General features: G+C 34.6%; 4 protein-coding genes and 2 pseudogenes across 4 annotated transcripts; 4 read left to right on the forward strand and 2 right to left on the reverse strand.

Annotated features, from left to right (window-relative positions):
* Positions 1 to 3833: 3833 nt before the first annotated feature.
* LOC145060434 (wall-associated receptor kinase 2 pseudogene) lies at positions 3834 to 6230 on the forward strand (annotated as a pseudogene).
* A 17453-nt stretch (positions 6231 to 23683) lies between these two features.
* On the reverse strand, positions 23684 to 26424 carry SNRK2-8 (Protein kinase superfamily protein). Its single transcript, XM_079005287.1, has 9 exons — positions 26155 to 26424; positions 25957 to 26031; positions 25429 to 25530; positions 25279 to 25332; positions 25090 to 25182; positions 24675 to 24767; positions 24445 to 24549; positions 24260 to 24358; positions 23684 to 24171 (listed from the first exon to the last, which is right to left on the reverse strand). The coding sequence occupies exons 1-9, from the start codon at positions 26272 to 26274 to the stop codon at positions 23896 to 23898; spliced, it is 1017 nt and encodes a 338-aa protein (XP_078861413.1). The 5' UTR covers positions 26275 to 26424; the 3' UTR covers positions 23684 to 23895.
* A 3780-nt stretch (positions 26425 to 30204) lies between these two features.
* LOC145060435 (uncharacterized) lies at positions 30205 to 31637 on the forward strand (annotated as a pseudogene).
* Positions 31638 to 31724: 87 nt separating this feature from the next.
* Positions 31725 to 32858, forward strand: LOC145060436 (uncharacterized). The gene is made up of 2 exons (XM_079008101.1): positions 31725 to 32025; positions 32164 to 32858. Exons 1-2 carry the CDS (start codon positions 31725 to 31727, stop codon positions 32856 to 32858), a joined length of 996 nt encoding a protein of 331 aa, XP_078864227.1.
* A 27443-nt stretch (positions 32859 to 60301) lies between these two features.
* LOC145057443 (14-3-3 protein 2) lies at positions 60302 to 62277 on the forward strand. The gene is made up of 4 exons (XM_079005289.1): positions 60302 to 60898; positions 61648 to 61770; positions 61839 to 61955; positions 62054 to 62277. The coding sequence occupies exons 1-4, from the start codon at positions 60416 to 60418 to the stop codon at positions 62120 to 62122; spliced, it is 792 nt and encodes a 263-aa protein (XP_078861415.1). The 5' UTR covers positions 60302 to 60415; the 3' UTR covers positions 62123 to 62277.
* Positions 62278 to 63068: 791 nt separating this feature from the next.
* LOC145060437 (VQ motif-containing protein) lies at positions 63069 to 63926 on the reverse strand. The gene has a single exon (XM_079008102.1). It carries the CDS (start codon positions 63924 to 63926, stop codon positions 63069 to 63071), a length of 858 nt encoding a protein of 285 aa, XP_078864228.1.
* Between the last annotated feature and the right edge of the window lie 8163 nt (positions 63927 to 72089).

Genomic DNA, 72089 nt, shown 5'->3' on the forward strand with positions numbered 1-72089 from the left:
ATGAAGAAACAACATGACAACAGCCCAAGAACGAGATATTACCTCCAAAGAACATCCCAACTGCAATGAAATTCGAATCCAAGCAAAGCCCCTTGCTCTAAGCCTCTCCTTCTCTAGAATCTCTTCCACAATCACCTCTCCAAGATCCAATTTGCTCAATAATGGTGCTTCTCCACGATTTTAGGGTTTCTGGGACTCAAGGGGGAATAAAGAGGCTGAGAGAGGGCTGTCATGTTCTTTATATAGGGTTCAACCCCGAGAATTAGGGTTTTCTCCACTCAGCGCCTACTCGCCGAGTCCATCTCACTGACTCGCTGAGTCGGCTACTTAACATGCGACCCAGTCGCGACTCTACTCGCCGAGTCCACCCATGGACTCGCCGAGTCACTCTTTCCCAATTTACTCTTTTAGCCCTTCTACTCTACTCTTGATATTTCGGGATGTTACATCCAGTGATAAATTATATGGGATCACTAACATTAAATGATACGTTCCTCTCATCTTAGACTTGGATCGATTAAATTACGATTCATAAAGGGACTATTTAAAACCCACTACATTGGCTACTCCCGTCTATGATCATCTTGATGTCTCGTGTAAAGTAGAATCTATCGTTAAAGTTTGGAAGACTATTGAAGACTTTAGGACAACAAAGAGGCCAAGGCAACGAAGCTTGACAACATCGTCATTGGAGACTCAACGGTTGTGGAATATTTCTCCCAAATAAAGCAATTTCCGACATGCTTGCCAATATTGGATCACATGTTCCCGAAAACAACTTGGTGATGTATGTTATCAATGGGTTATCTCATAAATATGATGTTATTGCCATTACTATCCACCACAAATCTCCATTCCCGAATTTCACTAAAATGCAATTTATCCTTACTCTTGAAGTAACAAAGGCAACAAAATGAGCATTGTTTTATGCAAGCTTCTCACTACTACAAAGCCTCCTCTCCCACGAATCTTAATGCAAGCCATTAATCCATGGGCAGAATTTTAATCTCGGTAGGGGGTAGCCAGAATTCATGTGGCGGCAGCTGGGGAGGCAGGTCCGACGGCGGAAAATCTGGTGGGCAAGGTCAGCGTGCGTCCGGCAATGGGTATTTTCCAACTTCGCATGTCGGTGGCAACTGGGGGTGTTGATACTTTCAGCCATCATGCCCGTTTCCTAATAAGCGCCACAATAACAATGATGTTGGGCTCCTTCCTATACCACACAAAATAATACATAGAAATAATACAACATCTATATATAATAAGTACATCTAACACTATTTAATCGGGAAAATTTTTAATTATGGAACACAATGGTCGAACACTTCTTCTAGACACACAAACTTGTCGGGTCCTGGATGGATCAATCTCATGCCCTTTAAAACCAGTTTCTTTTTTTTCTTTCATTCCAGCGGGATTGACTTGCCGAATAGTGATATGATGTCACGAATATTCCAAACCCGAATTGTGCAATGCGGAAGGAAACGATGATCATGCTATCATCAAATTTGAACATGCAATTTTATTCTAAATGGTTTTTAAATATTTATTTAGAAAAAGACTATTTCAAACTACCTATGTGATGTGTGTTTTAATGTGACAATGGGTCGAGATACAAACAACTTATATTAAATACAAATGGGCCTATCCATATGCAATCATATACCACCATAGTTTGTATTAGGGGTGAGCCATAACCACACGGCAACTAAAATTAATCGTAAAAACCGTAACCGATTAACCGCAATAAAAACCGATGGTGAGGTATTCTGTTTTACAAAAACTGCTAATTTGCGGTGCGGTGCGGTCATTATTTTTCAAAAAACGCAAAAAAACCCCACCGCACCACATATATTATATACAAAATTTTTTATTAATTATTAATATATTAAATATTAAAAAGAAGACAAGTTTCATTGATGAAAACACGATAAAATTCTAGAAGACAAAAATGTTGACTTTTCTTATTTTTAACTTTGGAAAATTGTGAAATTTGACAATTTTAAGATATTTATTGTTAATTACTAATGATTTAACATTTTTAAGATATTAGTTGTTTGTAATTTAAGTTAATTATTTTATAACTTATTGTTTTTATTATTACAAATAATATATTTAAACTCTTAAAACTGTCTGAACTCTAAAATATGGTTAAAACCACACAAAATAACCGGGCAAAATCAATGCGGCTAATAACTGAAACACAAAAAAAACAACATCGCACCGCAAAAATAACCGTCTAACTGCACCGCAAAAATAACCGCACCAAGCAGTTTTTAAAATGGATTAACCGCATTTGCGGTTAATGGTGAGGTTTTGACCAATAATCACACCGAACCGTACTGTGCTCATACCTAATTTGTATGTGGGAAAGAGTTTGAACATTTAGGCCTCGTTTGTTTTTCTACAAAAATATTTTTTGAGCATTTTTCCCTTCTAGAGGGTAAACGTTTCGCAAGTGCACGTCTTCTTCCGCAAACTTGAAAAAAGACAAAATACATTTAACCACTTCCAAAACAAACATCACCTTAGACTGGATTGAATTCCGTAAGTAGACACGATAGTTGTATAGTGAGAAGTATTTAAAAGAAACACTTATTATAAACCTTCATGTTTCCATTAAAAATTCAATAAGCATTAAACTTTATAACTATTTAATATCACCATAGCATTTAACATTTTACAATGATAAAGTTTATTCCATAAATCTTATCTTTTTCAACTCTCTCATTTAAATTATGCATTATAAATGTATTATAAATGTTAAGAGGACAGAGAAAAAAAAAAAAAAAAAAAAAAAAAAAAAAAAAAAAAAAAAAGTATGTTAATTAGTGCCAAGGTGCACATAGCAACCAGATGTAGATCAAAGTGCACCAATTACCAAATTATTCTTAAATAAACTGATAAATATATTAAACTTTTTTTTTAAGAAAAGGAGGTGGAATTTCCCACATTTATTTCTGTAAAATACCTAAAGATAACAAATTGTTTTTAATAATTTTAGTTGTCTTGTACGATTGCCAAATTATTTACCCAGTTAAAGAGAAGCATTTAGCAAAGGAAAATAATTTGTAAGCTAACAATTTTTTGTTATATACATATTGGTATATTAAACAATCTTTTAAACATAAATTGTTATTAATGAAAAAACTATTTATTGGTATATTATATACAATCTTTAAAACATAAATTATTGTTAATAACAAAGTTGAACATATTGGCTAAAAAGTTATGAAAACGTGATGAGAGATAAAATGGGTAGTTTTTGCCAAATTTTGATGTACTAGTTTGGCACTTTCCAAGTAATGGTTCATATTCTTGGTTAATTGACCGATTCAAAGTTACGTAAACGTTCGTTAAAAGGCTTGCGGACACTCGATAAAACATGAAATAATACATCCATATACAAAAGCACATAAACAACTGCCGAATCCATCGTTGTTTCAGGATATTCCAAGGTAATAAAAAGTTAATTAACAGTGTTCGAACTAAAATAAAACTACAAAACGTTCATTTAACATCGGTTCTATCATTATCTCTATGTGGTTGTGATCGTCATATCGGTCGATAATATTAGATCTTGTTGCTCCAAGCTGTTTTTATATATATCAACGTGAAACACAATGAACATATATAAAGATGGATATACAAGCACAAGTTCAGAAGATAAAAATATGATTAATTTAGAGAGGATATATAGATAGATACATATATGACTAGTGAAGTGATCGATTTTCAGTGACTGTTACATTTACTTCTTGTTTATTATATATATGTCGAGCTTAATTACTGCTTCTGTTGGTCTACTGACTGAAGATTCCAAGTCAATTTAGATGAAAAAATCAGAGGGAATTGCTTTTCTTAAACTACTTCGGACTTTCACAATACTGATTGTAATACAATCAACAACGAAAGCAGCATCCGAAGTAGCTCTATCTCTTCCTGGCTGCCCTGTTAAATGTGGGAATATCACGATTCCGTATCCTTTTGGGACTACAGAAGGATGCTACATGAGCATAGAATATCAGGTAAATTGTGAGACACTAAGTGTCTCCAACACCAAATTCAAACTGTTAAGTATATCACTTAACGATGGCTATATGCGTGGCATGTTGCCGATGGGCTATCGTTGCTACAACAAAACTCATGGAATAACCAGCGTATCAGAACCCAGAATAAAGTTGTCAAGATTCCAAGTCTCGAGTACACTGAACCTCTTAACTGCAGTTGGATGCGACTCAAGAGTCAACATCAAGACCTTAAAGGGTGAAGGTTACTATACTGGATGTCTATCAATGACTGGTTGCGATAAGCTAACCAATGGTTCGTGTTTAGGTTTGGGTTGCAGCCAAGTTCCACTTCCTTATAACCTCACAAGATTTCGAATCCATGCACAAAGCAACACACGAAGGGAGAACGTAGGGAGCTGGAGTTTCAATAACTGTACGTTCGGGTTTATTGTTGAGAAAGGTAATTACACGTTTCATAAAACCGATCTTGATCGTTTGCACAATCGGTCTTTTCCGGTGGTTCTTGAATGGTCGATTGGGTACACAACTTGTGAAGAAGCTCAAAAGAACATTTCGAGTTATGGTTGCAAAGAGAATAGCGTATGCGTTGATACCTTGATTGAATCCAATCGAAGCTACAATGGGTATCGTTGTCAGTGTGCTCAAGGATACCAGGGTAACCCATATCTCCCAAACGGTTGTCAAGGTATATATAGTAAACACTTTAATTACTAACATCAACAGATTTCAATAAATACAAGATTTTCATCACGATAATCTGTGATATTCTTTCAGATATCAATGAGTGCGAAGGACCTCAGTTACATGATTGTATATATGGCTGTGGTAACACAAATGGGAGCTACAGCTGTTCATGCCCGTTAGGGCAACACGGGGATGGTCGAAAGGGTGGTGATGGTTGCTCTAATAATGATTTACAAGCTGACGGAAATTCAGTCTATTGGGGTGAGTGATGAGTTAGAACAGCTTTTTCACATAACATCATTATTTATAAAATCAGTGGAAGAATCGCCTCTCTCTCTATATATATATAACTGTTTTTTGACACAATTCATATGTTCGTATGGGGATTCTATTAATTAATCGACAGGCGTTAGCATGGGCACTGCAGCTTCATTGGTGTTTACATTTATAATATACTGGGGACTCAAACAAAGGAAGATTATGAAGAGAAGGGAGATATTCTTCAAGAAAAACGGGGGGTTGATATTGCAGAAAGTGCTATTCGAATCTAAACGATTATCCTCCCATATGGCAAAGATTTTTTCAGCAAAAGATCTTGAAAAGGCAACCAATAACTTCCACAAAACCAATATCGTAGGTCAAGGAGGTTATGGAACAGTTTATAAAGGTACACTAGCAGATAAAACAATGGTTGCTATCAAGAAAGCTAAGTCAATTGATGAGAGTCAGATCGAGCAGTTTATAAATGAGGTGATTATTCTATCAGAAATTAGTCATCCAAATGTTGTCAAACTTTTGGGTTGTTGTTTAGAGACACAAACTCCTCTCTTGATTTATGAGTTTGTAACCAACAAAACTATCTTCCACCACCTTCATGAACAAGACTACTTATCTTCAATGAGTTTTGAAAGACGCCTAAACATCGCCACACATACTGCTGAAGCCCTTGCTCATATACATTCAACTACACAAATCGTTCATAGAGATATTAAATCTTTAAACATACTTTTGACTGACGACTACACTGCCAAAGTGTCTGATTTTGGAATCTCAAGGTTCATTCCAGTTGATGAGACTCACTTACAGACATTGGTGCATGGGACACTTGGATACATAGATCCAGAGTACTTTCGATCAGGAATTTTGACAGAGAAGAGTGATGTTTATAGTTTTGGCATGGTTCTTGTGGAGCTGCTTACAGGTAGAAAGGTCTTTTCACATGATAGAACTGAAAGTGACTTGGGTCTGGCAACGTATTTCATTTCTTCATTAGAAAGGGGCCACTTGCTTCAGATTCTTGATGATAAAGTGAAGAAAGATGGGCTCAATGAGCATATTAGATGTTTTGCTCGACTAGCCAAAGATTGTGTTGAACTAGAGGGGAGGAAAAGGCCTAACATGGTAGAAGTGAAAGAGGAGCTTGACGAACTTAAACAATCTTTTTTGAAGAGTTCTATCATAATGTCCAAGAAAATCATTTCCGCTGAACTTGACGACCTTCTCTTGTTTGATTGATCAACATGGCAACCCACATGCACAAGGTTCATAGAAGTCGTAGGTCGTCCTTCACTCACTCTCTTATATGCAAACAGTGCTATTTTAAGCAAATCTAACCAGTTTGTTGTAGTATACCTCCTGTATCCAATAATGTCTTGTGTTAGAGGTGTTTTATTTATTTATGGTTATTTGTTACTTTGTTAAATTTTTAGTTTCAATATATTAGGGCATCCACAATGCATTGAATTGTACAGTGTAAATGATTGCCACATTATCATTCCTTTTTCATACAATTTTATTATTTTTTTTCCATCTAATGCATTAAACTCTATAAAAGTTTAATAAATAATTCAACGGTCACTGAACTTCATATCCATTGAACGTCAACGTAACACCACTGTAGCTTCAAACTTTGATAAACTTCATTTTCCAACTTCAAACTCTATCAATGACTTCTACACTTGTTTTCTACATATTATTTGCAATTAAGATAGCAAAATCTAAATCTAAATCACATCTAGACCGTATAGACTGTTAAGTGATATATCACCTCCTCAAATATTGTTGTATATCTTTTTCAAATTTCAATCATATATTTCATAGCTTAATTGTAGGGGTTATTTTTGTTATAGACATTATTAGATAGCTTTTTTCTCTCCTGATTTTCCTCCCTATAAATTGTATATGTATACGGTTTGTTTGTAAATGAAATCAACAATTCATACTTCTTCTCTACAATACCTAAAATCTTCTTATGATATCAGAGCAAGGCTCAAACACCTCATCACAAAATTCATCCCAATCATCATCTCCTTCACAATCTGCTTCAACCAAAAACATGTCTGAAACAACATCTTTCTTGATCAACCCATCTATGAAAGACTTAACAGTCGTCACTTTCCCCGCTACCCAAAAACTCACATCTCTGAATTATTTAGCCTGGAAGACACAAGTAGAAGCACTACCCTGTGGATTAGACTTATTCAAGTTCATAGACGGATCTCACCCACCCCCAAAACCTGTCACTGCTGAAGATGGTTCGAAAACTCCAGAACCTGGATATTCCCAATGGTTCAGGCAAGACAGGCTATTATTCGGTGCACTGGTAGGTAGTCTCTCTCCTCAAAGTGTGCCTCTCATTACAGGAGCAGCATCTTCACATGAAGCTTGGCAGATTCTTGCCAAAACTTATACCTCTCCAAGTCGAGGACACATTAAACAATTGAAACATCGGTTGAAGGAAACAACAAAAACTCCTACTCAATCAATAACGGAGTACATGCAGCAAATCAAAACAGTTACTGATGAGCTCGCAATACTCGGAAAGAAAATGGATGATGAAGATGTCGTCGACATCATCCTGAATGGTATCGATCAAACAACTTATAAACCGATTCTTGATGCGGTTCACACACGAGACACCCTTTCTTTCGATGAGTTACATGAGAAATTGATTAACCACAAGTTATCAATCGCCCAACAAGCTGTTGTCACAGGAATCCATCAACCGGCATCGGTCTTTCACGTTCAACAGTCTAATCGCAATGGACCTGGACTCAAAACGTGGAACCAAAAATAACACAATTCTTCAAAGGGAAACAATATGAATGCTTATCGGCAAGCCGTGCATAATCTGGGTATTCTTCCCACATCCAACACAGCTACAGGAAACAAACCCTTTCTTGGAAAGTGCCAATGGTGCTATCAACATGGTCATTCTCTTACAAACTGCCCAACCTTCAAAAAGGTACATCCAAATGTTACTATTCCACCATTCACTCGCAATATGCAGGCAAAGGGCGCACAGGTCAACACCATGAACCTCAAAACTAACCCGGAGCACTTCAGTTGGATTTTTGACAGTGGAGCATCACACCATGTTACCACCAATCTGAACAACCTTTCCCTTCATGCACCGTATGATGGTATGGAAGAGCTTGTAATAGGTGATGGTTCTTGTCTTCCCATTACTCATATTGGTTCCCTTTTACTCCATACTTTACACACACCAATCCTTCTTAAAAATATATTATGTGTTCCATCTTTATCTAAAAACATAATTTCCATATCACGTATGTGTCTTGACAACAATTTTCTCATAAAGTTCTATTCTTCTGTTTTTGTTCTTAAGAATCGAGCAACCAAACTCCAAATCCTCAATGGAACGGCAACCAAAGGCATGTATGAGCTTCGCTCATGAAATTTGTCATCTTCACCGGCTGCCTTCACCATGCAACAAACTGATTCTACCACATGGCATCACAAGCTTAGACATCCCCATAATAAAGTTTTCAAGCTCTTTTCATCTCTTGTTTCTTTCCATTCCAATGTTCATGATAATTGTAATGTTTGCCAAGTGAATAAAAGTCATAAACTACCTTTTTCTCAATCTTCTCTTACATCCAACTCTCCACTTGATCTAATATTTTCTGATGTTTGGTGCTCCCCAGTCACTTCATTTGATAATTATAAATATTGCATCATTTTTGTTGACCACTACACAAAATACATTTGGCTTTATCCCATCAAAAACAAATCGGACTCACTCTCTACTTTTATTCTTTTTCAACGACCGGTTGAAAACTATTTTAATCGCAAAATTAAACAATTCTTCTCCGAAAATGGGGGAGAATACACCAAACTTTCATCTCATCTCTCTTCCTATGGTATCTCTCATCTTACATCACCACCACACACACCCAAACACAATGGATATGTCGAACGAAGACATCGACATATCGTTGAAACCGGATTGGCACTACTATCTCATGCCAAACTACCGGTCACCTTTTGGCCATTTGCTTTTACAACAGCTGTATATTTGATAAATCAACTCCCAACCTCAACCTTACACAATTCTTCACCTTTCCTCTCTTTATTTAACAAACAACCAAACTACCATAAACTTCGTAGCTTTGGATGTTTGTGTTATCCCTGGTTACGTCCTTATTCACCTCACAAACTTCACCAGCGGTCACAACCTTGTATATTTGTTGGCTATTCCTCCACACAAAGTGCCTACTACTCACTTGACCCGACAACTTATAAAATTTTTACCTCCAGACATGTGACCTTTGTTGAAAATATTTTCCTTTTCTCACAACTCACCTCATCCACCACTCCTTCTCACCCCACTGATTATGATGCTTGGATACCATTTTCAATAACCATTTCATCTCCACAAAACCCATCACCCAATCCACAACTTTTCATGCAACCAATACAATCTCACCATTCTTCTTCCTCCCCTGCAAATGCATCTCAAATTAATTCCTCTACACCACCATCTAACCTACACCCTACCTCATCCACTGACTCCTCACAAACATCTATTCCAAACGCTACAGATCATATCCCTCCCTCACCCAAACCAAATACTAGATCCAACCCCAAACCTAATCCCAAGTACCATAACTCTGATTTCTAACTCTACAACACCACCCTCACTGCCTATGACGAACCACCCACCATCTCTCATGCTCTCAAGCATCCCTTGTGGCGCCATGTCATGCAACTTGAATTTGATGCATTAAAAAGAAATAATACATGGACTCTCGTCCCCTCTACAATTGCTCCTAATCTTGTGGGCTCCAAGTGGGTTTATAGAACTAAATACAAACCGGATGGATCTATAGACCGCTTAAAAGCCCGACTCGTGGCCAAAGGATTCACCCAAAGACCCGGCATTAACTATCTCAAAACCTTCAGCCCGGTCCTTCAACCGGAAACACTTCGTCTTGTTCTCACCCTTGTCGTCTCACAGGGATGGGTTCTTAATCAATTAGATATCAACAATGCCTTTCTTCAAGGCACCCTCAATGAGGATGTCTTTATGGCTCAACCTCCTGGTTTCGTTGATCCGGCCTTCCCAAATCATGTATGTAAATTAAACAAAGCTATTTATGGACTCAAACAAGCCTCACATGCATGGTATGATGAACTAAAATCTTTTCTTGTCTCTCATGGTTTCAAACCCACGATTTCTGACTCCTCTCTTTTCACTTACATCGTGGATTCCACTCCCATCTATATCCTTGTATACGTTGATGACATTATCATCACCGGTCCTTCCACTTCCTTGGTTCATCGCTTTATCCAGCTTTTATCAAAAAAGTTCTCCTTAAAAGACCTTGGATCTCTCACCTATTTTCTCGGCATTGAAATACTTCCCCATTCACAAGGTCTTATTTTCTCTCAAAAGAAATACATTTCTGATATTCTTAGAAAGGAAAATATGAGTGACTGTAAGCCAATTACCACCCCTATTACTTGCTCTGAAATACTAACACTACATGGTGCTCCCACACATCCTTCTCCTACAGAATACCAGTCTATCATCGGTGCCTTGCAATACTTATCTCTTACCCGTCTCGACATTTCATTCACAGTCAACAAGTTGTCTCAATTTATGCATGCTCCAACATATCAACATTGGACAGCTTTAAAAAGACTCCTAAGATATCTACAGGGTACATTATGATCTAAAGGTTTGATGTTGCGAAAACACTCTCCTCTCACTTTACATGCTTTTACTAATGCAGACTGGGCAGGAGACAAAGATAATTATCGTAGCACAACTGGTTATGTCGTTTTCCTTGGATCTAACCCTATTGCTTGGAGCTCCAAACGACAAACTACTTTAGCCCATAGCTCCACTGTCACACCCCAAAACCAAGAACGGCGGAAACGTTCTGGGCGGAGGACGTCATGTAAAGTATCACAACACAGTATAATAGTAAACAAGTAAACAACATCATCCATTGCATTAAATATATAATTTTAATACAAGTATGTTCTGTAGTATATAAGACACCAAAATATGAATCAAAATATAAGATGAGTCTTGTACGCGCTCCATCTTCTCAAAAGCTGGCATCGGTATCTGTCTACTGATGACCTAAGAATACAAGTTATTTTGAAAGAGTTTATAGCATTAAAGTTGGTGAGTTCATAAGTATTTAGTGTCTATGTTTGTATCAAAATGTTTGAAACGGTGTTTGAAGTACGAATTTGTAAACTTTTGTAGTAAAAGTATGTATATGTTTGTAAGTGTTTGTAAAAGTTTGTAACTCCTAGAAAATCCTATATTTTCTACTAAAAGTAGCCTTCTACCAAGGCACAATTGTTTTGTATGTTGGTTTCTTGTAAAAGTGTGTAATTTTCCCAAGTGTAACTATCATTATCAAAATATAGTTTGTACATTAATGTTTAAGTGAAGTGATCACCAAATAAATGTAAAGGGTAAATTAATGTAGTATTGTAGTGTTGTATTATAGGAACTACTGTTGTACTAACTACCTTAAACCAGATTTATATCAAGGTATTATGTGATTAATTGTACCATACTATCGACTATGAACACGACAATGTAAGTCGTCAAAAGGTATGACATTTGGCTCCCAAAGACCTGCCAGTCCCACTGTAACTAGCAGTAAGGTGTAGGATAGTCAATCCAGTATAGATCTATACGCAAACTCATGGTCTCCCTCCAGGAGATTCTGGTTACAACTCGGGCCATGACAATGAAGGCATGCTCCGATATAGTGGATCACATTTATGTTATAGTATACTTGTATATGTAATGTATGTATTTGTGTAATGAATGTATTGTTTCTCATCATAGTATCGTTGTATATGTTCTCATCATAGTATAGTTGTATATATTCTCATCATAGTATAGTTGTATAAGTTCTCATAGTAGTAAGTAATGACTCATGAATGAACTTACTCGTGTATGCTTCATTGGACTAGAAGTAGTAAGTAGTATAACCCTAAACTATACCTATTATAGTTTATTAGTAAACTTGTTTGTATGATTGAGTGTACTGAACTGAGATAAAAGTCTTTATATCTATACGTATATACATAATACAAATAAGGATTCAACGACACTCGGACAAACAACCGGGTACTTTAAGTCCACAACCAAACGAGGAACAGGAAGTAAAGTGAGTTATCAGTCCTAAGTCCTTCAATCCTTAATTATATAACTATATATGTAGTAGACATGGTTTTAACAATATATAAGTTTGAAAACTGTAAAAGAAAGGTTTAGTATACAAAAGTGAATTTGATAGAAGTTTAACATATAAAATAGTTTGATAAGCAGTTTGAAGTCATTTGTGTGGTAAAACAGTTTAAAATATAGAAAGTCCATTTGTATGCTAGTTATTAATCACATGTGATTGATCTAATAACTAACATGATTCAACTTGTGTCCCCCCCCCCCCCCATAAAAACATTTCAAAGGTTAATTAAGGGGTATAAAATCACCTGTAGTGAGTGGATTGTACGGAAGTGTTGGACAAGGTGCTAGGTGTCAAGTGAAGACTTGAACACACACAATGATCCTAGTTAATATATAATAAAACATATATGTGTCTAATTAGTCATTTAACAACTAATTATCCAAGTTAAGACACCCTAGGACATGGAAACACTTTGATTCAAGTGTTATAGGTACCAAAGGGTTGTATGGCATGGCATTGGAGTTTATGGCCCAAGAACCACTCCTTATGGAGTTTACGATCCATGGTCATTTCCCCATGAGTTTATGGTCGTAAACTCATGGTACTAAGTTCCATTTTGTGCTTTGAGGTCTTATAATTCATGATTGAGTATCCGATGATCACGTCCAAGCCTTAGGAAAGCATTAGGGTCACAATATCACTACTTTGTAGAGTTTACGGCCTAAGGACCATACCCTTATGTGTTTACGGTCGTAAACTCTTATGGGAACATGTTTTGATTGTTGTTTTAGGTCTTAAAAACTTCTAAGAAGGATCAAGACTAGTATCCTAGGCTTAGGAAGGGACTAGGGTCCATTTAACCCCATTTAGAAGGGTTTACGGCCCAAGAACATATCTGTCACACCCCATTTAGAAGGGTTTACGGCCCAAGAACATCCCTTGGCTGTAAAATCCTTTGATCTTATGCTTCTTGGTGATTTTCAAGTGTAAACAAGTTCATATTAAGCACACAAGAAGCTATGGCAAGTGTACTTACAAGATAAAAGCTTGATTTGGTGTTTAAGGTCCAAGAACACTAGTGTGTGTTCTTGGTGTTTTGAAGAACACTTGAAGATCTAAGTGAAAATCAATAATGAATGGATGAAATGATGTATAACTACTAGATATTAGGTTATAATAACAAATCAAGTCGAGAAACTCTTACGTTTTCGGAAGATCGGGTGAAGAACGGGATGCTACTTGAGAGAGAATGGGGAGTGTTCTTAAGGTAGAAGGTTGAGAATGAAGGAAATGGGGAGTAAACTCATTCCTAAGGCATGAGTTCATGTCCATGTGAGATTTTACGGCCCAAACTCTAAAAGTTTGGCCGTGAACTTTTTATTAGGGTGTTAAATGTGGGTTTGCTACTCCAAGACCCGAGACAGTGCTTCCTTTCATTCATTCGTTTGAAGAATAAATACTAAAAACACTCAAACGGACTTTAAACTAGCTAACAATTATCAGAAATGTAATTGAATTTTAATTGAAGTGCTTGACTTTAGAGTTTGTACGAATGAAAATTCCGGGTTGTCACATCATCCCCCCGTTAAAGGGAATTTCGTCCCGAAATTAGAGTTTAAGCAAATTAAGTAGTTACAAATAACTAAGCGAATAGATGAGGATATTTTAATTTTATTTTATCCTCACACTCCCATGTGAATTCTGGTCCTCACTTGGTGTTCCAGCAAACCTTCACTATTGGGATGCGGCTTTGCTTCGTCTGTTTGACCTCAAGGTCCATGATCTCTACAGTTTCTTCCACGAAGTTGAGGCTCTCGTTGATCTCGATCTCGTCGAGTGGGATTACAAGAGTCTCATCGGACAGACACTTTTTCAAGTTCGAGACGTGGAATGTAGAATGTATGTTACTGAGTTCGTTGGGTAGATTGAATTTGTAAGCTACAGGGCCGATTCTAGCGAGAATCTCGAAAGGACCTATGTATCTTGGATTGAGCTTCCCACGCTTACCAAAACGTATCAAGCCCTTCCAGGGTGAGACTTTCAAAAGGACTCGGTCTCCCACCTAGAATTCCAAAGGTTTCCTTCGCTTGTCTGCGTAGCTTTTCTGTCGGTCTCTAGAGGCTTTCAATCGTTCACAAATCTGAATGATCTTCTCTGTCGTTTCTCGAATGATTTTCGGGCCTGTGAGAGTGCTGTCAGGAACTCGTCCTTTAGCTAACTGGGTGTCACCCACCTCAGTCCAGCACATAGGGTATTTGCACTTCCGGCCATAGAGGGCTTCAAATGAAGCAGCCTTAATGCTCGTGTGATAACTATTATTGTAGGAAAATTCGACAAGGGGTAAGTGAGTATCCCATGCCTTTCCAAAGTTGATCACACAGGCTCTCAACATATCTTCCAGTGTTTGGATATTCCTCTCACTTTGTTCGTCGGTCTGTGGGTGGTATGTTGTACTCATGTCCAGCCTCGTCCCCAAGGAACTTTGTAGCGAGTGCCAGAACCTTGAAGTGAACCTACTATCTCTATCATAGATAATGGATATAGGAACACCATGCAGTCGTACGATTTCCCTAATGTATGTTCTCGTAAGCTTCTCCATCTTGTCAGTTTCCTTGATCGGCAAGAAGTGTGCAGACTTGGTCAATCTATCGACAATGACCCATATGGTATCAAGTCCACCCGTTGTCTTGGGCAACTTGGTTATGAAATCCATAGTGATCCGCTCCCACTTCCATTCTGGTATCTCTGGTTGTTGTAGTAAGCCAGAGGGTTTCTGGTATTCGACCTTAACCTTTGCGCAAGTAAGGCATTTACTCACGAAGGTAGCAATTTCTGCTTTTATGTTAGGCCACCAGTATAACTTTTTAAGATCCAGATACATCTTATCTGAACCTAGGTGGACAGAATATCGAGTGTTGTGTGCCTCGGTCATGACCAAGTCTCGGAGGCCACCGTGTTTCGGTGTCCAGATCCGGTCCATGAAATATAAGGCTCCGCCACCCTTGGCTTCTAAATTCTTATCCATTCCTCTAAGGGATTCACCTGCCACGTTTTCAGGTTTCAAGGCTTCAAGTTGAGCCACCTGAATTTGTGTAGACAAGTGTGAATGGATAGTCATTGTCAACGATTTGACCCTTCGACCAAAATATTCTTTCCGACTTAGGGCGTCTGCTACTACGTTGGCTTTACCCGGTTGATAACGAATTTCGCATTCGTAGTCATTGAGTAGCTCGACCCACCGTCGTTGTCTCATGTTGAGCTCCTTCTGATCGAATATGTGTTGTAAAATCTTGTGGTCTGTAAAGATGGTGCTTTTCGTGCCATACAGGTAATGCCTCCAGATCTTCAGGACAAAGACAACTGCCCCCAGCTCAAGATCGTGTGTGGTGTAGTTGACTTCGTGTGTCTTTAGCTGTCTCGAGGCATAGGCGATGACCTTACCCCATTGCATCAGAACACAACCGAGCCCTTGGTTGGATGCATCGCAGTATACAACGAAGTCTTATATCCCTTCAGGGAGGGATAGTATCGGTGCGGTGCATAAGGCTCGCTTCAGCGTTTGAAACACTTTTTCTTGTTTCTCTTCCCAGTCAAAGGTCACGCCTTTCTGGGTCAGTGTAGTAAGAGGTTTCGCAATCTGGGAGAAGTTCTGTATGAACCTGCGGTAGTAGCTAGCGAGACCTAGAAATTGACGAATTTATGTAGGTGTCTTCGGTGCTGACCAGTTCTCAATGGCTTTAATTTTGGATGGGTCCACGTGGATTCCTTCTTGACTAACCACGTGTCCTAAGAATTCGACTCTTCAGATCCAAAATTTTCATTTAGAGAACTTCGCATAAAGCTTCTCCGATCGTAAAGTTCCTAGAACTTGTCGCAGGTGATCGCCATGTTCCTCCTTACTTCGAGAGTAGATCAGTATGTCGTCAATGAAGACGATAACGAACTGATCCAAGTAAGGACGACATACTATATTCATTAAGTCCATGAATACTGCAGGCGCATTGGTCAATCTGAATGGCATCACCACGTACTCGTAGTGTCCGTAACGAGTTTGGAAGGCTGTTTTCGGAACATCCTCCTCCAGCACTCGTAACTGGTGATATCCGGATCTTAGATCAATCTTGGAAAAGTAACTCGCTCCTTGCGGTTGGTCAAATAAAACGTCTATGCGAGGCCATGGGTAACGATTTTTGACCGTCAGTTTGTTGAGTTCTCTGTGGTCAATACACATACGGAATGATTCGTCTTTCTTCTTAACGAACAAGACCGGTGCTCCCCAGGGTGAGAAGCTGGGTCTAATAAATCCCTTATTGAGTGGTTCGTTAAATTGACCAGAAAGTTCCTACATCTCAGCTGGTACTAATCGGTAGGGAGATTTGGCTACTAGGGTAGCTCCTGGGACCAAGTCGATTCTGAACTCGACTTGTCGTTGTGGAGGTAATCTTGGTAGTTCTTCTGGAAAGATGTCAGGAAAGTTGCTCACTACCGGAATGTTCTTTAGTTCTTTCGTTTCTAGGCTCATATCGACAACGTGAGCAAGGAATGCACGATATTCCTTACGTAGATACTTTTGTGCTTGAATACTTGAGATGATACGAAGACTCGTACCGGGTTTGTCGCCATAGATAATGAGAGTTTCGTTAGACGGAAGATTAAGGCGTACAGCCTTTTCGTAACACATAATGTCAGCACGATGAAGACTCAACCAATCCATGCCGATGATGACGTCGAAGCTTTTAATTGAGACCGGCATGAGGTCGATTGGAAATGAATGGCTATCTAGAGTTAGAGTACATCCTACGTATATACTGCTAGTGCTCTCAGTTTTCCCATTAGCCATTTCTACAGTGAATGGTTCCTTAAATGAGCGTGGTTTTTGTTTAAGTAGGCGAGCAAATTTATGATTTACGAAGCTTTTCTCCGCTCCACTATCAAACAGTATGCATGCATAAGAGTTTTCAAGGAGAAACGTACCAGTCACCACCATAGGGTCAGCAACTGCTTCCCCATGGCCTATAGCTAGAAATCTTCCCGCTCCACCAGCATTTCTTGCTTTGGGGCAGTCCCTTTTATAGTGGCCCACCTCGCCACATCCATAGCAAGCCTAGCCCATGCCAGCGCCGGGAACTTGGGTGATCGGCCTTGCTGGAGATTTGCAGAAACGGACAGTGTGTCCTTTCTTGTTGCAGTTCGAGCACTGCATTTCCCGGCAGGGGCCGTTGTGGTGGAAGTTGAATTTGTTTCACTTTGGAAAACTTCCAGCGTACTGCTTCCCCAGAGCAGCAGCGGCGGGTGTTATCGCGGCATGAACCACCACAATCTACTGCTTTTTTGCAGCTTTCCGTTTCTTCTTGTCATCCCAGAACTTCCACTTGTTGTCAGCGGGTTTGGAGGGTTCTGAGATGGCCAGGGTTATTGTTGACGATGGGGATTGGACTCCATGATCGATGAGTCGTTGTGCCAATTGTTTGGTGCTGTCGAAGGTAGCACGGTGTGAAGATAAGACATTTCCCTGATACGGAGGCACCAACCCCCAGATGTACCTTTCGGTTTTCTTTCCCTTAGTGGGAACCATGTTGGGACAGAGGGCCACCAGTTCACTGAATATGGCGGTATACGCGACTATGTTGGAGCCCCTCATGGTTAGGCTCCACAGCTCCTGTTCCAACTTCTGGATCTCGCCCCTCGGGCAGTACTCCTCAATCATGAGGTCTTTCATAGTTTCCCAGCCCATGTCGTTTGCCACTATCAGAGTGAGTGACTTGACATGGCTGTTCCACCATGTCAGGGCTTTCTCTTCGAAGGTGCACGCAGAAAATTTCACTTTGCTCGCGGCAGGGCAGGAGCAAATCTCGAAGATTGACTCCGTCTTTTCGAACCATTGCGAGAGGGCAATGACTCCGCCAGTCCCTTTGAAGGGCTTTGGCTTACAGTTAGTGAAGTCCTTGTAAGAGCACTCTCTCGAGCGCACAAGGAGTTCACCTTGAGTAGAGTTAACAGGGGTTCCACCTCTGCTGGCATCAGTGGAGTGATATTGAGCCATGGCCGTAGCAACAGCCGCAGCCACTGCAGCATTCAGAGCTGCTGCATCGAATTGCGGAGGAGGTGGTAGTATTGGAGTTGGAGTAATCGGAGGATTACGCCTTGTTGATTTGCGATGAGGCATCCTTCAACTATAAGTTTAAAGGAAAGATGTACATGGTGGTTAGAATCAATTGTGAGCATGGTGAGAGTGATCCATGGGCTAAATCGCCATAGTCCAATAGTTGAATGAGTGTATGTTTTGAAATAGAAGTACAGTAGAAGAGTAGAGAAACACAAGCGTACAAATTTTTCCAACAGAATAGATAACTGTCAATATTACTGGTATTATTGATGTAACAAGTTTGGGGGAAAATGACCTAACAGTAGGTCTTACATCATACCATAAGGAGAAAAGGTTGACAACTTTTAGATTCCTAGTTAGAGTACTTGGAAAGTAGGAATATTTTACAGACAAAAGCTTCATAAAGCATAGTTAAGAAGGCTATTCCTTGAGTCAAAAGAAAAGATGTACTAAACATCTTCTAACAGCGATGGGAATTCCTCGGGCGAATCCTCAGATCTGCCAGTTGGCGAACCACTTCTTGAAGGTGTCGCTCATGAGCCCTCTGGCGAACTCGAAGTTCTATGACTTCGGCTCAGGAGGCAGCCAGTTGTTGTTGCAGAGTCTCATTGGTTCTCCTGGTCCTTTCCATATCTTCTTCAAGACGGCAGATGAGGACTATGTTGACACCAGATTTGGCATCAATTTCCACGATTTGGTCGATGGCTGCTCGACCTTGCTCAATATTCCGAGCAATCCTGTGGACCATGATAGGTAGGACCCGGTCAGCTGAGCCACCCTCGTTTATGTTGTAAAAGTTGCGGTCCCCGTGGTAGGGTAAAGGTTGACCCTGTTCATTGCTCTAGCGATTCAAGCTTGTTGTCCACAAGGGTGTGGGACCTTCAAACGCAGGTCAGGGGTTGAGATTTGGGGCTTGACCCTCTTGGGGTAGGTTGTTGACTTCAGGCTCGGAGTCAGAACCATACGAGAAGCCTTCTGTGAGGTGATCATCCAAAGGAATTGGATGCTCATCTTCGGGCTCCTCTTCAAGCCATCCAGCATTGTCGTGGTATCGAAAGTACGGTTCGCCATGATGATGGAATCCAGCCATGATATCTACGCGAGAAAAGGGGTATAAGAATCTTATATAAATAGACATACTATTTAAGATAATTATAAGATGATCTTTATCAGTTATGTCAATATTTGTTTAGTGTATACCAGTTATATGAAATCAAAGCAGGATAGACCTTCGAATAAGTGGCCCTAACTCCAAATCCACAACCAAACAAGGAACAGGAAGTAAAGCAAAGATCACAGATTCTGAGTCTATAACACCTAAATTTCATATAACCTTAGCGTATCCACTTAACGACTATTGACCTACTTGATAGAGACCTTTCTAGTTCTCAGATAAGTAATTATAGTAACACGAAATACTCTTATAGTATTTTTAAACTTATGTTCTATTCTAGTGTTTTCATTGTAGTAGTGTTGGTAAGTTTTTAGACTTGTTGTCATATCACAACCATTCTTGGGCATATGCTAATCACTCCTCGGACCAGCATTGTTGATCAGGCTATGCCACTCCCAGGACTGACCATACATCCCCGAGATTACTTGTGATATTCAACAATCGTAATACTTTTGTATTTGTCATTGTGAAACTGATTTTAGTATGAATGCAGGATTGTATACTTAGTAAATATTTTATTATTTAAAAGCATAGACTCTTGGTCAGAGTTTTAATCCCATTGTTTTTATAGTTAGTATATCTTTTATGGGTTGACATACTAGATTCACTATAAACGAAGCTCTGATACCAATCTGTCACACCCCATTTAGAAGGGTTTACGGCCCAAGAACATCCCTTGGCCGTAAACTCCTTTGATCTTATGTTTCTTGCGATTTTCAAGTGTAAAAAAGTTCATATTAATCTCACAAGAAGCTAGGGCAAGTGTACTTACAAGATAGAAGCTTGATTTCGTGTTTAAGGTCCAAGAACACTAGTGTGTGTTCTTGGTGTTTTGAAGAACACTTGAAGATCTAAGTGAAAATCAATAATGAATGGATGAAATGATGTATAACAACTAGATGTTAGGTTATAACAACAAATCAAGTCGAGAAACACTTATGTTTTCGGAAGATCGGGTGAAGAACGGGATGCTACTTGAGAGAGAATAGGGAGTGTTCTTGAGGTGGAAAGTTGAGAATGAAGGAAATGGGGAGTAAACTCATGCCTAAGGCATGAGTTCATGGCCATATGAGAGTTTATGGCTCAAACTCTAAAAGTTTGGCCGTGAACTCTTTATTAGGGTGTTAAATGTGGGTTTGCTACTCCAGGACCCGAGACAGTACTTCCTTTCATTCGTTCGTTTGAAGAATAAATACTAAAAACACTCAAACAGACTTTAAACTGGCTAACAATTATCAGAAATGTAATTGACTTTTAATTGAAGTGTTTGACTTTAGAGTTTGTACGAATGAAAATTTCGGGTTGTCACATCCACTGAGGTTGAATTTAGAGTTGTAGCCTCTACTACCACAGAAGTCCAATGGCTCACTAATCTTTTATCTGAGTTTGGCTTTAAATTACCTACAGTTCGTGTCGTCTATTGCGACAATCTTAGTGCCACGACATATTCTGCAAATCTAGTTTTTCATTCTCGCATGAAGCATTTAGCATTGGATTTTCATTTTGTTCGTGAAATAGTACAAAACGGATCTCTACGGGTTACACACATATCGGGTGATGGCCAACTTGCTGATGCCCTTACCAAGCCATTACTGCATCCACGTTTTCAACTTCTGGTTTCCAAGATTGGTCTCGCAAATAGCTTGTCCATCTTGCGGCCGAATGTTAAGTGATATATCACCGCCTCAAATATTGTTGTATATCTTTTTCAAATTTCAATCATATATTTCATAGCTTAATTGTAGGGGTTATTTTTGTTATAGACATTATTAGATAGCTTTCTTCTCTCCTGATTTTCCTCCCTGTAAATTGTAAATGTATACGGTTTGTTTGTGAATGAAATCATCAGTTCATACTTCTTCTCGGCAATACCTAAAATCTTCTTATAGACATCATTTAATCATGCATAGCTTAAGGTATTTGTGAAAGATTTGTCCATCGGCCTCCAACTCCAACTGAGAGATGTTGAATTGTGGAGTTTGATTCACTCTTTGACCTAATAGCCGCTAGACAAACTAAATATGCGGTTTTAGGTATTTTGCACCTATAAATAAATCACTTGAATTTGTGTAACCCATGCAAGAAATTCGATAATATCAATAAAATCCACATCTCTTGTTTGTCTGTGGACGTAGCTGGTTACTCTGATTGTGCGAACCACGTTAAAAGAATGTGTTCTTGTCTTTTGTTTGCATTACACTCTCTGTGTATAAATTGTTTATCACTTTGTTGAAGTTCTTATACCCTAAAAGTTTCATAAGGTTTAGAAACCTCCATTAAAGCTTCATGAACTCAAATTCACTACAGAAGTGAGAATACATTACTAGATTTGTGTTCTAAAAAAAGAATCTAACTATATATTCGAATAAATTAAGTAATTAACTATAGAAATCAGAGTTGAAGATGTTTATAGATGGTAGAGACTTAGATAATCAAAGAAGGATTACATACATTACCATGAGAACTTTGCAGTTAAACATGCCTAGTCGATAGCAATTCAAGGTGGGTTACCTTTATGAAGTTCTCATATTGGGTGTCCCAAAGCAGACATATTGTGGTAATGCCTTAAGGGATGTTACAAATGGTATTAGAGAATGGGCATGGGTCACCACGTACGACAAGGACGTTGAACCTTGTGGTGTGTGCCTTAAGGGATGTTACATATGGTATCAAAGACTGGGCATGAATCAATGTGTTCGAAGGGGATGTTGAACCTTGTAGTGAGGGTTAATGAGAGAGAGAGACCCTAATCCCACATCAATTATGAAGTAGAATTGCATTATAAGGTGTGCATATACCTTCCCTTTCACAACACTTTTTAAATTCATGGGAATAAAAGATCCCATGAGAACTTTCCTATCAAGTGTGTCTATACACAAGTAATTTCAGGATGGATGACCCCCTTGGAAGTTTCCATGTCAAGTAGCCCAAAACAGACAATATTATGTTATGTGTATAGGTGATACATTCATTTTCACAAAGGGTTTTTAAAGCCATGAGGGTATAAGATCCCATGATAACTTTGAACTTAAGTTTTCCGGTACGAGAGTACTTTTAGGATGGGTGAACCCCTGGAAAGTTTTGATGTCGGGTAGCCCAAAACGGACACTATTGTGATACATGCCTTAGGGGATGTTACAGATGATATTAGAGACCAGGTATAATCCGTAAGAACTCTACAATTAAGCTTGCACATAAGAGAGAAATGTCTAGATGGTTGACCCCCTGGGAAGTTTTCGTGCTTCGTGGCCCAAAGTAGACACGAGTCAATGTGTTCAACAGGGACGTCGAACCTCATAGAGAGGGGTGGTGGGGGAGGGATCCCTGATCTCACATCAACTGAGAATAAGAACTAAGCATTGTCTTATAAGAGGTGTTGATACATTCCCTATTATAATGTGTTTTTAAGACTGTGAGAGTAGCAAAACCCATATAAACTCTTGCAGTTATGTTTGCCTGAGCGAGAGTAGTTTTAGAATGGATGACCCCTTGGGAAGTTTTCGTGTCGCGTGACCCAAAGTGCACAATATTTTGATACATGAGTACATGACATTAAGGGATGTTACATTAAAGGAGAATAGAACAAATCATACGTATTACATAAGGAACCTTACGGCTTAAAACATGCAATATAGATTAACAATTCAAATCAATTATTAACGTCTCCCCTATCGGCTATCGGGCTATGACCATATTATCTTCACCATACCTAACTATGGTTATCGGAAACGAGTGCTACAATCCTTTTTAGTCATGGACGGCCTATTATGGGATATTTTAATGTTCTAATAACTCTGCACGTCGTAGGTTTTATCTTTTACCCATAATTATGGTTTTAGGACCATTTATGTAATGTGTTTCATGTATCTTACATATTTACGGTTTATTCCATTTACTTATTTTGAATGCTACTTGATGGAAGTAACAATCTTAAATACCTTAATGTGGTCTCCTTTCCTTTTAACCGTTGTTTAGTACAAGTTGAGGGAACCATTTTTCTCCTACTCAAAAACACCATCCATAAAAATACTTGTAAATTTCCATGGAGATACAACAACAAAATGCGATGGGAATATAAATTTCTCGAGCATAATCAACAATAGCATTATGTTCATCATTTAATCCTACGGACAGATTTTCCAAGTACTTTATGTTTTATGTTAATTTGATATTGAATTGGTTAAGATATGATCTTATTGGCTTGATGTAACAACACTAAATCTATAAAGAAGAATATGATGTATATATATAATATATCATATACTATTATACATGCATTTTTGGTCGTTGCATGAAGTTTTCAGTGGATTTGCTTACAAGATGTTCAATCGAGCATGTGAAAGACGACTATTATGATCTTATTACAGCATACAAGTTCACATAAGAACTCACAAGTTATACTCTAATAATGATTTCCATTTGTTGTTATCCTTTTCACAATGAGCAACCATAATCATCACTTATGTCTATATCTTCGATATCTGAATCATCCAAGTCATCAAAGTCCATACTATCACCAAGAAGCTGTGGTGATCCATCACTAAGCATCCCAGGATGAGTTCTTGCCTCTTGTATTATAGAAAGTATTTCTTCAACACTTTGATAGGTGTCATTTGAATTCCCATTGTGAGAGCTTCCTCCAATCATCAAATCTGTTGGCAAGTTCTTCAAGAACCATGGATGCATTTGGATTTCTGGAATTGTTATTCTCTACACAAACATAAATAAAATAAGAACATTTACATATAAGTAGGGTGAATTGACAAGATTATTTATTCGGCTTATAAAAAAGTTCTACCTTCTCAGGATTTGCAACAAATATCCTATAAAGAAGATGCTTGCATTCCAATGAAATTTCAACCGTATCCGGGATTGCATATTGGACACTAAGTATCCTCTATCATAAATCAAACCAAGTTTAATCAAACTCCATAAAATGAATGTTTTTTTTTTAATTTTTTAATATGTTAAGATGTTACTCACACAAACGGTTGTTCGGAAGTTTCTTGGGTCATCTGGATCTCCAAATGGATATGCTCCAACTAGCATGACATATAAAGTGACCCCACATGACCAAACATCTGCAAGCTACAATTTCCATTCCAAGGATTAACAAAGGAATTAACCCGAGTTTTATAAAAAGTTGCTTGTAAAAATATAAAGAGAAGACTTTGTGTTGAATAAATGACTAAAAACTCAAAGGAATGAATCACCTTTCCATCATATTCTTTTCTTGAAAGAACTTCGGGTGCAATGTAAGCAGGTGTCCCAACTGCTGACTTTGGTTGAGAATGAAGAACCGATGACTGAATTACACAAACCACAAGAATTTGGTATGAAAAATGTTTTTGGAAGGAATGGAATCCGTCAAAGGAATTGGAATTCAAGATTCCATTCCATGGCATGTTGGGTTTTACCAAATGGACGGAATTCAATTTTATTCTTCTTTTTCTTAACTAGAAATAAGAATTTTAATTGCAAGTCTAAAGTTTAAAACTATTCAATTCAATTCCATTTCTTGCCAGATTCCAATTCTTTTGACAGATTCCATTCCTTTCAGAAACATTATGCGGCTTTTTAAAGATAAATGAGAGGGACCCACAAAATGAAAATTTAACAAATTTATACCTTTGAGTACCCAAAATCACATATTTTAACACGAGGAGCTGCACTTCCATCTAACAGTGTGTTTTCAAGCTTAAGATCTCTGTGACAAACTTCCTGCAAAATGCATCAAATTTTCAAGAACTAAAAAAGAAGTGATAATATTGTGTATAGAAAGAAAAGCCTTAAATGGAGTTCATCTATATATTATACCATTGAATGACAATAGCTAACTCCTGATATAAGTTGTTGAAAGAAAAATCTTGCCTGGTAAGTAAGAGAAAAAAAAACGTATTTTTTTAGTAAAAAGGGTAACAATATTTGAAGTAATTCAAGAATTCGGTGATTTGTAAAGAAACTTGCCTCGTTTTCACTGAATTTACCCGCATTGCATATTCTCTCAAAAAGCTCTCCTCCAGTTGCATACTCCATGACTATCGCTAGATGAGTTTGTGTTAACAAGACCTGAAAAATATAAAATATTGCAATGTACTTTCATATAAAATTATATCGAATAGAAATTCTTACGAAATCTATGTTATTTGAATTTGAAAATTGCTTTGTTTGAACATTGAATCTTTTATCGGAGGTTAATTTTTGGTACTAATGGAACGATAACAATAAAATTACTGAATGCAATTAGCAAAATTCAATAACAACTGGTTGCATCAAGGAAAATAACTAAATAAAGTCAAGATCTATAACAGAAAGATTTTGGAGATGAACAATTTACAAAATCCATGTGAACTTTTGAACCTTTAAAGTCAAAGTTTGACTTTTTAGGATAAGGGGGTAAAGCAATGCAGTTAAGTAAACTTCAGTGAAGCAGAGTGGCACAAACATTGAAAACACAGCTCCGACACAAAAAAACGAACGCAGTTAAAAAGTAACCTCTTTAAATCTGATAATATTTGGATGCCTCAAAGATCTGTGATTCATAATTTCCCTCTGTACATGTTCATCAATCTGCAAAATTTCAAAAATCTTGATCAAACCCAGAAAGCGTTACGCTTCGAATCAAGACATCAACTGCATAATAACATCAAAAGATTCAAAAAGATCAAAACTTTACGAAGATAAAAAGAGAACCTTTTGGCCCCTTTCGATAAACTTGACAGCAAACAGCTCTCTTGTCATCTTGTCCCTAACAAGCTTGGCTACTCCAAAATTACCCGACCCGATTTCTTTAACAAGTTCATATCTTTCCATTTTTGCCCAAAGTCAGTCAAGAAACTGAAATCATTCAAATTCACAAACCCTTGAATGATAAGTGAGATATGAGCAGGCAATAATGGAAATTTCTACTGGTTTGGTAGGTGAAGTGTGTTATGGGTCAAGAAGAAGAGAGAAGACTTGACTGATCACTTGCTATATATAGAAATCTTGATGGGTATAACGAAGCATCTCTTTCATATTATACTACCCATACCTTGCTATTATTGGATGAAAAAACCACCCTATGCGTGTCTTAACCAGGTGAGCTTTGAGTTTTGAGGAGTTGTAATCCACTACAACCCAAAATTGATATTTTCCATGATCTATATTTTTTTTTAAGGTTAATATTATTAGACAAATATTTTTAAACTTTTTTCTGTTTAAACTTAAAAAATAAAATTTATTTTACAAAGAAAAACCATTTATATTTTTTTCAAAGTTTATGTTTTGACATTTTAGCATATCACAAGTAGAAGGCCACACGGTGTACTATAATTCGTAAATAGCGGGTTGATAAACCTCACCACATTCTGGGTGTTAGGCTGGAGGTAGGGATGAGCATATAGACCGGGAAATCGGCCGGAACCGGTAACGGAACCGGAACCCGATGGAACCGATCGAGCCGGGACCCGGGACGATATTCTTGTGAATTTTTGGAACCGGGAACCGGTAGGAACCGGAACCGTCAGAACTGGAACCGGTAGAACCGGCAAAAACCGAAACCGTATGTTGCTATTTTTCGAAAATCGGTTCCAACATTTGAAGACACGGTAAGAACTGCTAGGAACCGGAACCGGTGAAACCGGCGGTCCGGTTCGGTTCCTATTTTCCACCGAGTTCGATTCCCGGGCCGGTTCAAGCCGGGTCGGTTCCTTTGCTCATCTCTAACTTGAGGGAGTGGTGTCATCGAAACCGCACTCCCTTCACTGTCACATGTGCGCCACATCATTTTTTACCACATAAGTGTGGTTTCTTGCCACATCCAAGAAGTGGTGCCACACTTTTTGTTTTTTCGTATTTCTTTTTAATAATTAATCAAATAAAACTTCATTTTAAAAAAACCTACAACTTTTTTAAAAAAGATAATATTTCATTAATTAAAAATAAAAATGTCATATATTGCTTAACTTAAAAAAACCTAAAAATTTAGAAAAGGAAATTAGAAACATAAAACCTACAACTTAAAAAAATAAAAAAAAAATAAAAAATAAAAAAAGAACACCACACGATTAAAAACTTGAAAAAAAAACTAGAAGTTAACTACGATTTGCGTAACGTTTTTTCACTTCCTCCTTCATCGCCAAAATAACTAGAAGTCCGTCCCCGGTCATATTCGACACGTCCATCGATAGTACTCTCATGTCGTTGTCCCTTTGTTTCCGAAGGTCTCTTTCAGAAACCATTTGCAAAATCTTGTCCATTCTATCGTTTATACCCTTCATGTCGGCCCCCATTTCTTTCAACTTGTCTGAATCCGACGCTTTGCCTTTGCCTTTGCTTTTTGCTTTGTCTCTTCCCATTGGTCGGGAAGGTGGTGAAACTGGAACAAGTTCATCTTCGTTCATATCAAATTAAACACGAGCATCTGATGTAGTATGGTCGGACTCAGATGTTCTGTTGCATTTTGAACCACTGTCGATATGCTCGTCTGATGTTTTGATGTTTTGTCATTTCTTGTTATCTTTCACAAAATTCCAAACTTCAATAAACTTGAAAGCCTTTAGGTTTTCTTTTTGATACATTTTCAGCGTTTTCCTCAAAATCACATCATTGTTTTCTCCACTTTTCTATTGACGTTTCATATTGGTATACAAATCATTAAACAACATGATTTTCTTGTTCATTTCCCCCCCCCCCCCCCCATTTCGAGTACACTTGATGTTTTAAACGGTATTCTTCACGGTTCATTCCTTTATGGAACCTATGTAAAACGTGAATCCAAAAGCGGTCATTCTTCTGGTTTTTTCCAGTCGACGCATCTTCTGAAATATCGATCCAAGATTGTGCCAACACTAACACTTCTAGGGGTTCCCAACCTTTAGCCTCCGTCTTCTCTTTTCTTTTAGTTGCTGCTCGAGTGGGCTGAGTTTTTTTAACGAATTTTGGTTCGAAATCAGAAACGACCGTTTGTGGTTGTGCATGTGGTAGTGTTTTGTGGTAGTGGTATATTTAAAATGGATTAAAATCTGTGTCGGGTTGTGGTAGTGTTTTGTGGTAGTGGTATATTTAAAATATTTTAAACGAAAGTCGTATATTTAAAATATTTTGTAGAGGAGGTTGTGTCGATGGGAACAGTGGTTTTGTGATCTAAACGAAAGTCGTATATTTAAAATAGTTTGTATAAATAATATTTAAAATGGTTACAAAAATTTAACATTTATAATTAACTCATGATATATATATATATATATATATATATATATATATATATATATATATATATATATTGGTCGCGATAGAACTTTTATCCAAAAATAAATGGTTTTTTAGCAAAAATGAAAATTAAATGGTTAAATAGAAAAAAGAGACCAAATATAATGGTTTTTTCGTCATTATGCCTAATAAAAAACAACAAAATGGCCATTTTTTTTCTTTTTTTAAACCTTTCTTGTTTTAAAAATAATTTATGAAATTCAACATTTGTTTTACATTTTAAACTTTTATCGTCAACTTATTAGGAAACCATTTTTGTACTACAAAAATATCACAACGGCTTTCATAAATATTTTTTTACATTTTTTAGACTTGTTTTACATAAATATTTTTTTAAATTTTTTAGAATTGATCAGTAAAAAAATAAGTGGTTTGAAAGCTCATAATTTTATTCATAAACTTTTTTTACATTGCATTTATATTTGATTCCCAAATGCAGGAAACCTATGATTAAATATATATATATATATATATATATATATATATAATGCTACCAGGGCCGGCCCATGGGCCTGGGCAAGCTGGGCGACCGCCCCGGGCCCCCAAATGCCATAGGGCCCCCATTTTATATGTCTTATATTAATTGTATAGTATTAGCCCATTAGGTTTAAGCTTATTGGACTTTGATTGTTGAAGCCCAATACAACAATTGTTTCTTAATTCTTATCAACGCCAACAAAAGTCCAAAAAGAAAGCGGGTCAACGGGAGGAATTGCGGAAAGCGGAATGGGGAACGACTGCGTGCTAAGAGCGAGACTGCTAGAGATGCCGACTTCCAAGGCGCAATTAAGATCGGCTATGGAATCGAAACGTTTTCTCCGGATTCTAAGTTAAGCAATCGCTGCAACGGTCTCAATAATAATCAGGTTCTTATATTTCTTCTTCGATTTCAATTGAATGATTTGAATCGATCTGTTATTTATTCCCCAATTCTCCCTTTTCTAATTTCCAATTTGGCGATTCAGTGCTTCTTCTCCTTCGCTTCTTTCTCGGTAATCACGATTTCTACCGATCATTTTTCGATTTTGAAGTTCAATTGTGAGACTGTGACAGATTCACAGACTTGTGACCACTGAGTCGTGAGTCCTCACAGACGAAGAGACAGAAGATTAGAAGACTGAGTCGACGAGCCGTGAGTTGTCACAATTCAAAGTTTTCAACAGCAATCTCCAAACATTCATGCGGTCATGCCAAAAATCAAGCCCTAATGTTATCACAGTTCTAATTTCTAGCATTCAAGTTTCTTATTTATCACAGAATTTTATCTGTAAGTTCTATTGTTCTATTGTTCTAATTTCTAGCATTCAAATTTCTTATTTATCTGTGATTTTCTAATTTTTTATGAATCTAATATTCATAATTTTATGTTATGTAGAATCTGAGGATTGAGAATCAGCAGCTTACCACTTCCAGTTGTTGCTTAGAGGTTATTTAAAAGCTCACAGCATCAACAGTTTACCTGCATCAGCAGTCAACAGTAGGTACAAACAACACGAACTCTAATCTTTTATTATTTGTTATCTGTGTCACTGTGTGCTTGTTGTTTGTTTGCATCATTGCCTCTTATCACTCTATTGAATATGCATCCTAGAAAGTATATGTCTGGAAGTGAAAAAAGAAAGAAAAAACAAAAAATTGAACAAGATAATAAAACTCAAAAAGGGTCTATGCATAGGTTTTTAAAAAAAAATAGTTATGCTGATGTACAAGTAAATGAACAAGATAATCTCACACATGAAACTATTTTTAATGAGCAAGATAATGTCATGAATGAAAATGTTTCTCAAGAAAAAGTTTCAAATGAAAATGTTGGTTTTGATGATGAAAAGATTAATAATGAAGATGTTAATGTCAATAATGAAAATGTTAACATTTCAAATGAGAATGAGAATGAAAATGTCATGAATGATAACAATGAACAATTTATTCCACCTTTAGATATATATGATCCTAGTAATTGGGATAATCTTGATAATAACTTAAGAGATATTTTGATTGAAAAAGGGCCAATAAGAGAATCAAATTTTGTGTATCCTAAAGATAATCTATCTAGACATTTTTCTTATGCTTCTTATACTAGAAAGTTAAGTAATGGTGACACAATAGATCGAATATGGTTAATTTACTCAAAAAAAGTTGATAAAGTGTTTTGTTTTTGTTGTAAATTGTTTAAACCTAATAATTATGTTAATAAAATTTATTTAGCAAATGATGGATTTAATGATTGGAAACATCTTTTTGATAGACTTAAAGAACATGAAAATAGTTCCCAACATCTTTTTTGTATGGATTCTTGAAATGAACTAATAGCAAGATTTGATAAGAATAAAACAATTGATAAAGATTTGCAAAATAAAGTTTTAACTGAAAAAGAACGTTGGAGACAAGTTTTAAAAAGAATAATTGATGTCATTAAATATTTGGGAAAATATAATTTGGCTTTTCGAGGTTGTAACGAAAAACTTTTTCAAGAATCTAATGGTAATTTTTTGGGAGCAATTCAAATGATGGCAGAATTTGATGTTATAATGCAAGAACATGTTAGACACGTAGAAAATCATCAAACTCATCTTCATTATTTAGGACACAAAATTCAAAATGAAATCATTTCTATTTTAGCTAATAATGTTAGAAATTCTATAATTACTATTATAAAAGAATCAAAATATTTTTCTGTTATTTTTGATTGCACCCCCGATGTTAGCCATCAAGAACAAATGACTCTTGTTATTCGATGTGTGAACATGTCTAATAATAAAATAAAAGTTGAAGAATTTTTTTTAGAATTTTTAAAGGTAGAAAATACATCGGGTTTAGGACTTTTTAATGAGTTATTAAATGCAATTAAATCTTATGGTCTTAATATTGATGATGTAAGAGGACAAGGTTATGATAATGGTTCTAACATGAAAGGAAAACACTAAGGTGTTCAAAAACGATTACTTGAAATTAATCCAAAAGCATTGTTTATGTCATGTGCTTGTCATGGTCTTAACCTCACGGTTAGTGATATGGCTCATTCTTGTGCCAAAGCGATTTCTTTTTTTGGAGTTTTGCAACGCATTTTTGTATTATTTTCTAGTTCAACCAAAAGATGGTCAATATTACTTGATAAAGTCCCTAACTTAACGGTAAAATCTTTATCTAATACACGTTGGGAGAGTAGAATAAAAAGTGTCAAAGCCATTAGGTTTCAAGCTCCTCATATAAGGGATTCCTTGATAGAATTAAGTTCATCATGTGATGATGCAAAGTCTAAAAGTGAAGCTGAAAGTTTAGTTAATGCTATTGAAAGTTATGACTTTTTACTTGGTATGGTAATTTGGTATGATATTTTATTTGCTATAAATAAAGTTAGTAAAAAAATGCAAACCAAAACTATATGTATTGATGCCACAATTGATCTATTAAAAAATATGATAACATTTTTTAAAAATTATAGAAATGAAGGTTATGCCATTAGTATTGATAATGCTAAGGCCATTGCATCGGATATGGAAGTTGAACCTATATTCCCAAAAAAACGCCAAGTTACTAGAAAAAAACAATTTGATGAAATTAATTGTGAAGATGAATTACTATCACCCGAAGAATCATTTAGAATCGAGTATTTTATATATATTGTTGATGTGGCAATTGCATCATTAGAGAGTAGATTTGAGCAATTAACAAACTTTGAAAACATTTTTGGATTTTTATATGATTCAAAAAGGTTAAAGTCATTGGATGATATTGAACTTAAAAAAAGTTGTGCTGTTTTTGTAAATAAGTTTACTCATAATAACTTATGTGATGTGGATTTAAATGAATTTTTGACGGAACTTAAAGTATTACAAAAAACTTTGCCAAATGTTGTTATGTCATCGGTTGAAATTTTAGAGTTTGTCAAATGTAAAGATTGTTATCCAAATGTTTGTATTGCATATAGAATCTTATTAACCGTACCAGTTACTGTAGCATCAGCAGAAAGAAATTTTTCAAAACTAAAATTATTAAAAAATTATTTGAGATCATCAATGTCACAAGAAAAATTAAATGGTTTGGCTATGTTATGCATTGAAAAAGATTTGTTGGATAATATTGAACTTGATTCTATAATTGATTACTTTGCATCTAAAAAAGCTCGTAAATGTAAATTTCTTTAGTTTTTCTTTGATATGTTTATGTATTTTGGTTTAGAGCATGTTTTGGCTTTTTTATTTATTGTTTTGTATTAATAGTTGCTAGGTTGTTTGGCTTACGGGGCCTGTCCCGAAGTCTTTTTTTCCATAGGTGGGAGTCCCCAGCCTTCAATTGTATTATTTTTTTTAATTAATAAAATTTTTGGAGGTGCCGCCCTCTTTTTCTTATTAAAAAAAAAACATTATGAGGGCTCCAATTTTATTTTGGCCCCGGGCCCCAAATTGTCTAGGACCGGCCCTGAATGCTACATATTAGAGAAAAGGTCAAAAGAGAAAAAGTAAGTGATGTCAAGTTTTCTTATGAGTTATCGTCGTATAATTAATCATCTATTTAAAATAATTTTCAAGGATATAACATTATTAAAAGAAAAAATATAAGCAATTATATATTTAATGTATTATTTTTTTTAGAATATATGGAATTTTTTTTAAAGATTATTTAGTTTATGATGAATCTAAAGGAACATGTGGGAGTTGTTAAAAAGTAGGTGGTATCCTACGAGACAAATCAACTAGTTGGAAAGAACGTACGAGAACAAGACCCACCATGATTGAAGAATTTGTTTATTTATTATGGTATTCTTTTTATCATTCAATCTTTATATTATATGTGTATGAAGAATAACAATCGTTTAATATGCTATAAATTACTGTTAACTTGATTTAGTTTTATTTACCTTACTAGTTGTGCAACCCGTATATTATATGGGTTAATTAAAACATAATATTAAATATGAGGTTTATTTGAATTTGAAATATGAAATAAGTGAAAATTATGAAAAAAACATCCAAAAACTAAATTAATTAAAATTATGTGTTTAATTGTTAGACTCGTATACTAAACGAGTTATTATAATAAAATGTTAAATACAAAGTTTTAAGTGTAAATTTATCTGAAATTGAAATTGAAATTTCAAATTTCAAATTTGAAATTAATAGTTATTATAGTAGGTTTAATTTATGGAAACCATATTAATGATATAGTGGAAATGAATAATGAAGTAATTGACAAGTGGAAAATAAATATATTTCAAAATTATGATAAAATGACATGTGGCCAATTAAATAAGAAAATGACAAGTGGCAATAACATTTTCATTTATTAAGGTAGATAAGGTAGATCTTTCTTACTAATTACTAAAGTTGTGAATGAGTGAAAGTGGAGATATATGAACTTCTAACGACCTTAATCTTTTCTAGCACAATTGAATTTGATTATATGTAATCTATCACTCTTATATATGATATTGTTATAAAGATCTAAAAGCAAACAAGCATAAATACTTGAAAAAGAAAATATTCATTATATACTCAAGGAATTATAATCGTTAAAATTGCCATCGAATCAAATTAGCTTTTCGTGAAACGATGTTGAAATATGGTAATACTAAAGGGAGGATTTTATTCATGAGTCATGATCAAAGAAATGTATTAAATGCAATACATAGATTAAGACGGACCGGTGTTATAAAAACAAGATTCTAATAAAATGACAAAAACTAGGCATGTGCCAAGATATTGACTCAAGAATATCAATAAATATTGGGTGGTAACTGAATTGTTATTACTCAAACTCAAAAATGGTATTATCATATGGGTGTTGAAGGGGCAAAATGGGCAGCCATATAGGACTTAATTTTTTTTTATTATATATTGTTATTTAAAAATAACAGCTTATAATAACGATAAGGGTCCTTTTTTTCTTGTTCGTCACGGGCCTTTGAGGATATTTAATTCCTCAGGACCGGCCTAGATATGATTATATGATATAAAATCATCGATGACATTTGTCTAAGTTTCAAAGCAAAATATTTTTTTATTTCAAGATGTAAATATATAAATATATGTGAAACATAAGATAGTCTTTTTAAAAAAAAAAAAAAAAAAATTGTAGAAAGATAGGATATTTCAACATATATAGTCACTTATAAGATTGTGTTAGATACACTGACACTTCTCCTCAGAGTCGAATCCCGATGATGATAGATAGATAGGGATGTGTTGAGTCATCGTTGTACGGGACGCCGGTTCTGAGTGAAACCCAAGATTGTCTCTCCAAAAATACTTTGTGAAGAAAATAAAGACTTATATATATATATATATATATATATATATATATATATATATATATATATATATATATATATATATATATATATATTCATTTATAAGACTATATCATAACGATATAAAATACACTAATAGTTCAAGTTGCTTGAAGATCATAATGATTAGTGACATATTTTAAAAAAAACGACCACATGCCTAAATGATGAATGACAATATCAATTTAAGCACAAATAAATAAATCAAATTTGTATAGATATGATAATACTATGATATACAGCTAGAATAACATTTTTCTCATAATTTGAATATCCACTACATATCATCCGCATATATATTATCAACATCTTCGCTTAACACAAGTAACATAGGTTGAGTTGTTTGAATATCATAATGATTAGTCACATGTTTGAAAAAAAATATCATAAATATCATAATGATTAGTCACATGTCTGAAAAAAAATATATCATATCTAAGTGATGGTAATCAATGCCAATGTCAATTTAAGCACAAATAGGGACAGTTTTAGTAGGTGTCCCGGTATGGTACTGACAATTAGGGTTGTTAATCGGGTCAACCCGATCGGGTTTCAGGTTAAACGGGTCGGGTTAGTCGGGTTTTCATAAAAATAATTTAACCCGGTACCCGACCCTATTAAGGTATGGGTTGGTCGGGTTCGGGTTAATCGGGTTTCGGGTTAATAGGGTCGGGTTAGCCGGGTTAGTCGGGTTAATACACTAAACACTTAATTTAAACATAATATATATGGTTTTTTTCAAGAGTGCAATCTGATATAAATCCAAACCATTTTTTTTACTATTTTCTTAACATCAAGAATGCATACAAATTGAAACAAATTAAAAATAAAAGATCATGGACCTCATGGTTATTACAACATACGAGAAAACATGCATACCACAATAGCTAAAATAGTTCTTCCATTATAAATATTAAATAGATGAACTTTCAATCTCTAGTTAGCGATCAACATCATGTAGTTTATTCATGTTTATAGTTAGTTTAAAGTAGAAATAACTACCAAAATAAAATCTTTACTTTCTCAGCCGCTCTAGTAATTTTGAGATGTGGAGGTTTTATATCTTTTTGGACTTCAACTTCACAAATGAGAGTTACTTGACCCTCGTATGCTTCTAGAGTCACAAAATTTTACATTTTCAAAGGATTTGTAGTCTTTTTGTATAGTTCAAGTAAAGAGCAGTGGAATATGTAAAGGTTGTGAATTTCTAATCAGGTTATTCGGGTTGACCCGAAACCCGATTTTTTTGTAAAAATCAACCATAAACCCGACCCTAACTACAAATCGGGTTGACCCGAAACCCGATTTTTTTGTAAAAATCAACCCTAAACCCAACCCTAACTACAAATCGGGTTTGTCGGGTTAACCCGAATAACCCGATTTGGAATTCTAACCCTATTGAACCCGACCCTAATTACCTTATTCGGGTTAGGGTCGGGTCGAGTTAATCGAGTTCGGGGTTTTTTGACATCCCTACTGAAAATACCTATTTTTTCTGTCCGTAGTGAAAAAAAATGGATTTTTTGTTTTACCTATTTTTCTGCGTCAGCAACACCTATTTCAACATCGGCAACACCTACTATGTATTCTTGCCTCCGCCCTTGAACACAAAACAAATTTTATTAGTGGTAAATAGATCAAAAATTTTATTAATTGTAAATAGTTCAAATTCATAGAGATCCAACAATACCATGATATATGATTAGATTAACATTTTTCTTCGTGAATTGAATTTCCATGACTTCTTAAGGTTCCATCATCAAACTGATTGACTTAAGGTCCCATAAAAAATATAAATTATCCATGATCATGCCTATGACATGTATTTTTAACATACTATTAGAGTATTCTTTGCACAAATCATTATGTATTAATCCAAAAAACATTGTTGTCAAGAACGTATGCAGATGTCTTCTTTTTCAATATCACATGCAGAAGTGATTGAGACAAGGTACTCTAGATCCAAGATTTTACTATGGAATCAATTTGATTCCTTTCTTTTGTGTCAACTGTCAGTGACTTTTTCCTTACGCCTTGTTCCCGAGTTTAATTGAGTTTCATTAAACGAAAGAAAAGAAAGGGAAGGAAGATATGGAGAGAAAAGAAAGGGAGGGGAATGAAATGATTAACTTTTTCGTGTTCCCGAGTCCGAAGGAAAGGAAAGGAAATGATTATTTAACCGTGTGTTGTTATCCTTATCATTGATTCTCTTCTCTCCAAATCTCTCCAATTTGGGAGGAAGATTAGGAGGGAAGATTTTCCTCTGATTTCCTTTCTTTTCTTCCTAAATCATTCCAAAAAAAAACTCGGGAACACGATGGTTTACTTTTCCTCTCCGATTCCCTCCCTTTCTCTCCACTTCCCCCGTTAAATGAGACTCGGGAACGGGGTGTTAGGGTCAGACGTGCAGGTTTTTCAACACGTGGTTGAAGGTGATCATCGACACCAAAGCCAATGCAGTGGGTTTCAAACAATTCACGCCACAAATCGTAATTCATACAATCAAGATCTAAGACAAGGGCAACAACATTCTTAATGTTGATAGTAGAGGAGGGTTTATTAGAGTGATTATGAAGATAGGGAGAAGAGGATCGGGAAAAAGATGAAGAGAAGAAGTTATCCCGACGCTGAGAAGGAAATTATTAGGGTTAGGCTGATACCATGTTAATAAAATATTTTCTCACGATCCTTCTCATTCATTAAACGATATATATATATATAAACCCCTGATTACAATATGAGGGCCTTTGGCCTTAACATACATTACATATGGGCTATACTAAAGTAGGAACAATACAAAATATAATACGTAATGAGTCCACTAATACAAACATCAATTTTGATTGCCCTTTCCTATAAACAAGATGGTGCATGTATATGCATCCTTTGATGAATACTTCCCAACAGGGACAAGGACGAGGACTCTTACAATATGCATGCTGCTTGTTAGACTCCACAGTATATGGCTTTTTCTAATATCGCTTTATGGCTTTTTCTAATATCGCTTTCCAATATCTTCAAAGATGAGAGGGGGTGCATAAACATCTTCTTCCAAAATTCCATTTATGAGGCCATTTTCCATATCCATATGGTAGACTTTTACGTTTTAAACAAGCAAAATGTTCAAAGAATAATTTGTTGGCTTAACTATAGAAATAGCGGTTGTTTTTTACTTATAATTTGGCTAATAGTTGAAAGACAAAATTGCAAAAATGGTTCCTGTGGTATGCATTTTTTTGGAGCTTTAGTCCAAACCACGACTTTTTTGGATTGGTAGTCCTTTTGAGGTAGTTTCATTGTGTTTTTGGTCCCTCGGTAAATTGAAATTATTGTAATACCCTTGGGGTATTTATTTTTCATTTTCTTTCAATTTTTAAAATCTAATTGTTTTTTATTTATTTTAATAATTAAAAAAGTGGGGCCACCTCTCTCTCTCTCTCTCTCTCTCTCTCTCTCTCGGAAAAGAAATTCACCTCATCCACTTCTTCATCTTCCCTAATTCATATATGATGAACACAGATACACACTTCTAAATCATATGAACACATGGAGTTTTCAAATTCTATTTCTCACACAAACACACATCTATATTTTCAAATGAAGACGGAAATGTCTAGAGAACATCGTTTGTGATTCATAGATATGAAAAGGGGTGTGATAATGACTGTAGGTGAACATCAGAAGTCAGAGATAGCAACAAGACCCATCATCTCCATTCACTCCGATTCAGCGGTAACCCTAATCGGATCTTCATAGCAACGACGACGAAACCCTAATCGAAATTAGGGTTTGTTGTGGCTCCGACGACATCAAGCTTCATCTCTATCCTTCTCTGATTGATCCAATCTCACTGCGTTCCACCCATTTTTCAACATATATACATACAGATAAACATCAATGCCATCACTCCACAATTAAACATCAATGTCATCATCACCATCCACCCGTCTGACCACCAGTTAAAACCATCACGACTTCCAATATTAGATCGTATTGACCACCATCTTCTCTTATGTTCACCGAGAACCCCAAAAACACGAAATCGTTTCATCCATTTCTGTTTTAATTTTCATCTTCCTCGCTTTCTCTTTCATTCTCTCAACAGGTAATGCTCACTGGCATTTGTTAGAATCAAATTGATTTTGGATCTATTAATGTAATTGAAAATGGATTGGAAGTGGGTTGATTTGGGAATCGAGGTTTGTGTTTATTGGGATATTGTTTCCTCAAAATTTTTTAAAGACGGTAATGGGTTTGGAAAGAGAGAGAGAAAGAGAGAGAGAGAGAGAGAGAGAGAGAGAGAGGAAGAAATTGATTTTGGAGACGGTAATCTAACTAGGAACAACAGCAACAATAGACGGTAATCTGCTAAGGTGTTGAAATTGATTTTGGAGAAGGAGGAGGGTCACCAGAGGGAAGGGAGAGGGACTTCTTGATAGTCACTGAAATGGGTCTTCTTCACCTCGATCTAATGTGTGTATGTGTGTTCATAGTGAAAGTGGGTGAAGATCTTTAAGTTTTTTGTGGGTTAATCCAAGTTGCTAGAATCTGACGTTGAAATAGATTATGAAAGATGTTTGGATCGCTGGTGGGTTTGCACAGGAGAGAGAGAGAGAGAGAGAGAGAGAGAGAGAAATGTGGGTCCAATTTAATTATTTATTTATTTTTTCATTTAAATTAAATAGAAAAAACATAAAAATAAATATCATAAGGGCATTATAGTCATTTCAGTTTACCGATGGACCAAAAACGCAACAAAACTACCTCAAAAGGACCACCAATCCAAAAAAGTCATGATTTGGACTAAAACCCCAAAAAAATGAATACCATGGGAACCATTTTTGCAATTTTGTCTAGTTGAAATATAAGATAAGGACTAAGAGGATCTCCAACCCACACCCAAATATCATTTTTCTTCATTCTTTTCCAACTTTACCCTATTTATTTCCTTATTTTGAACTATATGAATGATATTACCCCAAATATGTAGTAACAGTATTCATTCCTCCAAAAATAAAAATGAAGTTTCAATTGTCGGTGTTAGTCCATCTTTTTATATATTTATATATTTCTTAGTTTATTTTTATTTATTAGTTATAAATTAAATTTAGTATTTTATATTTATAAGATATTTTTATTTATTAAATTATATTAATTAATCATAAATGTAATATTTTATGTATCAAATTCATATAAATTTATAAATGCATATTGAAATTTTAAAATACGATAACATATTTTACAAAAGTTTATAATTAAAATATATCTTACAAACACGATAACATATGTCATTTAACATGCAGTTAACCTATATATTTACTAATAAACTAGTAATTAGGTAAACCAGATCTAGATTCCCCGATGTTATTAAAATATTGTCCATAGAGGAGTTTTTTGATATTGTTGTTCAGCCATTTCTGCTAAAATCCATGCTTGTTCGACCAAAACAAATTTCCGTACGTTTAGATCCACTGTTGAGTTCACATTGTGAAAATAACATTATGTTTTTTCTCTAACCTGTTTCAAAGCATAACTTTTGTTTTGATTATCTAGAAAATGTTGTCTCTAAGCAGATCAGTTTTGTAATTGTTCTTGTTTATTCCTTTCATATCAATGGCATTGCCAATTGATGCTATCTGATCATCCTTTTTTCTTTTCGTATTTGGTTTTTTTCACCCCTAAAGGTTGTTCCGAAGGAGAACCACTTGTTATATTGTCATCTTCGTCTGAATTTGAATAGTAAAAAAAATTGTTGGAAATGGTCTTAAAAATATAAGGGAAACCACATGCTATATTGTCATCTTCATCTAAATATATTTTTTATGATAAAAAATAGAATATGGTTGGTGATGTAATACTATTTAGTTTATTTTTTCACTCCATTTTTTTGGAGGGTGAAAGAGGAGGTGGGAATAAAAGTGGGTTGGACAAGGTCTAAGAAAAAATTTGGTGAAAACTGATTAGATATAGGCCAAAGGTAGAGTAAGTAACAAGATTATCAAATATTTGTGATTTAGCATATACTTTTTTATTCAATCACAACTCTAGTTAAAATATGTCTGGATATCACGTGAGTTGTCATCATCCAAAAAATAACGACTTATTTCTAAATGTTTAAAAATTTGTTGTCAAATCAAGACGTATTATTTATAAGGAAACTGTTTAATACTCATTTCAAGTTGTGATATGACATACTAATTTCAATAAAATTTTATATTTATTAAGAGTTTTGAGAATTATTATTATTTCTAATATTTTTCAATCATTTATATAATAGTAGTAGGTATGAGACCCATGTATTATATGAGTTTACTTAAAAAAATATGAAATTTTAACAATCTGAAAAGTTTGAATTTATAAGAAAAATGAGAAAATTTTTGAATTACTAAAATTAATGAGGCTTTAATACATTCAATACATTACATATATAAACTCTTTCTAATAAAAACTTTATATATATATATATATATATATATATATATATATATATATATATATATATATATATATATATTATCTTACATATTAAAGATGACATTTTAATTTAATAAAATAAAAAATACAATAAAATGACAAGTGGAAAATAAAAAATTCAAAAATTTTAGAAAATATCATGTGTCCAAATTAAAGAGAAGAGAACACCTGACAAAAAGATTTTGATTTATTATGAAGGAGTGAAGGATAAGAAATTTGCCAACAAATAACACACCGACGAATAGAACTACCATATACTCCTTAATGATATAATTGGGTAACTTTGTTTTTTAATGAGAAAGTTCCATACATAATACATTTTCCCAAAATAGTCTATATCTTTGTCCTAAATTTGTCCATAAAAAAATTATGAATGAATTTCTATTTATTGATAAGTTTAGCCCCTAACATATTTTTACCTTAGTGATTATCAAAACAAGAAATATAAAAATATTACTTGTCTTTGTAGCTACATCTTAGTTGAAAGTCACAGTGGATGAGCGTATCTTTTGCTAAAAACACTTATAACACCTAGATTTGCGAAGAATGTTGGCAACAATTCGTCTGAAACCTCTAACTCCCGTTGTTAATGGGAGTCCTTTGAGCTTGTAAATAGAATTACATCAGTTATCGACTTTATTTCTCCTTTATTGATAATCGCTTAAACACAAATAATTTGAAATTTGTCACCATAAATTTTTTTAGAAAATCAAGTAAATATTATCATCAACAGAAGATTAATATGATTTTCAAATTTTCGAACAATATGGCATTTTGAACAAAATCAAGAATTTTGAAGTCGTGATTTTAAAAGTTTGATATGTTTATAATTTTGGAATATGTTCTTGATTATTGGACATTCAAAATGATTTCGAACAACCAAAACTATATATATATATATATATATATATATATATATATATATATATATATATATATATATATATATATATATTTAAATTTGCCATGAAATTAGAGATGTCATATATTCCTACCCCCTCTCTCTCTCTCTCTCTCTCTCTCTCTCTCTCTCTCTCTCTATATATATATATATATATATATATATATATATATATATATATATATAGAGAGAGAGAGAGAGAGAGAGAGAGAGATAGAGGGGGTAGGAATATATGACCTAATAACTCCTCAAATCACTCATCATCCTTATGTCATAGAGTTTTCATCCTACATTAATCAAGTTCTTTAATTATATATTTCACATAAAATAATCCACTCAATTACTCATTCTTGTTATTCTTACTTTTTTATTCTAAAATATTGATCTTAATGGACTTATCCAAAAGATCAATGTAAACAATGAGTAAATAATATTGCTTCGGAGATTTCTTTAGCAATATATGTCAATAAGGAAATCATATGGGGATAGAGTACATCAAATGAACAAATAGTTCATTAACACCTACAAGTTGCGAGCCTGTCAGCGTTCCACTGAACTGTTTAGAATAATTTATGTATGTCACCTATACTCTCCTAGATGATTGGTTCATCAGTACACTAGTATTATAATAGTAAAGTTCTCTCATTATTATTTCATCTTTCATCTCCATCACTACCCAATATATTTTTATATTAAAATACATATGCAATTAAATCAAGTAAAATCATATATTTCATAGATATCAAGAAATACAGATAATAAGCACATATAGCATTTAATCATCTAGATATTATATATATATATATATATATATATATGTGTGTGTGTGTGTGTGTGTATGTGTGTATAAGATGAAAGTAACTATGCACTCACATGTTAAAGTGGATGAATGGAAATTTGAGTTGCACTTCACCTTAGCACTTAGTTTTTCCTTTGATGTGACCTAGGTTCATATTACTAAGTCTTAGTTTAATATTCCTGTTGACTAATGATAGACTAGATTCCTCAACAATTTTAATGTCTACATCAAGATCTATCAAGTAAGGAGCAACCAGGTAAGATCATATCGGATGTAGGGTTCATTTGGTATACAGAGTATCCTGTTTGGAAATCTAACTTTAAACACCTCACAAAATCTAACTTAGACATCATCCCCATAAGTATATCAATCAGTATAATGCCTTGTAATCACTGATAAATCTTATTTATAAATTCATAACAACAACAATAAATATAACTATAAGTTACACTGAAAGAAATATAAGTGTAGCTTAACTTATAGAAATTTTCCTGACAAAAGTCCAAAAATTACACTGGTAGAACTCTGACTCGGTAGCTTTTAATTATCGGGCTCTCAAGGACCTTAAAGCTTCGCTAAAAACTTAAATCTAAAGATAATTTTAGACCAAAGTAGAGAGAAATTCGAGAAAGAGAGTTTGGAAGGTGCATGGAAGTGAGTAAGGCTGCTGATCTATTTATAAAAGGAATTTTGGATTTGCGTGCCACGCCTCGACAAGGAGGTACGGTTAGCAATCCATCCTCCTGAAAAACGGACATGGTGGCGGCTGTCTACTGGTGCTGCGTGGCCGAAGGGGTAGGTACGGCTATTATAAAAAATAATATGTATTTTACAAATTTGGATCTTCAAACAATGGTTGTAAAGATTATTTTTTGAAAATTATGGTTATTATACAATAATTGTAGTCTACATTCTTTTTACAACAAATACATAGTTAATGGGGGCTAGTAAGTGCTTTGCTTCCCCCCAACATTTCTTATTGATTTGCAAAAGATTTGTCTCTCTTTTATAACATTGAACTAGGTGTGAGATCTGTATACTACACGAACTAATTAAATATAGTTAAATGTAAGATGTAAATATTAATTATTTTTTCAAGTAAAATTTTGAAATAAATACAAACAAAATTATTAATCAGTAAGTAGTTCAATCTATACCAATAAAAAAAACATTGACATATTTTAAATAATTGTGTTGAATATCAAGATGTAAAAATTAAACATTTTTTAAAGTCAAATTTCAAAATAAATACAATAAAAAAAATTAATAAGTGAATAAGTGAATCTATACTAATAAAAAAACTATTAGCATATTTTAAATAATTTTTATGAATCATAAATTTCTAAACACTTATTTGTATATAACATTAGATATCATATTGCAAAGTTACCATTATTGTCTAAATTTAATATTTTGAATCCGTATATGTTTTTAACTCTACACAATGCAACATACAACTACTCAGAAGTAATATATTTGTTGTCTCAAAACAATACCATCTTCGATAACGACTGTCCTTGACTCTTGTTTATTGTCATCGCAAAATATACATCTACTTAAAATTGTCTTATTTGAAATGTCAAATGAATAATTTTATCCGAAGGCGTCAAATACATTCTTGGAATAAACGTACGATTTCCTATTTTTCATGCATGGGCTTGATCTAATTAAGTGTGGAGGTTTTTCAAACCTAGAAACTTTTTATTGCTAGCTTGGTGTTGGAGGCAAGGCTCAAACGTTGGGCGTTCATATCTTAAACGCTCAACATTCAGTACATGAAGTTGGATGCGGAGGCCAAGACGAACGCGAGGCATTCCAGGGAGGAACGCAATACGTTCGCCGTCTGCACTCAAAAACCCTAAGTGTACACTACTTAAAAAACTTAAGACCCAAGGCTCTTCATTCTTTCAGCCTCCACTGTACCTTAAGCCTCATTTTGAAACCCTAACCCTAATTGTCAGTGTGTGAGCTTGGAAGACCATATTTGTGTGTATTTGGTGTTCTTGAAGGAGAGTGATCACCTTGAAGTCTCATTAATCAATGAAGAGCTTTTGGATCCAGGTTCTCCAACTCATTTGCAAGTCTCAAAAGGTATAAAGTTTCTATCTTGCCATCTTGTAGCTTAAGATCTAGATTAGGGCTTGTTTTGTGCTTCTTATGATCATGTGGAAGCTCTTTGGGAGTTTGAGCCACTCCAAAAGCCTAGGATTGCAGATCCACAGATTTCTGAGTTGTTAGAGTCATAAAAATGGTAACTTGATGGTTGAGGACCATCCATGCGAAGGTTTTGGGTCTTGATTTATGGATTTGAAGCTTTAATGGATTTTTGGGTCCTTTTGGGCCACGTAAATGTGCCAAGTTGATGACTTTATGGCTTAAGACACTGATATGAAGCTATTTTGAAGATTTGAATTTTGGACTTAAGGTGTGAAGACATAAATGTAATTTTTGGTCCCTGGTCGGGAACGCAACGCATACATCTTAGGAACGTCGTGTGTTCTAGCGTAGAGTCACGATCAGCGGTCAGGCAACGAACGCCCAACGTTCAACAGGGGAACTCCCAGCGTTCGGACCAACAATGGGCTTCTTGAGCTTTTTCATGTTGGGCTTCGGACTTGGATTGGAGTTTTCGCGTGTTAGGCTTTTTGGTCAGAGGGTTCTTAGAGTTTGGACTTTTGTTTGGTCATGTCTATTTGGGCCAAGATTTTGTATTTGGCCTTGGTGGCCCAATGGTTTTGGACTTTAGGGGGCCAAATGGGCTTGGACCTTTGACCCATCAGAGAATTATTATTAGACCAGGAGTTGTTAGGCTTTTAGGTAAGGCCCATTTTGGGTTGGGCCCAATTTGGAAAATTGGGTCATTAATGGGCTTTTATGGATCTTATAGTTTTGGGCCTGGTTGGTTTAGGCTTGGGTTATGGTTATGAGTCTTAATGGGCTAGGGGTAAAATGGTCATTTTACCCCAAGTTTGGTTTAAAGATCATAGTTTGGAATTATGTTGCCAATGGAATGTTGTTTTGGTAATTGTTAGTCTGGGAAATCGTCAGGGCGGCAGCTAGGGATTTCATGTAGTGAGCTTCAGCAAGCGAGGTGAGTCTCCTCACTGTTCTATGGGTTGAAGGCACCAATGCCGGCCCATTTGGTTTATGTATTGTAGGAAGACCCGAGGCTAGCCCTTGGCATTATATATGAAAGACCAGGAGGCGGCTCCTGGCACACTGTATGCTAATTAGTTAAGTAGAGTAGATTGTATGTTAGTTGTCTTTGTGATGCTCGCATGGAAGACCCAGAGGTAGCTTCTAGCACTTGTCTGTAAGACCCAGGGTTGTGGCCCTCTTCCTGGCAAGAAAGACCACGAGGTGGCTCGTAGCATAATGACAAGACTATGTGTGACACATAGCACCTTTATTGTTTATGATATATGATTGAAACGTATGGCTCGCGGTTATGTATAACATGTATGGATCGTTTGATATGTATGGTATGTGGTATTTGGGGAACTCACTAAGTTTTGTGCTTACGATTTTTAGTTTTGGCTTCGGGTACTCCAGATTTCAAGTGAAAGGGGCTCGGGACGATTGCATCGCATACACCCGTGTTTTCCGCAATTCGTGATCTTTGGGAATTGGACTCTGATAATTGTTTATTTGAAATGATTTTCAATGTTTTGAACAAAGGTGTTTTGAGTATATTTGAGTTTGTCTACATTTGGATGTAATTTTTTTTACATCCAAACGTAGACAAAGTCAAATATAATATACCTTTTAAGTTAACGAATGAAAATTATTATATGTGAGATGACTCATACGTAGAAAATGTATATAAAGTTAAGCCTGAAAACGTAAAAAAATTACGTTGAAACGTACACAAACTCGAACTTAAATAAACATGTGCATAAAGAAAAAGCAAGTACTTTTTTTTTAATTAATGAACGAAAGTTATAAATCCATGTCGAAACGTGGATCACCTTTAATATATATTGACACATATATATAAAAATAAGCATGTAAAAATAGTTTTTTTTTAACAAACGAAAGTTATTAAAAGGAAATCAAATTATATATACCACGGAGGATAAATACAAAAATTTTAAAAATTGAAGGTGAAAGTGATATTTTACAAAGTTCAAAGTGAAGGGGGGTCAAAGTGACATTTTAAAAAATAAAGAGAAGAAAATATAAACAAAATTGCATAAATGGTCTCTATGATTTATCCATGGTCACAAACACAATTCCTCATATGTAAAAGGGACCAAAAGTAAGGTGTGAACAAAAATGACTATTTATATACAAGTTTTGGAAACAATAATGACCATGTTCATCAAAAAAATATTATTAAGAATTGCATTTGTGACATTTGATAAACCATATGGACTATTTATATGATGTTGTCTTAATTAATATATACTAACAAAATAATTATTACGAATTTACAAATAGAATTTTCCTATCTAACTAATATACATTAATTAATATATAGAAATAAGAATTCACAAATAGAATTTTATATTAATTAATTTATTAAAAAAATTAATTAATATGACGTGACATTTAATAGGTAGAATTTGAATAAAATAAATAAAAAAATATAAAAATGACAAATGGAATAAAAAATAATTCTTAAATTCTTAAAAAATTATATATGTCAAATTCAATGAAAAGTTAACATTTAACAAAAATAATATTTATTTATTAGGTAGATTTTTTTTCATGACTTAATCCCATGATTTTTCGCCACTTACTACACTGCCACCCCGATGGCCCAATAGTTTAATTTGTCTAAGGCTTTAAGGTAGTCGACAATGTCACAAATATCATTTTTTTTATTCATCATCATCATTAATAATAATAATAATAATAATAATAATAATAATAATAATGTCGTTCTAAAAAATATTAATAATAATAATAACAACAAACTACATCGTTTTTACTCTCTACTTTAAAAGTTTGATGCTAAATAGACATCTCATGTGTACCTCTTAACAAAAGTCAACCTACCATTAATTATTTGTAATTAATTTTTTGGGAAACACTGTATTTTTAACCAATAAAAATAATTCAATAATTAGACAAGATCTCTACATGGTAAAATGAGTTGTCATTTTAGTTGATCCCCTTTAAAAACATCAATTTCAATAACAAGTCATTTAAATTCTTGTTAATTATTGTGCATATAAGTTTTCTGCAAGTTATTTGTTTAGCAAAATAATTTGTAAATGATGTATTATGATTGGTTTCTTATAATCATAAGGTAAATGATATAATAATCAACTAGTTGTGATACCCATATGTTATATGGGTTGGATAAAACAAAAAATTAAATATGAAGGTTTAAACAAAAATTTATTTAAATTTGAAATTTTAGATTTAAATTTAAAATTCAAAATTTAAATTTAAAAAAGAACCATATTAAATACTATATGAGTAGTAGTATTGTGATTTATTGGTTATTTTCAATTTTTCAATTAAGGTAATTATTAATTGAGGTGTAAATATGATGTGTTAATTAAGAAAAGATAAAAAAAAATGAGAAAATGACAAATGAAAAAAAAACGTTTATTCAAAATTACCAAAAAAATGACATGTGTCCAAATTAATGAGAGTGTGACATGTGGCAAATTTATTTTCATTTATTAAGGAGGATAGGTATGTAAATCGTAAAAAAAAACATTATTTTTTTTCAAATGAAAAGAAGATATTTATGACCCACAAATTCATATTGTTAGTGAAAAAAACATTATGGGAGGGATTCCTATACAATTAATGTTGAACAAAAAATTGAATTTAAGAGAGGAGTTATTCAAGTCACAAACATAATGATAAGCTTGGCCATAAAATTTCTATTAAAGCTATTAAATATCTCATGTTTCAAGCATGCAAATATCTCATGTTTCAAGCATGCGTTTGCTTTAAGAGGTCATCATTAGTGACCTAACTCAAAAAATCAATGAAACTTTCTTAAATCCATAAAGTTTATTGTTTCTTGTAACAAGAATTCTTTTGTTTGAAAATGCTCCCTACATGATTTTTTTGTCAAAATTTCTTTCAAATTTATTGTCTCTATTAAGTCATTGAGATATAAAAATACATTTTAACATCTTATTGGTATAAAAAATAGACAAAATTTCACAATTGATCCCCGTGGTTTACAGAATATCGCACTTTGAGGACTTCCTAGCAAAAAGTCACACCACTGGTCCTTATGGTTTCAGTTTATTGCGCGATTGGTCCTTGACCCTAACCCCGTCACTTTTGTACCGTTAGTGCAGGGGTAATTTTGTCTTTTTACCTGGTTGTGCATCAGAGTATATAATGTAAGCCCCAACAAAAAAAAGCAAAATTCGGCATCAAGATTCAAGATGAGTTACCATATGTTGTTCCAACATGTTGAATCACAAACCTGTAAATCTTCCCTTTCAACCGGTCAACCGCTCCGGTCATCACCTCATCCTGCTTCGAAACCATCCTGTCCAACCAGTCATTAACCCGCTTCAGCTGCGATAAAATTACCTTAATTGGCCCCACTTCTGCTGAATCGATCCCGGACCCACCACCATTCTTCCCAAACACCTGAAAACTCGCATCCCACGATTCCTCCACAAATTTCAAAAACAAAATCTGCATCTCATTCTGCAATGTCACACCCCAAAACCGATAACGGCGGAATACGTCTCGGGGTGGATGACGTAGCGAACAGTATCATCACAATTGCATAATAGTAGAAACAAGAAACATACAACCATGGTATTACATAGTGAGTTTAATTACAATTGTGTTTTGTAATATTTAACAATCTTTCAAAAGTAAATCAAAAATAAGAGATGGGTCTTGTGTGCTCCACCTTCTCCAAAAACGCTGCGTCTGTACCTGTTTATCTTTGACCTGAAGATACAAGTTATTTTGAAAACGATTATCAACATAAAGCTGGTGAGTTCATAAGAGTTTAATGTGAGTTTTTGTATACAAAGCATTAGTGTTAAAAATGTATCATTACGTTCATAAGTAGTAGAAACTTAGAAAATCCCTTATTTTCCAGGAAAAACATTGTAAGTGACAATTTGTGAAAAGTATGAATTCTTTATTCCTTCGAAAACAGTTTATTTTATAAATACATTGGCAATCTCCAAATAACAAGTGTGATGGAACAGGTTGAGCCTGTAAAACCAGTGATAGAGGTGCAAGCTTCCTTTAGTGGTAAATACTTACTTACTTACTTCGGGATGCAGTTTAGCATTTAGTGTAGTATTTTAGAGTGGTTGTAGGGTATTCCTTGTATATTACCAATAGTGAGGATAATAGAGGATCCCATGACCTTCCCGGTCATGCATAGTATAGTGAAGTAGTGGCATCCCTGGGCCTGTACGGCGCGGACTGAGATTAACAGTCGGGATGTAATAGCGTCTGCCCCGTATAGATCTATACATGTAGAGTCGTCTCCTGCTGGAACACTCCGGGCGTAGTGAATAGCGAATAGAGTATCTCATGGCGGGTTAGTGTATTATCGTTTGTTTAGTGTTTTCTCTAATGTTATAGTGTAGTAATCTTTTATTATTGATCATAGTGTATTCTCTTACTAGTGTATCGTCTAGTAATGGTGAGTATTATAGTGTAGATAGAAATGACTTTAGCGAGTAGTAGCTGTAGCAACCGTAACTATACCTATTATAGTTATCTTAGTGAAGACGGTTCTTGGCATGTTAGTGACTTTAGTATTAAGTGAAAGCAGTAACATTCGTATCCCACACTGATATATAGATTATATAACTAAGAAATCAACGACAGTCAGACGGATAACTACTACCCTAAGCCCACAATCAAACAAGAACAGGAAATAAGGCGAGATATCGGTCCTAAGTCCTCCAAGTCTTACTTATATAAATATATCAGAGTGGTTACATTTTATAAGTAAATTGATTAAATAAAAGTAGTTTTCCAAAAGATCATTTAAAATCTGACTCACTGTTTAAAAATAGTTTGATAATGGTAAAACCCGTTTATAAGGCATAGGGACAAATCACATGTGATTTGAACTAAGAGTAGTGAATCACATGTGATTAATCCTTGTAACTCGGAAATAGTTCCGTAAAACTTTACATAAACATTTATAAGCAACTTGTATCTCCCCCCTAAAACATGTAAAACACTTGAAAGGTTCATTAAAGGGGTATGAACTCACCTGAAATCGCGGAAATCGGGTGAATCGGGTAAATCGGGTAATAGTGTCGATTGAGCGTTTGGTACCAAATAACCACTTGAGCACCTTTTAGGACCCTAATGTCATATGAAATATGTATTTTACAAGAAGTTAATCATCTTATGCTTTTCATTATAGTAATTGGACATTCTAGTGTCGTTTTCGGGGTTTTAAGGCCTAGAAAGGGTTCCCGGGAGTGGTATAAGGCCATGGATGATTTACGGAAGGGTCCATGAGTTCACTCTCTTAGAGTTTATGGCCTAAAAGCCACCTATTGGGAGTTTACGGCCGTAAGCCCCCTAGGCTTGGCCGTAAACTCTTGTGACACTCCAAAATGTGTGTTTAGGGCCTTATCTCACTTCCTTGATTTAGTGGTGTGTGTTTTGGACCAAGAGGGAAGGATTAAATATCATAAATTGTGACCTTTTTGGGGAGTTTACGGCCAAGACTTGTTCTTGGGCCGTAAACTCCTATAAATCCTTCAAGATGTAGGTTTTTCTTGTACAACATGGTCCCAAATGGCTTAGAAAAATCCTAGAATGCCCTATAGTGAGTTTGGAACAATTTGGCACACATTTTTGGGGAGTTTACGGCCCAAGAACATCCTTGGCTGTAAACTCTTCATTTGGTATCAAAATGAGGTGTTTAATGGTACAACACACTTCCAAAGGCCTTAGATAAATTCCTTTCATGCATTAGGGTAGTTTAGGGACTTGTTTGGCACAAAAATTTGGGTGTTTACGGCCCAAGCTTAAACTAGGCCGTAAACTCCTCTTTTTGGCCTCAAATGGAGTTGTTTGATGCATTTAAGTGTTCCTTGGAGTCAAGTCTAATTTACCAAACATCCTAGAAGTGTTTTTGGGGCTTAAAACATAGATGTTTGGGGTGTTTGAGGTGTTTACGGCCTAAGCACATGCTTGGGCCGTAAACTCCTTTTTAAGCATCATTTTCTTGTGTTTTAATGTCCAAACCCTTCTAGTTATAAGCCTTAATTAGTATACTAACATACAAGAAGGAAAAACTTGGTCTTTGGCTTGAATTTGGGGGTTTACGGCCTAAGGAGCTTCTTAGGCCGTAAACTCCTCTTTGAATCTTGATTCCTATGATTTTTGGCCCTCAAATTCAATGAAGCATGTCTAGAATAAGATAGAGGATGAGTACTTACGTTTGGAAGTCGGAAATGGGCGGAATCGGGGTCGTTTTCGAGTCTAGAGAGAGAAAGTAGAGAGAGAGAGAGAGTGGGTGTGTAGTAAATGAGTGTTCAAATGTTGTGCACACCCATTGCATATGTCTCGGGAATCGCACCCGATACACGGCTGCCCGATGTTTAAAGTTACCTGGGTTAAAACTTTTTACCCGGGTGAAGTGGTTGAAAAGGTAATACAACTCTATTAGGTTAAACGGGGTTAACACATACGAGTTATATTTCTTATAATAATATCAAGCCATGTTTAAATTTAGACATTCGGATATTGACGATTTCAAATATTACATAAAATAACGTATAGTGACACGTTCCGTTAGTGAAAACGGGGTTTGTAACGGAAATAGATTTGGGGTTGTCACATGCAATTTCATCCCCAATTCAACACTCTCATTTACCCCCACGCCCCTTAATCCACGACCCATTAAAAGAAGATTTACAAGAAGAAATCATCAAATGCGATTTCATTGTTTCGGTTAGGGTTGAACCTGAACCTGAATCGGGTCAGATTTTAGATCGGGTTATCTTTTGGGGCTGAACTGGGGTCTCGAACCCTTGTTCTGCTAAGAGGGAGACGACTTCGAGGTTGGTGGCTAGGGCAGCTTCGATCCAGAGAGCGAGGGATTTTGATTGGTCGGTTGGTGGTGATGGCAGTGGTGCGGTGGTGCAATAGGTGGTGGTGGTGAGGCTTCAAATCCGATTTGTTGTTAATCCCACTCTTCTCTTTCATCCAAATTCTTTCTACTTGACTTTGTGGGGCTTACATTATATACTCTGATGCACAACCAGGTAAAAAGACAAAATTACCCCTGCACTAACGGTACAAAAGTGACGACGTTAGGGTCAAGGACCAATCGCGCAATGAATTGAAACCATAAGGACCAGTGGCGTGACTTTTTGCTAGGAAGTCCTCAAAGTGAGATATTCTATAAACCACAGCGACCAATTGTGAAATTTTGTCTAAAAAATATACTTTAACATCTTCTATAATTTAAGTCCCTCTTATGTTAAATCCATTTCCATCGATGTTTCACAATGAATATTTTGGAGAGATAATTTTAGACAACACGTATATTAACAATTTTCTTAGTAAATATGGTTATTAAGGTAAAATTTTCATTTTTCTAAAATTAAAATTTAAAAGGTGTATCGAATTAGGCCGATATTAAATGATATTACCACAAGAAAACCTAGAAAATGTTTTTTAGTAAAATGTTAATACAATGATTTCAATCAAATAAAAATTGTCTTTTTAAACATACATGAAAAATTACTTTTTAATGGGTATATATATATATATATATATATATATATATATATATATATATATATATATAACAAGAATTTAATACAATGCATCATTTATAGTTCTTTTGAAAGGATCAACAACGTTTTTGGACACCACAATCAACCTGTATTTTTATATGAATACTAGTTTATAACCCATGAGAACCATGGTTATAAAATTAATTAAATTTTCATATTAAAAAATCAAAATTATTAATCAATTATTTAAAATAAATTATTACTTAAAATATTATTTTTTAATTGTACAAAATTATAATCGTTGATTTAAATAAATACGTGAAGTTATATCACCTTATAATCTGTATTAATTTTATTTTATTTATTAATCTAATGTTATTAATTAGTATAATTAAAGTGTAAAAATTTAAAATTTAATGTAATTAGGGTGGGAAATTTAAAATTTGAAATTTGAAAAGAATAATTAATATGTTGACAAGTGACATGATAAGGGACATATAATATTAATATGAAGTTCTAATATAATAACACTTGTCAATAGGAGAATAAATATATTCGTTTATTAGAATATGGAGATATCATGAATAGTAATTTGTCGGTTTTATTTACGCATTATAAAATACATGCAAAAGTTTTATAATTGTACTTAAAGAACCATCATCTCTTTGTGATTACTTTTTTTTTCTTTGTGAGTTTAAAGTTTTTTATTTTATATTTTTTACATCACCAGTTTGTATTATTATGTCTTATTCATAATATATTCAATCTAATTTTTTTTTCTTTTGACAAATTTAGTATTAATAATGCTGTAGTAATAGTAGAATACCATCAAACCATAATCTATATACTTGTAGTTAGGTGACTTTATATATATATATATATATATATATATATATATATATATATATATATATATATATATATATATATATATATATATATATATATATATATATATATATATATATATATATATATATACTTTCTTTAACGGGATAATGACTTAAAAGGGTAATATATTTTTTGATTCGTACACATTTGGTCACTGAGTTTTTTTTTCGTCCGCATTTACCCTTCAACTTGTTAAACCGTACACATTCAGTCCTTATGACCGATAACTCCAAGTTAGCCGGAAAAAATGACTTAATAGGGTAATATATTTCTTATTTTGTACACATTTAGTCCTTAATATTTTTCTACATATTTAGTCATTAATATTTTTTTTGTTTCAAAATAAGTCAATTTTGTTTTTGTACACATTCATTACTTATAAATGTTTTCTTTAGGTTTTTCTCACGACATCTTACGTGGGACAATCACTGAGCTTTTTTTTCGTCCACATTATTAAGAAAAAACTTTATTCCAAAATACATTTATCGAAAATCAGAGTGATATAAGAAATGTGGAATCCTCAATATTGTTGATGAGTGTGTACAGTCATGCATTCTCCTTCCCACGACCAACGATAGAACCTGAAAACATAAACAACTGGGTAAACACAAAGTTTAGTAAGTTTCCCCCAAACTACCCAATACAACAAACGTATTATCATACATAACGGACCCACACTCATCATATTGGAATACCTTGACCCAATTAGTCATCGGACTAGAACACCAACATGCAACAGGTCCAATCAGTTATCAGACTGGAATACCCAGGGTTTGTTAGCATGCCGCATTAACCCAACCGCTTTTCTCGAGTCTTCGTGCCTATAGCTTATAGCTAACCCACACAAGGTATCTTAGCCTACAGCATATAGCAGGACCACCTCAACATATCCCATCACCATATGGCTATCCCACATAAGATGTTGTGAGAAAAATCTAAAGAAATCATTCATAAATACTGAATTAATACAAAAACAAAAATGACTTATTTTGCAATAAAAAATATTAAGGACTAAATGTGCACAAAATATTAAGGACTAAATGTGTACAAAGTGATAAATATATTACCCTATTAAGTCATTTTTACCGGCTAACCTGGAGTAACCGGTCATAAGGACTAAGTGTGTACAGTTTAACAAGTTGAAGGGGTAAATGTGGACGAAAAAAAAACTTAGTGACTAAATATATAAAAATCAAAAAATATATTACCCTTTTAAGTCATTATCCCTTTTTTAACAGATAATTAATAATACTTCGAACATTAGATAATAAACTTTTTGTTTCTTTTAATTATAATTTAGTGGCCATACATGTGTAAGTTATAGGAGGAAAAGAACAATCGGCCGTTGGTTTGCTCAAGTGGGCGGGCCCATGTTGGGGTTTGTATGTTTCTGCCAAGTTGCCAAAGTACAAGAGACAGGCCCATATATCACGCAGTCAAACAGTCAAACACACTAATGTTTTCCATTTCACCACTGCCAAGTAGCCGACCCGCCAACCCATCTAGTTGCACACTCAAAAAAAAAATAAAAAAATAAAAAAAAAGGTTTCTGTATCTATTAATGGGTTTTTTTAAGCTTGAGGGAGTCCCCTCGTTATCACTTTAAATATAACATCGCCATGGTTTCTACACCATCCCCAATGTCTTGTTAGGAAACTTGTCGGGGATGGCTCATTTCTTACACCCACGACGAGAAGAGAGAGGAGAGACTAGAAAGATGAAGGAATATGGCTTCTGATTTGTCATTTTTTTTTTCTTTTTCGAAAAAAAATTTAGACCCTTTAATTGTTTTTTTTTCTATTTGTTTTTATTATTGATTTTTTTTTAAATCCAAGTGTATATGTGATTAAGATAAAAGCTTGAGTGGAAGGTAAAAATATAATGTGACAATATGCTTAGGCTGAAGAGAGTGGTAATACTCTTAGCACGTTGTTACATATGATTTTTTTTTAATTTTTTTTATGCTAAATAAGTTTAATATGTCTAGCACAAAAAATATAAGGAGTTGAAGTGTGACAATTTAATAGGTTTAATTTTAAAAAAAAAAATTAAAATATATAGAGAAATATAAATCAACCAAACACAACACCCCTTTTATATTTTCTCTTTCCTCTCTTCTCTAGCTACACCCATAACAATTTTTTTCTTAACACCCTCCTTAATTAGCATAAGATAGCAAATGGGGCATCAATACCTCTCTTAACACCTTCCTTAGCAACTCTAACTCCTTATAGCTTTAATTAGAGCCCTATACCTCTAATTGCTTTTTTATCCCTTTAAATAATGTTTTGTTTTTTTGTTGTATTTTTATTTTTATTTTTTTGTTTTTTTGCTTTCAAAACTTTTAAAAAATACATATTATTATTGTCAAATTTTAAAATATATTGATATTTTTCATTCGGACTATGAATGTATTATTCTTTTGTTTGGATTATCCATATGTTATTGTTTTCGTTCCGACTATCTTTGCGTTGTTTTTTCGGTCGGATTATGTCATGTTATTTTTTTCGTTTAGACTATTCATTTGTTATTTTTTTTCGTTCGTACTATCCGTTTGTTATTTTTTTCGTATGGATTTTTTGTGTTATTTTTTTGTTTTGACTATCTTTATGTTATTTTTTTCGAGTAGACTATTCACATGTTATTTTTTTCATTCAGACTTTCTTTATATTATTTTTTTGTTCCGACTATCCTTGCATTGTTTTTTCGGTCGGATTATCCCCATGTTTTTTTCATTGGGATTATCTTTGTGCTATTATTTCGTTCCGATTATCCATGTGTTATTTTTATGTTTTGACTATTCATATGTTATTTTTATTTAGTCACACTATCTTTGTGTTATTGTTTCGTTCCAACTATCGTTTTGTTGTTTTTTTTCGGTAGGATTATCTTCATGTTATTTTTTTCATTCAGACTATCTCTATCTCAAGGAAAAAATAACACATGGATAGTCAGAATGAAAATATAATCAGGAATAGACGGGATGAGAAAAGAACACAAAGATAGTTTGAACAAAAAAAATTACATATGGATAATCCGATGGTAAAATATAATACAATGATAGTACGAACGAAAAAATAACTCAATAATAGTACGAACGAAAAAAATAACACATGAATAATCCAGACGAAAAAACTATATGGATAGTCCGAACGAAAAAATAACATATAGGTAGTTCGAAAAAATAAATAAAAAAACAACTATACATAAAATAATGTTTTTCTAAAATACAAATAATTTAAAAATGACATAATAATAATAATAATAATAATAAAACAAAATACAAAAAAAACAAGGAAAAGAGAAATAATAAAAAAATGGGTTAATTAAATCAAGGGAAAATTACTAATCTAGCCATAATTGTTAATGACTTATCAGAAAATAGCCAAAAAATGAGTCTTGTCCCAAACTAGCCCACGAAACAGTAGTTATTTATATTCGTCTACTGTTTGGGTGTTTTCGTCTACTGTTTCGTGTTTTCTATAAAAAATATTGAAGTAACAAAACCGTAGGTTTTTTTAAAACCTACGGTATTCTCTCAATAAAATACGGTTTCCCAAACTGTAGCTTACTGTTTGGGTAAAAAGGTTACGTTTTTTTTTTTTAACTACGGTTTTGTGGTAAAAGCTACGGTTTTATGCTAAAAACGTAGCTTTTACCACAAAACCGTAGTTAAAAAAAAAAAAAAAAACGTAACCTTTTTACCCAAACAGTAAGCTACGGTTTGGGAAACCATATTTTATTTAGAGAATACCGTAGGTTTTAAAAAAACCTACGGTTTTGTTACTTCAAAAAAAAATTATAGAAAACACGAAATAGTAAACGAAACACCGAAACAGTAGACGAATCTAAATAAACTACTCTTTTGTGCGCTAGTTCGGGACAAAACTTAATTTTTGGTTAAAAATTGTTAATTACCTCCCTAATTTTGTTACTTCAGTAATTATCCCTTAAATCAAATCAAGAGGATTTGTAATTAAGTCAAATCAAGGGTATACAAAACAACACCCTATATTATATATCGAAGAGCTTTTAACTCAGTGATATCAATGAGTCTAGTTTAGGACACTAGAAATGATTACGAGTAGTTTAGAAATAGATTAAATTTGTCTTTAAAAAAAATATATTATATAAAATTGCAAGTTTGCTTTTCAAAATTTAAAATTATTGTATATTTTAAAATTATATTTTGTTGCAATAAAATTTAGGTTGAACATTTGATTTTTATTAAAACATATGGGACTGGATTTGTAATTAGTAAAAAATATTTGATCTATTTTTAGATAATAGTTTTTAGAGGAGAATTTGAGTGTTGATCATGGTTAGACTAACGTTGGTCATGTTAGGGTTGAGTGTTGTTCACATTGTGCTTGGAGGACAAGTTTGGGAAGGTTGGATAAAATAGGAGATCGTGATCACATCGATATATTGTATCCAATGGATTACAAAAACGTTTTTCACATAACTTGTGAATCATAACAAGTTCGTTCTCGTTACGATAACATAGAAACCCCATAATTCTATAAACTGTATATAAATTTGAGACTATGATCTATGTCTATATTGCTAAGAAGAATTTGAAGTTCAAAAAGAGCTTTGGTTTCATCAGGTTCATAAAGATTGATAATGCACGAAACCTGCTAAGAATTTGTGTTCCATTGGATTTGTAATAACCATATGTTCGTAAGTCCTTAGAGGTACAACCGGAAGAGGAAGTCATAATCCTACTAATTTTGGTCTAGATAAAGTTAACTTTGTTGATTTGAAACACAAAGAAGCTCTTAATATCAGAAAGGTACGACACTATAAATGTTTTTTCTCATGCTTACTTAAGATGATTTAAAAAAAAAAATCTATAAACACATGGATTTTTGCAGATGATCATCTATGAGAAAAACTGATTTTTTCTAAATGGGACCACCATTTTCGATGATGATAGAAATTTTCGAAGAGAGTCGCTTGCAAAAATCATTAAAATGGGATTGTTTCATATTTTTTTTTTTACAGATGATAGAGATTTTTGAAGATTTATGCATGAAGTGATTTGCAAAAATCATGGTCGTTTTGAAGATTTAACAAAAAATTTATTAAATCTTAATAGTGATGTATAAAACTAACCTAATTTATATATTTTTTTTCTTCTATTATTTGTTGTGAAATTATTAACTATAAACCTCCGTCTAAACATATTCAAGTTGGGTAGTATTTTATGTTATAATTTTCATAGAAATGTCATAAGTATCTCCCCTAGTGGCATGATAGTTATCAAGTACCATTCTTGGAGGGTGGGGCATATTTTTTTAAGACAAATAATACAAAGGGCTAAATACAATAAGTCAACAATACACCTTATTACAAAGGGCTAAATCAAACTCGAAACCCTCCAATATTAAAATGATGGGTGACTTTTGATTATTTCAATTAAGGCTTTCTTTATTTTGCAAACCAGAAATTATTTTTATCAAATTATTAGACATTAAAAATTAATTAAATTATATAAATTACAATTTACAATTGTTGACAAGATTAGAAAAGAAGCTATTTTTAGGATATAAAATGTCCCTTCTGTTTCTCTCCGCCTCTCTCACTCCATACTTGTCTCCTCAAATTTCTACCCTCTCCTCTCTCTAAAAACTCCTACCAGATCTTCTCGTGTTCTTCCGATTTCCGATCCTACTGAAACTATGGCATCATCGGCGCGTGAAGAGAATGTCTACATGGCCAAGCTCGCCGAGCAGGCTGAGCGCTACGAAGAAATGGTTGAATTCATGGAGAAAGTCTCCGGCGCACTATCTGGTTCCGATGAACTCAGCGTCGAGGAGCGCAACCTCCTCTCCGTCGCTTACAAGAATGTCATCGGCGCTCGCCGCGCTTCCTGGCGTATTATCTCCTCGATCGAGCAGAAGGAGGAGTCACGCGGTAACGAGGATCATGTCTCTGTGATCAAGGGTTACAGATCCAAGATCGAGAAGGAGCTCTCTGACATTTGCGACGGGATTTTGAAAATGCTTGATACCAAACTCGTTCCTTCTGCATCCTCCGGTGATTCCAAGGTGTTTTACCTCAAGATGAAAGGGGATTATCATCGTTACCTTGCCGAGTTTAAGAGCGGCGGTGAACGTAAAGAGGCCGCCGAGAGCACTCTCAATGCTTATAAGGCCGCTCAGGTTCGGTTTTCCCCTTCGATCTACGCATCAAAAACCGTTTTATTATTACTATTAAATCATGCCACATTCTCTGTTTTTTTTTTTTTTTTGCTTTATGCATTTGTATATGCTGAAATTCGTAGATTTACATATACAAGCTACAATCCCCAAACTAATTCACCTCATGGAATTCAGTTTAGGTTATTTCACCCTACGCAATAACTTTCTGATTTGTATTTTGATGCATCCTCGTTAATTTCCCTATCTTAATCATGATCTGAGGTGTGATAAATTTAGGTCATGCCATAGATTGGTGACATTTGCTACAACTATCTCACTACAGTTGTGTTCAAATTATGCATTCCATGAATATATGAAACTGCTGAGATATACATATACTACCTCCTTCCTGAAATCCAATACATATTCCAGTTCTAGATTGAAGCAATCAATAAACTAGAAAGCATATAACATGTCATTTTCTTTCAAAAGATGTCTTCCATCTCTCTGTACTCTTGATGATTGAAAGGTCAAATTCATAAACCCTGCATATATCTACAGTTACCTGACATCCATTAATAAATGTTGTTGCTTTATTTGAACCTCTGAAAGTGAAAGTAGAGTGAGTGATGTACAACTACAAACACAATAAACACGTCTCATTAATTTCTTTGCCTGTTACTTTCATACCCCATTTGCTTTAAGTAAATCATTCCATTTTCTGTTCATGGATCTGAAATTTTATAATTTTTCTTCTTCTTCTTCTTCAGGATATTGCAAACTCTGAACTTGCTCCAACACATCCAATTCGTCTTGGACTTGCTCTTAACTTCTCAGTTTTTTACTATGAGATTTTAAACTCTCCAGATCGTGCATGCAATCTTGCCAAACAGGTATAAATTATAAAATTATAAAATTATAAAATATAAAAAAACTTGAAATAATTACATTTATTTTTCAGGCTTTTGATGAAGCAATTGCTGAGCTGGATACATTGGGGGAGGATTCTTATAAGGATAGCACTTTGATCATGCAACTTCTTCGTGATAATCTTACTTTGTGGACATCTGATATGCAGGTATTAATATAAACACTGTTTATAAAGAGTTTATTTATTTATTTTAAATATTAATATTATATAATTTGTTTGATTAATATGATTATTGATTATGACAGGATGAGGGGGCTGATGAGATCAAGGAAGCAGGGGGGGCTGCAAAGCAAAGTGAGGAGCAAAAGGAATGAGTTGATTTTAATTTTATATATTATTGTTTTTAAATTTATTAGAAGGTTTGATTATATATTTGATAATTTGTTATTGAAGAATTGAAGTGTGTTGAATTGTAGTTGCTGGTATTTTAATTTATTTGTAATTCTAAAAAAAAATGGTTCGTTTTTAATTTGCTTTTTTACCTTTTCATTTCACAAAATAAAATTCAAATAGGATTTTTTTTTCTTACAATTATTCCTCAAATAATATATATTTTTTTCAATTATTCCAAAAATGAAGTTAATGCACCAGTCAAAGTATAAAGTGGACCAATCGAATTTAATGCTAGATTTGCCTGCCATTACCATATAGATTTTCTACACAAATGTTATGTATAAATTATGGTATTTTTTTAAAATCAATGATAATGATAATTTGTAAAAAAGATTGATAAGGGAGAACCACAAAAGAAAAATCATCCATCTTTTCTTGATCCTTGTTCTTCTAAATAACTATCTCATGACATGATGACAATTTGCTATTTTTCTTCAAGGGGAAAAAAAGAAAGATGCATATTATATCACATATAGGCAATATGCGAAAAACAATTGAAGAAATTTGGATCTATAATTGTGAAAAACATGCATTACAAACATTATAAAAAAATTAAAAAAAAAATGTCTACAATTTCACCCCATTCTATTCCAGCAAAATCAAAGAAACAAACTCAAAACCTAGGGTTTCTTTTTTACATAATCAATAATCCATTCATGTACATAGGATTGATTCTTTAGACAACTTGCTCAACTATTCTTTCAATATACTGATCTTTCCCCCAAAATTGAATCATGGTTTCAGCATATACATATATATATACATATATAACTTCATTGTAATGTATATGTATTTAGATCAGTATTTCAAAACCCTAATCTTGAAACTTACGAATATTGCTTTTGCCCCAATTGAATTGATGATTCATCAGAGGGATTTCCATCTAGGGCTTGGTGCCGGAGGCGTCGGAGACAGTGGTGTTAGCTGTTGGAATCCGAATTGGTTTGTTGGGGAGAATGGAAATCCGGGAGATAACATCGGGAACTGTGATCTTGGAGAATGTAGGCACCCGAATGGAAGCGGAGACGACGGCGCTGTGAACTCCGATGGCGGAAGGGAACCCGGTGCTGGAGGGCGGGGGTGTAGTTGTGGAGGCGGAGGTTGAGTGAAGCCTGTGATGTTGGTTTGAAAGCAACGCAAGTACGCGGAGATCGGAGATTCGGCCGTCGCGTGTACCGCCGGTAACGGCGGAAGCGGGGAAAGAGGCTGGTGATGCTGCCGTTGACTGGTGAAGAAGTTTCCTGGACGGAAGCTAGGGTTTGACGGAAGCACACCTCCGACGGCGTTGGGCGGACGGTTTCCGACGTGTTCCAACGGCGGAGGACGAATCCTTTGTAAACGAGAGCTTTGTGGTTTCACTGGTTGAACCGGAGTCGTCAGGCGTTCGTGTGCCGGAGAACCGGTAAGCTTCTGAACGACATCCCGGAAATCGCTCTTGCTGACATTATAAACCGGCGGTTGATGTTGTTGCTGGTTATGGTGGATACTTGACGTCTGAGATTCAATGGCATGATCCAAAATCGACGGCGGAGGCGGAGGCGGCGGCGGATGAAGCTGATGAATTTGATGATCAAACTCAAAGGGTTTTCTAATGGGCGGTTTCGAAATCTTATGAGACAGTTTATGAATCTGTTTCAAGTACTGATCTTTGCCACCAGTACTAGAATCAAGATTAGGGTTTATAGCAGAAGATTCTTCCCCAGATGAATGACAGCTTTTATCCATCACAGACACAGTGAAAACACACACTGAAACACACAGTGAAACTTTCTCTCTCTAGATCTACACACAGCTCCCCTTTCTTTCTCTCTCCCTCTCTCACTCTCTCTCTCCCCCTATATATGAATCTTTCTGTATAAATTTGGGATATTTTTTTAAGGGATTGGAGAAGATGATTGATTACTTTGTGGGGACGATAACTTTAATAAAACAGAGTATAATCTAATCTAATCTGAGCTCAAAATCAGAGACAATCAAACAATATTATATATGAATTCAGACATCTTTTAACGTTGTAGATATGTTTGTATGAAGGGACAGAGAGAGAGAGACTATGTGTGTGTGAGAGAGAAAGAGAGAGAGTGGTAGCTTAGAAGAAGGATAGACCAAGGGACATCACATGGACCATAAAACACTTTTAACACCAATCTTTGCTTTCCAAATGGGACATGTTTATATATGCAATACACATGGGTAAAAACGTAATTTCATAGAAAACTTGTAAAGATCAAGAAGATGCGTAGATGAAAGCATAACATAGATCGAAAACATATGGATATGGAGGATTTTTTTATATAGATATATATTTTCATGGGTAATGAGAAGAAGATGATAAGCTTAAAAAAAAGAAAGTATAAGGGAGTTATATGTAAATCTGTTAAAATACAATGTATTGGCATGGGTAAAACATGTAATTTTGTTTAAAAAAATAAAAATTTCACATGAAATTCATGAAAACACATGGACATGATGAGTGAAGTGGTAATAGCATTGACGAAAAGTTGATAGGATTAGGACCTATTAATTGGTATTTTATAGTTTGGTGATTGAATTTAAGTTATTTAAATATGCTTCCTCTCAAATGAGTAATTATGTCAAAGACCATATGAAATGTTATTTACATGACTTTGAGTCAAAACAAAACTCTTCTTGACTTAAAAAAACGTATTGACTTGGAAATGTATTCTAAAAGTATTTAATTCTTGTTCTTATCACATAGAAGTTTATTTTAGGACTTTCTATAAGTCAATAACATGAGTTTTGCAACCTACTTTTACGAAACAAAAAAGTTACTATGAAATTTCTAAATGTTGTTCATAGTTCCGAACATCTTTTTCGTTGGATACATATTTCGAACATGTTTTCATACATGTGTTTTTGAAGAAAAAAACATATATGTAGAACGCATCTTCTAATGATATGGGTACAACTCCTGATGACGTCATTACAAATTGGATTGAAGATTTGATTAAATCAGCCTCAAATATGTGGAATCGATTTTTTGTTATAAACATTGAATAAAACTCGTATGGATAATGGTAAATGGGTCGACTAACAAAACATATTGTTTCAATTTAACATGATATTTTTTTTCTTCTTTCGAGAATGTTGTCGTTTCAAAACATCGTTTTTCTATTTTTACGGTTTTATGAATGTCTTAAACTTTATGTTAGATTGAGATGATTGATTATGAATTTTATCATCACAAAACTACATGTTAGGTACCTAACATTTAGAGTTTATTGCATTTAGGGGTGCAAATGAGTCAAGTTACTCGTGAGCTACTCGAGATCGACTCGTTAAAAGTTCGACTCGAAACCGATTTTAAACGAGCTCGAGCCGAGCTCGAGCTTAATATTAAGTTTCTTTATTAAACGAGCTCGAGCTCGAGCCTATGTCACTAAGCTCGATTAGGCTTGCAAGCCTAAACAAGTTTTTATATAATATAATTTATTATTATTTTTATATATTAAAATAAAAATATATTTTGGGAATTAGGAATTTATGGTATTAATAAACGAGCTTCTTAATGAACTCGAGCCGAACTTAAGCTTATTTTGGCACGTTGAACAAAAAACGAGTCGAGCCCGAGCCCGAACCGAGCTTGTATAATTATTTCCGAGCTCGAGCCGAGCTCAGTACAAGAAAGCTCGAATCGAGCCGAGCTCGAGCTCGAGCCTCATATAACTTAAACGAGCCCGAGATGAGCCTGACTAGGACCGGGCTCGGCTCGGCTCGTTTGCACCTCTAATTGCATTGTTCATCCAACTATTAGCTTTGTTGCATAAATGGTCCTTCATCCAAACCTTTGTAACACTACGGTCCCTCGCCCTAACCTTTGTCAACCTCCATTTGTTAAGACTCCTCGTGTGCCTTTCCCATGAGAGTAAATTAGGCTTTTTGCCATTCTCTCTCTCTCTCTCTCTCTCTCTCTCTCTCTCTCTCTTATTTTTCTCGTAATATGATGCTTATCAACACTTTTATTTGAATAATTGAAAGAAAATGATACAGAAGAAGAACCGAAAGAAGACGAAGTTGAAGATGAAGACGATGAACATTTTTTCCTAATTACCTCTAAAAAAGACTTTTGATTGCTACACCTACTATCAAGACCATCTTCATTCTCTGATCTTCAATACAATTTAAGACATCTTCTGATATTAGGTACTTTGACTTTTAAAAGAACCAGTTTTCTTGTTAACATTTAGGTATTTGATCTGGAAAAGTTTATCAAAATTTTCTTTGATTACCGATTTTTAATGTTTGAACCACAAGTAGATTTTTCTAAAAGAATATTTGAGATAGTTTCTAAAAAAGACTTCTAAGTCGACATTGGCTTTGTTGGTCATGATGAGTAGTGCTTTCTGGGATGAATTTGAATGTGATGATGTTCACCGATGAATCATATTAATTTTGTTGACAAGTCAAAGAAGTATTCATTTGGGGTTAATTTAGCGTTTACCCTACAAGATTCAAAAGGCTATATAATGCATCATTGAAAAAATGGAGTGGAAAATGTAATAAACTCTTATTGTTATTCTTTAGCATTTTGAATAAGTAATTTCTGATACAATTTTAGGAACGATAGATTCTAGAATGAAAACATTACATGAAGATTTGACAAATTGATAAAAAAAAACACAAAAGGTAAAGAAGATCAGTATTGCATTAATGGGTAAAAAGAACAATTCGTTAGAAGGAGTTGTGCAGAACTATTCTTTGCAAAAGTTACTCATTCTACTAACTAATGCTCCTATATATAGACGTCAGAGAAGCATCGTAAAGGAATCCTAAGTCGACAGTTCAGAACTGCAAACCTAAGATTAAATACATTCCGAAATTGGAACAACACATTTTGAAATTAAGAAAAGACAATATACATGACAAATGGATTGCGAACAACGCATACAACTAGACACAACATTATTTCTGAATCCTAACAATCTCCCCCTTTGTGTCAAGTTGTTGTTGTGCTCCTTTTTGTAACACCCGTAAAATTTAGGCCAATTTAAAACTTTTTAAACAATTCAAAACCCATTAGTTATTACAAAAATGTTTTCTAAATAGTTTATATCAGAGTATCCCAGAAACCATAAGTCCAAAACACGAGGATGTGTACGATCACGCCTTCGCCTTGCCAAGTCATCTGAAGCACCTGAAACAATAAACTGAAATTGTAAGCACAAAGCTTAGTGAGTTACCCCCAAAATACCCATACTGTCACACCCCCAAACCAAGGATGGCGGAAACGTCCGGGGGTGGAGGACTTCATGTAGAGTATCACAACAACGAGTATAACAGTGCTCAAAGTAATTACAACCATCATAAATATAATTGAAAAAGTTACACCAAAGTATATGTTTACATGATTCGAATCAATTACATTATGATACAAAATGAACTGTTTGACGATTTATCTTCTCATCCTCAAAACGTGGTTGATTTCCTATTTCACTGAATTCCTGAGAATACAAGTAGTTTTGAAAAAGTGTCAACACAAAGGTTGGTGAGTTCATAAGCTTTTGACAGTAAGAGTTTGAAAATCGATCTTTGAAAGAAGATGTATGTCACCAAGAAAAATCCAATATTTTCCTTATAAAATTCATGTAGTCCTAAATACCAGGACCGAAATGAACAAGTATTTTGTCATACTTAAAGCTATAATTGTGGTTTTAAATTGGCTTAAAACCCCCTTCTGATTTGAGAAAAATCCCGAAATGAATGATGTGTGGTCTTAAATACCAAGACTGAAAATATACCATAATATATGTAATTATTGATATAAAAAGTGATTTTAAATTGACATAAAACCCCTTTTGATTTATGCAAATCCTTGTAAACTTATGTTGTTAGATACCTATGTGAGCCGCTATAATCATACTAATGACTCAATACACCTGCCACGACGTTTCTCAGGCGTCGCGAAACTGAAATGAACCTTGTCACCCGCAGACCTGCAGGTCCGGCTGTAGCTAGCAGCGAGGTGTGGGGTGTCAAACCCAATATAGATCTATGCACAACTATCACGTTCTCCCTCCAGGAGACTCTGATTATAACTAGCAGGAATTAGATTCTGCACTCGGACGTACGGAAGAGAATGTCTCACAATTTAGGTTAACAAGTTTACGTGTGGTGTGCATAAGTGTAAAGCCTTTTCCTGTGGGAATAAAACCTTCCGAAATGTGTTTGTTGTGTTAATGGAAACATAAACCATACCTATTATAGTTTATCCCAAAACGTTTGTAATGTATAAAAACTCTTTTATGAAAACGCTTTTGTAATGAATTTACACTTAACGTAATGAAAGTTCCCTTTTCTATAAATGTACCCTTCTGAAAATATATTTGTATTTTGTAAAGTATCATAAACTATACCTATTATAGTTTATCAAAACAAGGGTAGAAATAGTAAAGTACATAAACTATACTTAACATAGTTTAATAATACATTTGTATGTAATGGGTGTACTTTAATTATAACACTTGGTTATTTCTATGTATTATCTAATGAAAATTCATTTGTTAATTGGTGTATATCTAGATATGAATACAAAAATGTCACATACTACAATAACACATAATCACATAATGATATATACCTTGCTCAACATGTTACAAGGTGAAATGAAATTTATAGTGTTTTTCTATTTATAACATTTTCTGTAGCTGTTATTGGAAAATTTGTATAAAAATCATAAAATGTCCAAATCAAGTTCTGTAACTTCTGAGAGTTTGAAAAATGAGTCTAGTTGGTTCATAAATTTTTCCATAATTTTTAGGGACCTCTAACTTGTGTGACCAAGTCCATAATCACAGACTGGTCCGGATTGGTGTTTGAGATGATAGGCAGTTTTGTAAAAATCACCATAAATTGTAGAAAAATCGTATGGAGATGTGCAAATAGTCATTTTAAAGCAAAGAACTGGAACTACTTACACCTAAAACAGTTTTGTAAACAAGAATGTTTAAGTTGTCCAAAACAGTCCGTGAATGGGGTCCAACGTTTCTGATGAAGGCTGTTAGAAAAGTTTAGTTTTGTTCTTGTTGTTTTACTTGTATTCTCCCCCTAAAAACTTGAGAAAACATGAAAATGTAGGGGTATGAACTCACCTTGAGTGATTTCAGTAGATGAGTGTTGAAGAAGAGAAGTGTTCAACTCAAGAACACTTGATGAATCACTTGAAGATTCGAAGATCTAACAAGAAGGTGATGATGTTTGTGTAAGCAATCTATGATTTTGAGTAGGAGGATGTGTAATAATCATAAGAAAGATGATGATACTTACTAAATGAAGGAGAAAATTCTTGGAGTATGCCTTGAAGTTCTCGAATTTGAGAGAGAAAGATGTGAGAGTTTGGAGTGTGGTTCTTGGTGGAAAAATGAGAGAATGAATGAAGTGTGAGGAGAGAGGGTGGATGTTCCAGCTCTAAGAACGTGGGAATGGCTGAAAATAATGAGAAAGGACTTATGAAGTGACTAGGGATGGGCTGGTGGTGAATAGTGACATGGAGTGGGTATGGGAGTGGTTGCTTGTGTCATAGAATAAAAGAAAGTCAACACTCCACCTTTGTACTTCACCCACTCTTTTGGATAAGGTTTTATCCTTAAAAATGTGATAATTTAATAATTATGGGTCCTTATATGTTAAAATAAAGTTTTGGGTGAAAATTCTGTGTTAAAACAATTAAAAACGGGCCTAAAACGCGAAATTAGTCGAAAACCGGGAAGAAAAGCATTTCCAGCGAGACCTCTCGGTCCCTAGGCCGAGGTTCGGTCCCTAATGATGCCGAGCCGGAGCGAGATGGGGCGAACCAGAAGCGAGAAGCGAAGGCGAGGGGATCGGTCCGAAGCAGTCAGAAGCGAACTAGACCGAGGGCACCATGATCCGAAATGGACCGAAGGTTCGGGTTCGGGTGTGGCATGCGAGGTTCGGGCCCGAGAGGACCTTTCGGGTTCGGTTCAGCAGCCTTCGGCTCAGAAGGGTTCGGTCCCTTAAGAGGAGTTTCGGGTCCTAAGAGGGGTTTCGGCTCCTTGAGTCCGTTTTTCGCATAGACTTCCGTTTTTGGGCTGTTTTCGCCAAATTCGAGGGTCGGGATGCCCCGAGTGATTATAGAAAGTTGAGAGAGATTTTGAGAGAGATTTGGGAGAGATTTCACATACTTAGAGAGATTTGGGAGAGATTTGGGAGAGATTCACATACTTAGAGAGATTTGGGAGAGATTTGACATTCTTGGAGAGATTTGACATTCTTGTAGAGATTTCACATACAAAGAGAGATTTGGGAGAGATTTCACATACTTAGAGAGATTTGGGAGAGATTTGACATTCTTGTAGAGATTTCACATACAAAGAGAGAATTGGGAGAGATTTCACATACTTAGAGAGATTTGGGAGAGATTTCACATACTTAGAGAGATTTGGGAGAGATTTCACATACTTAGAGAGATTTGGGAGAGATTTGACATTCTTGTAGAGATTTCACATACAAAGAGAGATTTGGGAGAGATTTCACATTCTTGGAGAGATTTGGGAGAGATTCTCGATAAGAAGAGATAGAGTGAAAACGATTGAGAGCGGTTTCGTGTGTGACGAATGTGAGTGTCTGGCTTCGCAATGCAAGGTCCGTAAACCCCGTTAAGCCTTGTTTAAGGATCTTGCATACTCCCGATGAGTATGCAACATTGTTTTATCGGTTTGGCTCGCCACGTACCACAGTTTTAGGTTAAGGAGTTCTAGATGTACGCACTTTTCGATTTATGATCTCTCATTAGAATAGCGAGTTGTTTAGAAATTACTGTTGGAATAGTGTCTAAGGCTGCAACTATATTAGGCAAGTATTTGACCCGGTTGTGCATGGTCCTTTTGGGTTGCCTTCACCATAGCAACTTGACAGGATGATTTATTAAGAGAGAATAAATATTATTAATATATTATGAGAATAATATAAAGAATAATAATATTGTTATTTGATTAATATAAGTCATAAATTAATTGGTATTAATTTGGTGACTTAAAGAAATTAAATAAGAGGGTATAAACTGTCAATTGTTTGATAGTTAAACTTTAGACTGTAAATCCATATTGGATAGGGGTTGGACGAATTCTAGAAGCTAGGGATAGCTTAAAATCATCCAAGGCTATCTAAGGAATGGATGTGGATTGCTTTAAGAGAAGATTATCCAACTAGGGTTTAGGTTGTAACCCTTAAGGAGTCTACAAGTATAAATAGACCCTATGGCAAAGGGAAATCGGCACCTCATTGAGAATAGAGAACCCCTGGCCGATTTCCTCCCCTCTCCTCTCTCCTAAATCATCTTCCTTGCTATTGGTGTTTGTAAGCCATTAGAGGAGTGACATTTGTGACTCTAGAAGCTTCAAGACTACAAGATCATCAAGGAATTCAAAGGTATGGTTCTAGATCTGTTTCAATGTTGTTATTTAACCTAATTAGCCATTAGAAGTCTTGGATTCAAAGCATGTATAATTAGAAAGCCTAGATCCAAGCATTAGGGTTTTGCATGCGCACATAGGAAAGTTCTTATGGCTAAAACCCATCAATTACATAACGTAAACTCTAGTACCTACGGGCACATTGAGTTGACTGGTTTGACTTGTTGACTTTAGTTGACTTTGACTTGACCGAAAATTGACGGTTGTCACACATACCTACAATAATACACAGATAATCATAAACAACATATTATGGGTCCAGTCAACCATCGGGTAGGAATACCCCAGGCCCACAACCAATACGTTTGATTGCCCTCATACTATAACGACCCAAATTTTCATGTCCAAAAAATTCATTTCAATTAATTAATTTAATTAAACATTCGTAGGAAAATATTGTCAATTCATAACATCTCATAAAACAATGTATAGTGTCGGA

Source organism: Lactuca serriola, chromosome 6, assembly GCF_051521515.1.
Source record: "Lactuca serriola cultivar US96UC23 chromosome 6, Lser_US96UC23_V15, whole genome shotgun sequence".
NCBI lineage: Eukaryota > Viridiplantae > Streptophyta > Magnoliopsida > Asterales > Asteraceae > Lactuca > Lactuca serriola.

What these genes read in the sequence shown, in the direction of transcription:
- SNRK2-8 (XM_079005287.1), bottom strand. Translation starts at nt 26,274, where the DNA reads ATGGAAAGATATGAACTTGTTAAAGAAATCGGGTCGGGTAATTTTGGA. An exon ending in ACTTCCGAACAACCGTTTGT is followed by an intron (nt 24,359 to 24,444) that starts GTGAGTAACATC and finishes GATTTATGATAG; the next exon opens with AGGATACTTAGTGTCCAATA. An exon ending in TTGTTGCAAATCCTGAGAAG is followed by an intron (nt 24,172 to 24,259) that starts GTAGAACTTTTT and finishes ATGTTTGTGTAG; the next exon opens with AGAATAACAATTCCAGAAAT.
- LOC145060436 (XM_079008101.1), top strand. Translation starts at nt 31,725, where the DNA reads ATGGCTCATTCTTGTGCCAAAGCGATTTCTTTTTTTGGAGTTTTGCAA. An exon ending in AAGTTATGACTTTTTACTTG is followed by an intron (nt 32,026 to 32,163) that starts GTATGGTAATTT and finishes ATAGAAATGAAG; the next exon opens with GTTATGCCATTAGTATTGAT.
- LOC145060437 (XM_079008102.1), bottom strand. Translation starts at nt 63,926, where the DNA reads ATGGATAAAAGCTGTCATTCATCTGGGGAAGAATCTTCTGCTATAAAC.
- LOC145057443 (XM_079005289.1), top strand. Translation starts at nt 60,416, where the DNA reads ATGGCATCATCGGCGCGTGAAGAGAATGTCTACATGGCCAAGCTCGCC. An exon ending in CATGCAATCTTGCCAAACAG is followed by an intron (nt 61,771 to 61,838) that starts GTATAAATTATA and finishes TTTATTTTTCAG; the next exon opens with GCTTTTGATGAAGCAATTGC. An exon ending in TGTGGACATCTGATATGCAG is followed by an intron (nt 61,956 to 62,053) that starts GTATTAATATAA and finishes TGATTATGACAG; the next exon opens with GATGAGGGGGCTGATGAGAT.